This window comes from Camelus bactrianus, unplaced genomic scaffold (genome assembly GCF_048773025.1).
Source record: "Camelus bactrianus isolate YW-2024 breed Bactrian camel unplaced genomic scaffold, ASM4877302v1 HiC_scaffold_28, whole genome shotgun sequence".
Classification (NCBI taxonomy): Eukaryota; Metazoa; Chordata; class Mammalia; order Artiodactyla; family Camelidae; genus Camelus; species Camelus bactrianus.
Genome location: NW_027413942.1, coordinates 1623504 through 1695592, shown reverse-complemented (window position 1 = coordinate 1695592; position 72089 = coordinate 1623504). Strand labels below are relative to the sequence as shown.

Genomic DNA, 72089 nt, shown 5'->3' with positions numbered 1-72089 from the left:
CAAAACGACAAGCTAGGGAATGGGAAATAATTTTTTTTGCAAATGAAATTGACAAATGCTTGATCTCCAGAATATATAAGCAGCTCACACAATTTAATAAGAATAAAAGCAAACAACCCAAACCAAAATGGGCAGAAGACCCAAATAAGCAATTCTCCAAGGAAGACATGCAAATGATCAATAGGCACATGAAAAAATGCTCAATATCACTAATTATCAGAGAAATGCAAATCAAAAGTAAAATGAGGTATCACCTCAAACAAGTCAGAATGGCCATCACTCAAAAGTCCAAAAATGACAAATGCTGGAGAGGCTGTGTAGAAAAGGGAACCCTCATACACTGCTGGAGAGAAGGCAGTTTGGGGCAGCCACTGCGGAAAACAGCATACAGATTCCTAAAAAGATTAGGAATAGACCTAACATATGACCCAGGATACCACACCTGGGCATATATACAGAAGGATCCCTACTTCAAAATGACACTTGCACCCCAATGTTCATAGCAGAACTATTTACAATAGCCAAGACATGGAAAGAGCCTAAACATCCATCAACAGATGACTGGATAAAGGAGATATGGTATATTTATAAAATGGAATACTATTCAGACATAAGTCCGACAACATAATGCCATGTATATAAACAGAGACAGAATCAAAGACATAGAATACAAACTTCTGGTCAAACGGAATGAGGGTGGGAAAGGACTGGGATAGCAAAATGCAGAAAATATATCCAAGACTGTACTGTGTATCACAGGGAAATATATACAAGATTTTGTGCTGGCTGAAAATGAAGATAAGAGACAATGAATGTATATATGCTCATGCATAAAAGAAAAACTGCTCTACACTGGAATATGAAACAAAATTGTAAAATGATTATGAATCAATAAAAAGTTAAAAAAAGAAATTTGATAGGTGACATAATAGAACGGCTAAATAAAGGATTTGGCAGACTAGATAATGAAGAGGGACTTGAAGTGTTTGAGAAGACACGAGAACAGAAAAACGTCAGTAAAAAGATGACATAGAAAATCAAATTAAAACCAATGCAAACATTGCTGTTGAAACCTAGGAAAAGACAAAGGATGCAGGGCTATGACATATAGGATTCCCAGATGAAAAAGCAAGATAATCAAAGAAAAAAGAAAAAAGAAAAAAAGCTCTGAAAAGCTATTCGAAAAAAATCAGACTGAAACATGCTGAAAGCCAAGCAACAATCATCTATAAGAAACCAGGAAGCACGGAGCATCCAAAGAAGGCGGAATCCCAATAGACTTACAAGCAGCTGTATTATCATTCAAATCATCAAAGTTCATGATCAAGCGAGTGACTTTGAATGCACTTAGAGTAAAGCTACTTAGTCACAACAGAACCTCCAGAGGGATTTCAGCTGATATCTCGACAGATTCATTGCAGGAAAGGAAGCAGGGACAAGACACAGACCAAATTCTGAATGAGAAAAAGCTGCAGTCTAGTGTAGCCTATGCCACAAGACTGCACTTTACAATTCTGGACAATGTAGAGAATTTCACAGACTGGTCAATCGTAAAAGAAATCAGCAGTTTGAAGTTTATCCTAAAAGAAAGTTTGCGAATTCTCCCTTGAATACAAAACAAGCAAGATTATCTGGAAATAAGAAAATCATCACTGGAAATGCAAGAAGTGCAATGACTTGCAAAGAATAAACAAGAAGGCAAAGAGGACGTCAAAATCCTAAAGATGGGAGAGGGAAGCAGGAAAAGATAGGTGATTTTCAGCACTTCACTATGTGAATCAGCTTATATGTCTCTCTTAAACAAACGGAGGGATACATGGCATAATGTGTTTGAAAAACAAACAAACAAAAAACAAACAAACAAACAAACACCAAAAGCATACGGTTGACTGACATATATCCGACGGAACCAAGAAAATTCAAAACAAAATACTCAAAGTGATGTCAAGGATCATTCAGCATGCTTTGACAGAGTTTCGCTGCATGCATCTACACAACACACTTGTATTTAGAAAACAGATGCGTGCACTAATATTCATAAATATTGATTCATAAGAGCATATCGTGACCTAACCCAGATGACTATTTTCAATAAAATGAATCCATAGTCCGTGATATAGACTTACAAGCCTTCCATCAGGATGAATGAATGGCATATTCAACCCTACGAACAGATTAAATGGCATATGCCTATAACAAAGACAAGTAGCTCTGCAAAACCGTACTAAGAGTAAAAGAGACAGACAGAAAAGTAGATATTGGGATTGGATTCGTTTCTAGGAAATGCAGCCCCCATGAAGCAAATGGATCCATTGTCTGAGAGCGTGGGTGATTCAGCAGAAAAGCAACAGAAAGATATGCATTCTGGCTGAATAGATATGATGCAAACATAAGATTCCTGTAGTGCGTCTTTGGGTACTGTTAACTGTTAGAATGTTTAAAGATATGTGAATATACAGACTTAACATGGACATAATTCCTCCGTTTGTACTACTTATACAGAAAGGAACATAAGGAAAGAGGAATGGAAAATAAGATCCATGGGACACTAATGGAGAGAAACACACTTAACTTAGGAAAGTCTCATCTGATACAGCCCCTCCCCCAACACTGACAAGAAGTTGCAACCATTGGGGATGGCAGTTACCGGTTGAATTCCAGGTGGAAACTTGTTGTTTACCGCGTGTCTTGTTGTGGCTGGTGGATCCAAAATAAGTAGGTGAACCATGTGGGTAGATCAGTGTCATGGAGGGGTGCAGCCCTCTGAAGGTTGGGTTATGTGTCCTGATAGGGAAGCTGTGTAAGTTCGAGATAGTGCTGCTGCCCAAAGGCCTGAGTTCACGGGTCAGTTTCCAGAACCTGAAAGGTCAGACAGTGGAAGTTCTGCCTGAATTCAGCTTACTGGTGAGACTCCGAGTTACTTTGAGACATGCCCAGTCCTGTTGAAGTCAACTTTATGGGAGACACGAAGGGAAGTTGGCAGAAAAGCTGGATGCACGGATTGAGGGGAGATGCGAACACTTTGATGATTGTTGTTCTGCTACACTGGAGATTAGTGGTATGGAGAATTCTGTACAGAATGCTAGGCTTGAAAGTCATTCATGAGACATATTGAGCCTCACTGATACTGGCAGAAAACTGTGGAGGGTCAACGTGCACTTGAGGAAAGTTCTCAATTCACTGCTCCAAGAATGGGTCCAAGATTCTGGACGTCTAAAACAGAAGAGATGGCAGAGATCAAAAAAGCGCTCATGTTCTTGAAACAGGTGGTGAGAATCCACACGTCCCAAGGGGCAATAACAAACCAATAAGACCACCATGCACAAAGCCCTGGTAAGCCTTCTCCCAGGGTTGGGCCTAGATATCAAGCACATTCTCTTCCCTCCCCACAACTCAGGCATCCATTTTAAAGCATCAGGACCTGAGCTGCAATGAAGACATTAGGAGCAGAGCAAGCCCCTCCTAGGATCAGTGTTCAAACACCTTCACATTCTGTGCACAGCAGTGAAATCCTCCATGGTCAACTACTCTCGACTAAAACAGATTGGAAATGAATTCTTAGGTCACACAATGAAATGATGACCTTCCACTAGATTCAGCAAATGCTGGGTGTTTGTCTACTTTGGGGTGAAGGGAGTGTGGTAAGTGAGGGGAATATTTGACTGAATTTGAATATTTAGTAGGCCTCAGTTTTCCAAGACAGTATAGGTAACAATTATAAGTCAGTTATTGAAATGAACTGTAAAAGTCACCATAGACATGTAGGGACACATATTGTGTGGATTTTCCTTTCTCTTCAGTCAAGTCCCGGGTGCAGGATATCATGGGGTTGCAGTCTTGGATGGGTTAAATTGCTTTACCAAACATGATCGGATGATTAAGTATTCTCATGGTTGATAGAAGAGCACCTTGTTCTCCATAGACTAGCAAAGATGCAGCAGTGTTCTCATAGCTATGATGCCTCTGGGTACTATTGGAAGCAAGCCTACATGTCAATATGTTGTTTGTGTTTCCTTGTGTTTTCCTAGAGAGAAAAGTTGCCCCTTTAATCACCAACATTGGCAAGTATGTGTCATTGGGGGAAAGGGCAGCACATCAACTAGGGGAACCCAGGGTGGGGGTTATTTCATGGTTCCAATATTTATTTCATGTTTCCTGTTGTTGAAGGCATCAACAGTAAAGGTTTCACCTGTTCCCTTCAACACTTTGGACTGGTATTTTACATTTTTCTGTCTATTTTCCTCTTAGAGCTGACAAACTGGTACCTGAATATGACTAGACTGGATTCGGGTTAGTTTTAGTATGTTTTGAAAATTAACTTCATTTTCATACAAATCCCAAAATATGTAAATCAATTCCATTAACCATGTGAAAGACTGTAACTGAGGAATCAACACAATGTCAATACTGGTGTTTTCAGAAAAACCCTCCCACCATGGCGGTACGGATAATAGAGCTAAAGAAGAATCACTTTTCTGTGAGTTATAATGAAAAATGTTGATTTGTCTATGTCCATTTGGCAGAGTTCCAGTGCAAATTTCGCACACTCGCTGCCATATACAGAGCAATATAATTATTGACTCACCCAGCCCTTTGCTAAGGAACATGGCTAAGAGTGGTCTCTTACTTGTAAAGACAGAAAGAGGCCTCACAAAACCTGGAAGGAGCAGGAAGAAATGTTGAGATTGGAAATTAGTGCAGGACCTGACCTCTGGTGAGGTAGAAGCTAAGGTGAATCTCTGCTTTACTGGGTCGCAAACACTCAAGCGGACAGGACACTAGAGTTTGAAAGTGCTGCACTGAGTGTTAGCAGAGGGCACAGCAGATGCTTGGCTGACAGAACTCAAAGAAATCGTACAAAATAACCCCTGAGTTGATTCCCAGACCAAGATATGAGCTGCCAAATTTGAGCTAGCAGGAGCTGTGCAAGATTAGGGACAGGGCTAAGGATGATGGCACACACTGAATCTCAGCGATCTGGAGGGTGTATTGGATTGTGGTTTGTCCTATCAAGAGAGCAAACCGGCCTGGGATCCCAATGAGAAAGCAACCAAACTGGCGGGCGAGTTTGACTTTACTGAAATATCCCATGGCCACATCCACAGCATCTGTAGTCCAAGGAACCAATTTGGAATTTTGCAAATCGAACAAGTGTGGGGCTCAATGAGAGATATCATTCATCTGGTTTCAATGATCTACGGGTCCTTGAGGTTGAAATTGGTGTCCAGTACCATAGGATCTTCCATATTCATAGCTAGGACTGGGATTAGGATTTGGTAAGAGGCAGTGGATGCAGGTCAGCTCTGTAGTAGTCTTCATGATCCCATGCCACCAGAATGAGAGGACAAAGATGAGTGGTTCCTGTCCGCTGCTTGAGAAGATGAAGCGTTTAATTCAGCTTTATCTCCCAAAGGCAGATGCTACATTTGGGATGGCACTGACATGTTACGGCAACGAGGACATCAAGGTGGGGCTGTGGGATCATTGCAGCAGTCCCTGATGCATGACATCCTTAGATATGTTTCCACTGGTGTTTCTGTAGACAAAGAAGCTCTGGGAAGACCTTGTACTATTGGGACATACCACTGCAATAAAAAGGACAATTGCACTGTCACAATGGTGTTTTGGAAACACTCCAAATTGACATACAGCAGCCTGCCAAGCAGAAACCTTATAGAAGCTTCGTTTCCACAAGGGAGAGGGTCCATGCACGTTCAGAGCTGTGATATAATCGTAATAAAAATTAAGTTCTACTAAACGACAAGAGTAGGTTTTGTACATGACAACCACTGCAACACCAGCAATTAGAGATATACCACACTACACACACAGAAAAATAACATTGCATCACTGTCTAGGAAATATTGTCCTCACAGAAATATCATGGAATTGCATACACCCAAGAGACTAAAATTTTCACTTAAACAAGCCCAGCAAGTCTACATTATATACCTGAAAATACTTGACCAGTAGAGTTACAAAACTATAGTAAAAGAGACAGGAAGTACCATTTTCACTCCAAAAGGGATTGAAGGTTCCAGAAAATGGTTTAAAGAATTAGACTCTGAAACAATTCCAGAGCAAGCCTTGAAAAGTTTGGTGAGAGAAGCACTGAAGAACAGTATTGTCTTAGAATTTCAAAAGGCAGAATACAAGAAAAAGGGAAGAGAACATCTATATACAAGACAAATAAATCAGAAAACTCGATGGATGGGATAATAGGGCAGATAAAGTCAGTCCTAAGCGGACTAGATAATGCAGAGGGACTCGTGAGTGACTGCGAAGACAGGAGAACAGAAATACCCTGATCAGAAGATGACATAGAAAAGCAAATGAAAACCAATGCAAAAAATTCTGCTGAATCCTGGATAAGACAAAGCATGCAAAGCTAGGATTCATAGGATTCCAAGAAGGAAAAGCATGATATGTATATAAAAAAAATATCTGAAAATGTATTTGTAAAAATATCAGACTGAAACTTGCTGAAAGGCAAGAAACAATCATGTATAAGAAATGATGAGGCACAAAGCGTCCAAAGAAGGCGGAATCCCAAAAGACCTACAAGCAGCTGTTTTATCTTTCAAATCATCAAATTCATGATCCACCGAGTGATTTTAAATGCACCTAGGTAAAAGCAACTTAGTCACAACAGAACCTCCAGAGGGGTTTCAGCTGATATCTCGACAGATTCATTGCAAGACAGTTAGCATTGACAAGACACAGACAAATTTCTGAATGAGAAAAAGCTGCAGTCTAGTGCAGCCTATGCCACAAGACTGCCATTTACAATACTGGCCGATATAGACAATTTCACAGACTGGCCAATTTTAAAAGATCTCAGAACTTCAATATTTATCATAAAAGAAAGATTGTGAATTCTACCCTGAATAGAAAACTAGAAAGATGATCTGGAAATAAGAAAACCATCATTGGAAATGCAGGAGATACAATATAAGTTGCAAAGAATAAAAGAGAAGTAGGCAAAGAGGACGTCAAAATCCTATGGATGGGAGAAGGTAGCAGGAAACATAGGTGATGTTCAGCAATTTTGTATCTTAATCACTATATATGACTATTTTCATCAAATGGAGTGATACATTGCATAATGTGTTTGCAAAACAAACAAACAACAAAAAAGCAAACAAACAATCACCAAAAGCGTACGGTTGAGTGACATATATCCGCAGAAACCAAGAAAATTCAAAAGAAAATACTAAAAGTGATGTCAAGGATCATTCAGCACGCTTTGACACAGTTTGGCTGAATGCATATAAACAACACCCTTGTATTAAGAAAACACACGAGTGCATAAATCTTAATAAATATTGATACATAAGAGCACATTGTGACCTAACCCAAATGACTATTTTGAATAAAATAGATCCATAGTCCGTGATATAGAAATACAAGCCTTCCATTAGGATGAATGAATGGCATATTGAATACTACGAGGAGAATAAATGGCATATTACTATAATAAAGACAAGTAGCTCTGCCAAATCTTAAAAGAGTAAAAAAGACAGACAGTAAATTGTATAATGGGACTGGTTTCGTTTCTAGGAAATTCAGCCCCAGTGAAACAAACGAATCCAAGTTCTGAGAGTGTGGGTTTTTCAGCAGAAAAGCAACAGAGAGATATGCATTCTCGGTGAATGTATATGACACAAATATAAGATTACTGTAGTGAGTCTTTGGGTACTGTTAACTGTTAGAAAGTTTATAGACATGTGAATCCATAAACTTAACATGGACGTACTTCCTCCGTTTCTACTTTATATAGAAAACTGCACATAAGAAAAGAGGAATGGAAAATAAGAAACATGGGACACAAATGGAGAGAAACACACATACCTTAGGAAACTCTGGACGGATGCAGCCCCTCCCCGAACACTGACAAGATGCAGCAACCATTGGGGATGGCAGTTACCAGTTGAAATCCAGGTGGAATGCTGGTGTGTCCCGCGTGGCTTGTTGTGGCTGGTGGATCCAAGGTAACTGGGCAGAACACGGTGGGTGGATCAGTGTCATGGAGGGGCTGCCGCCCTCGCTGAAGCTTGGGATATGTCTCTTGTTCGGGAAGCTTTGTAAGAGCAAGATACTGCTGCTGCCCAATGGCCTGAGTTCACGGGTCAGTTTCCAGAAACTGAAAGGTCAGACAGTGGAAGTTCTGCCTGTCCTCAGCTTACTGGTGAGACTCCGAGTTAGTTTGACACATGTCCAGTCCTGTAGAAGTCAACTTTAAGGGAGACACGAAGAGAAGTTGGCAGAAAAGCTGGATGCACGGATTGAGGGGAGATGTGAACACTTTGATGATTGCTGTTCTGCTACACTGGAGATTAGTGGTATGGAGAATTCTGTACAGAATACTAGGCTCGGAAGATATTCATGAGACATATTGAGCCTCACTGATACTGGCAGAAAACTGTGGAGGGGCAACGTGCACTTGAAAAGTTCTCAGTTCACTTCTCCAAGAACGGGTCCAAGATTCTGGACGTCTAAAATAGAAGAGATGGCAGAGATTATAAAAGCGCTCATGTTCTTGGAACAGGTCGTGAGAATCCACACGTCCCAAGGGAAAATTTCAAAACACTAATACCACCATGCACCAAGCCCAGGTAAGCCTTCGCCCAGGGTGGGGTCTAGCTATCAGGCACTTTCTCTTCCCTCCCCAACACAGGCATCCATTTTAAGGCATCAGCACGTGAGCTGCAATGAAGCCATTAGGAGCAGAGCAAGCCGCTTCTAGAATCAGAGTTCAAATACCTTCACATTCTGTGAACAACAGTGAACTCCTCCATGGTCAACTACTCTCGAGTAAAACAGATTGCAATTGAATACTTAGATCACACCGCGAAATGATGACCTTCCCCTAGATTCAGCAAATGCTGCGGTTCTGCCTACTTTGGGGTGAAGGGAGAGTGGTAAGTGAGGGGAATCTTTGACTGAACTTGAATATGTACTAAGCCTCAGTTTTTCAAGAGAGTATAGGTAAATCTTATAAGTCAGTTATTGAAATGATCTGTAAAAGTCACCATAGACATGAATGGACACATGTTTTGTGGATTGTCTTTTCCCTTCAGTCAAGTTCCGGGTGCAGGATATCATGGGGGTGCAGTCTTGGATGGGTTAAATTGCTTTATCAAACGTGATCGGATGAGTATATATTCTCATGGTTGATAGAAGAGCACCTGGTTCTCCATAGTCTAGCAAAGCTGCAGCAGATTTCTCATAGATATAATGCTTCTAGGTGCTATTTGAACCAAGCCTATGTGTAAATATGTTATTTGTGTTTCCTTGTGTTTACCTCGAGAGAAAAGTTGCCCCTTTACTAGCCATCATTGACAATTACGTGTCATTGGGAGGAAAGGGCAGCACATCAACAAGGGAAACCCAGGGTTGGGGTTATTTCATGGTTCCTATATTTAGCTCATTGTTCCTGTTGTTGAATGCATAAATAATAAAGCTTTCACCTGTCCCCTTCAACACTTGGGACTGCTATTTTACATTCTTCCTATTTTTATTTTGAGCTGACATATTAGTACCAGAAAATGACAAATGTGCTTTGGGGCTAGATTCAGTATGTTTCGAAAGTTAACTTCATTTTGATACAACTCCCAAAATATGTAAATCAATTCCATTAACCATTTGAAAGACTGCCACTGAGGTATCAACGCAATGTCAATAATGGAGTTTTCAGACAAACCGTCCCACCATGTCTGTACAGAAAATTGAGCTAAAGAAGAATCACATTTCTGTGAGTTATGTCTGTGAAATGTTGATTTATTGATGTCCATTTGGCAGAGTACTGGTGCAAATTTCGCTCATTCACTGACATGTGCTCAGAAAGATATATATGGACTCAACAAACCCTTGGCTTGGGACACTTGGTGAAGAGTGGTCTCTTACTTACAAAGACAGGAAGAGGCCTCACAAAACCTGGAAGGAGCAGAAAGAAATGTAGAGAATGGAAATTAGTGCAGGACCTGACCTCTGGTGAAGGAGCAGCCAAGGTGAAACTCTCGTTTACTTGGACACACACTCTCAGGTGGTCAGGAAACAAGGGATTGAAAGCACTGCGCTGCGTGTTAGAAGAGGGCACAGCAGATGCTTGGGTGACAAAACTCAAAGAAATCAGCACAAAATATCCCCACAGTTGATTCCCAGACCAAGATACGAGTGGCCAAATTTGAGCTAGCAGAAGCTGGGCAAGATGAGGGATATGGTTGTGGAAAATGGCACACACTGAATCTCAGTGATCTGGAGGGTGTATTGGATTGTGGTTGGTCCTATCAAGAGAGCAAACCGGCCTGGGTTACAAATGAGAAACCAACCAATCTGGCGTGCGAGTTTGTGTTTATCGAAATGTCCCATGGCCACATCCAATGCATCTGGAGATTCAGGGACCAATTGGTTATTTTACCAATCGAGCACGTGTGGGGCTCAGTCAGAGCCATCATGCATCAGGTCTGAGATTTCCAGGGGGCCTTGAGGTTGAACTCAGTGTCCAAAGCCATAGGATTTGCCAATTTCATAGGCAGGATTGGGATTTGCTTTCTGGGGTGGAGGGTCTCCCCCAAGTGTCTGGACTTGACTCTGGGTGAGTTGGTCAGTTGGACAGTGGCTCAGTGTGAGTCCATGTCCAGTGGAGGAGGTAGCGGGTTAGATCTAGAAGGACTCCTTCTGGGGCGGGAGGGCACACAATGGAGGCAGGAGGCCAAGTCCAGTTGACTGAGAACAGGTCATATCCTGCATTGTCCTGCAGGGCAAATGAAAGCGTCCAGTCTACAGAAGGTGGAAAGGTGGTCCATACAATGGTTCAGCTCAGAAGTCACATCCTCAAAGGAGCCTTCCCTGCCTGCACAGTCTAAAGGGACAGCCTCCTCCAAGCATATCTCCCCAGCAGACACCTGCTCCATTTCCTGCATAGCATTCAGGACTCGGGCCCCTGCTCCGCACCCACCCATGTTTCCGCTGCCTAGAGGGAAAGCCCTCACGGGAGCCATCAAGCCCTGCATGACCATGGCCCCACATCTCTGTCTCCCCTGCCACCACTGTCTCCACCTGGCCCTCTTCTCCTTCACTCCGGCACTCCTGAATTCCCCCAACCCTGTGTGCTCTCCAGAGCACGTGTCCCTCCTAACATGTTGTGTGCTCACTGTGTCTCACCCACTGCATGCCTCCCACCCAGGTCAATATCCAGCACACAGTAGGGCTCAGTAAGTAGAGAATGAAAGACTCTTACCATCACTGCTGGGAAGACTTTTCTCTGTGGCCTACAGTGATCACAGACACTTCACATATTCGCTGAGGTCCTACTGTGTGCTGGGCGGGTTCCAGATACCGGGCACAGCAGGTAGTGAAGCAGGCATGTCTCCATTCTCATGCAGCAGACAGCCTGGTGGGGGACACAGAGAAAATTAAGTAAAATATACACAATATCCGGAGGTGATATGTTCCATGGAGAAAAATAAGGTCAGGGAGGACATTTGAGCAGATTCCTGGAGGTGTTTAAGAAGCAGAGGGAGACAGTTCCTGGCTGAAAGATCAGCCAGCACAAAGGCCCTGAGGCCACAGTGGGATGCGCGTGGAGGGTCTTAGTTATCCATGTGAGTTCTAAGTCCTGCCTTGAATATGTATGTTGCTTTTAATTGTAAACCTAGATTTCAACTTTATAGCAAATTAACCTGCATCATCAATCTGCATAATTTAGCCAATTCTGTTTCAGGTGTTGTGGGCAAAATTGCGGGCTAGTTACTTGGGTTGGTAAAGAACTACCCACGTCTGAGAAGGGTCTAGGAAAGTTTAATAGGGACACTGCTATAGGCAACATCAGGCCACACAGGCAAGAGGTGCCTACACGAGCGCCAAGGTTGAGTGTGTAGGGTCTGTTATTGGGGGTGTGCTGTGCACACAAGGAGGAGGGGGATGCATGATCAATTCATGCACAGGTACCTGGTTGGTTGTGAGATCTGTCAGGGGCTTCTCTGAACAACAGGCTTTACCACTTTGATAAGGGCAGGATGTGAGGCCTCTCTTCCTGGGGCAATGAGTTTTCATAGGGTAAACACACAGCAAGAGAAGATGTTTTATAGCTTGTGGAAATGCAGGTGTGCAAAGGGTCCTGCAGTGTGGAGTGGGAGGTAAAGTGCCACTGGGCTCTAGGCACACAGAGAGCCCAGGGGTGAGGGTGTATGACTCTAAAGAGTGCCAGCTGGCTTCACACCAGGGACTTTATGTGGAAACAGGACAATCTAGGTTGTCAGCACGTGTCTACTCAGTGAGCTCCCTAAGCATAGCTCTGTCAGGCACCAGGTGGCTGTGAAATGAACATGAAGTTCCCCACCCTGAGGACCCCAATGAATGAACATCTTGGCATCCTCAAGCCCCTTCCCCTGCACCACCGCCCCACCTCATCTGGGTCTCAGGCTCTGACCCTGACATCAGTGGCACCTTCGTTCCCTACATCCAGCTCCTCTGGACGTCTCTGTGATGAGCTGTTCCATGTCAGCGAGCCCCAAACTGAGCTCTGCCTTTACCCCATGAATGCTTCCTCCCTGTGAAGCCCCTTGTGAAGGAGCCACCACTAGCAGGATCCTTCAGCCCTGAGTGTCTGCCTTCCCCACCCCTCCGATTTCCCCCAGCACATGATCCCCTCTGGAGGTCCCTATTATCCTCTCCCTCCCAATTCAGTCTTGGGCTGCACAGCAAATCCCTCTTCACAATCTCCCACAAGACAGGTCCAGGTCCACTTGGGGACACTGAGGTGACACAGGCTGGTGTTGCTGGGAATGAAAAGCAAGATCCTGGAGCAGAGGAGAGGCAAGAGCTCCCAATCCACCAGAAAATAGGCTAAAGTGGGGGCAAGACACCCATAAAGGGTGAGGCAGGCATCACACTGCAGCCCCGCCCTCTGCTACCCCAGGATGCCCTGTGTTTCCTGCTTTGGCCTGGGGGACTTCCCCCCTTACTCTCTGTTAGAGGGGTGCCCATTCATTCATTCACAACCTCATTCACCATGTACATGGGTCCTGCTCAGTGCCAGGCCTCAGCTGAATGACAGCTCATCCTTGGGGACACAGCTCAGATCTCACCTCCTCAATGAAGCACTTCTGGATTCCCACCCCTCCTGAAGCTCCTCTGGCCTCAATTGGGACCACTAGGGCTGTGACCACACTCTGATTACCTCCCAAGTCTGTGATCTCTGTGAAAGCCCTGGGCCCAATGTGGAAAGAGACTCAGAAAAATGGGGCCAAAAGGGGCTAAGAAAAATGTTACTAGTTCTCTATTACAGAGAAGGGCACTGAGCAGAGAGAGGGCAGTGTCCAACCGAAGCTACAAAGCATGGTCTCAGTGAGCCCTCCCATGTCCCTGTTACTAGTTCTCTGTTACAGATGAGGACACTGAGCCATAGAGATGGAGCAGAGCCCTGCTATATTCTTGGCCCCACGGCCTGTGTCCTTTATGAGTAGCTCCATGCTGCCAGCAGGGGTGTGGGCCTGGAATGGAGGTTGAAAGCAGCCTGACCCCCAGGACCCCTTCATACACAAAGTCAGTCTCAGGAAACACCCCTCAAGACCTACTCTACACCCCTGGGATTGGGACCTGATTGCTGTTCCTGGAAGCTGGCTGGGCTTCCCTGTGAATTGGCCCAGGAGATGCTTGGGAAAGCCACAGGGCCCCTGAGGCTCCCTGTCCCCAGATGAGCAGCTCTGGTCCCCTTGACTGTCCCTGGCAGAGGCCTGATGACATGAGGTGTTGGCCGGTTAGCCAGCTGTGGAGATGAGGAAACGGGGGCAACATGCATGTACATGCAGGGATCCAGGTATTCACTCAACAATCATTGATTCAGGCCTTGCCGTGTGGCTTGCCTGGGCCCAGGCCTGGGTGTCCAGCAGTGCATACAGTCAACCCCTTGAGCCTTCTGGGAAAGCAGTGCTCAGAGGAACTGGCCCTCAGTGCCCCCATCAGTGCCCATACCTGGGCCTCTCTGGGGGATTCTGAAATGTGGGATCATGACGGTCCTGGGAAAGGAGAGAGAATGTGGGCTGGGCGTCAGGTCTGCATCAGAACCTAATGATGCCCATAATGTTGTGTGACCTGGAAACTCCCTGACCTCTCTGTACCTGGCTATCCAGCCCTGACTCAGAGGACTGCTGTGCTTGGCACACAGTAGGACCTCAATCAGAGGAAATACCCAGCCCTTCCCCAGGAACCTCTCCTAATACATGCCCAAAGCTAAGCCCATGTGCCACACATCACCAGAGCTGATACTTGACAAACAGGGCAAGTGAAATCCAGCAACTCCTCCATCCTGCCTGAGGCCCTTCCCTCCTCAGTGACAGTGGCTCAGAGCAGGTCTCTGCATCCCAGAAGTCTGAACTGAGCCTTGTGACCTGGAGGAGTCCCTGTTCCACACAACTCTGTTTCCAGTTCCTTCCAACAAGACACAAGAGCACATGGTCAGTCTCTTAACTGCAAGGTACTCCCTTTGCAAATTCCCCCATCACATCCGGGCAAGAAGATGTGAGTTCCAGGGCACATGTACATCCAAATGATGACTTCAGGGAAATATCCCTGCCCACACTGCCCTCTTCAGAGCCCACCTTCTAAAAGAAGGGGTAGTGACCCACGGTTGTGCACAGTTTTATCAGAACAAAGCCCTCACCCACTCACCATTGGAAACACGTGAGAAGCAGAGATTCCCAAGTGCCTAGACCCCTGTCATCCAGAAAGCAGAGGTTAGGGTTACAGACAGAAGGGGAGAAAGTACTTTCAGACTATATATCTGATAAGGGGTTAACACCCAAAACATATAGAGAACTCTTACAATTCAACAGCAAAAAACAAGCAATCTGATTTAAAAAGTGGGCAGAGGAACTGAATAGACATTTTTCCAAAGAAGGCACACAGATGTCTAACAGGTACATGAAAAGGTGCTCAACATCACTCACCATCAGGGAAATGCAAATCAAAACCACAATGAGATATCCCCTCACACCTGTCAGGGTGGATGTCATCAAAATACAAGAGATAACAAGTGATGGTGGTGGTGCGAAGAAAAGGGAAACTTGTGCAACGTTGGTGGGAATTTAAATTGGTGCCACCACTCTGGAAAAGAGTAAGGAAGCTCTCCCAAAATTTAAAATTAAAACTTCCATATGATCCAGCAAGTCCAATGCTGGGAATATATCCAAAGGAATTGAAATCACTATGTCAATGAGACAACTGCACCCTCATGTTCACTGTATCATTATTTACAATAACCAAGATATGTAAATAACCTAAGTGTCTGTCAACAGATGAATGGATACAGAAAACGTGATGCATATGTATGTATATATAATGGAATCTTAATCAGACATTAAAAAAATGAATTCCTGCCATTTGTGACAACTTGGATGGACCTTCAGTGTATTATGCTAAGTGAAATAAATAAGACAGTGAAAGACAAATACCTATGATCTCATTTATATGTGGAATCTACAAAATAATCCGAAACCCATAGAAACAGAGATCAGGTTGGTGGTTGCCAGAGGTGAGTCAGGGGGTGATTGAAATTCGGGAAGATAATCAAAATGTACAAACTTCCACTTAGAAGATAAACAAGTCCTGGGGACATAGTGTACTGCAAGGTGACTGTAGTTAACAACACTGCGCTGTGCATTTGATAGTTGTTAAGAGAGTACCTCTTAAAATTTCTGATCACAACGAAAATAGTGTGTGACTATGGGTGATGACAGACATCAAGTAAATTTAATGCAGTGATCATTTCACAATATGCACATGTAATAAATCATTATGCTGCACACCTAAAGCCAACAAAGTTATGTGACAATTGTATCTCAGGAATACTTATCCCAGGAAGCGGGGGTGCAAGCCTGGACTACCTACTGCAGGAGCTGCCTTTGCCCTCCAACAGCAGAGGGTGGTAATTGTGACAGGGACTGTAGGTTCCTCAAAGCCTAGAATGATTGCTGTCTGGACCTTCACAGGGAGAGTGTGCAGACCCTGCCCTGGAAGACGGTGGTCATGGCAGCAACGACGGCCTGCCTGTGTGCAGGCTCAGCCCAGACAGCTCCTGTGCTCTGCTGTCACCGCATTTACTTCCCTCCCCACCCTCAGAGGGAGAGGCTTCAATGTTGCGATTTTACACATGAGAAAACTGAGGCTCATTTGCTTTGAATTATTGACCAAGTGGTGGGGGAAGTTTTGAACCCCAGTGTTCTGATTTCAAAGCCACATCTCAGCCCTGATTTTTAGAAGGTGGAGGTCCAGGCACTGGGGACCCTCCACCTTCCTCACTTGTAGTCTTACTCCAGGGCTGCCATCCCCGAGGCGTCTGGGTGAACACATTTAATCCGCTTACTCTGCACCAGCTGAGCCCTTGGCTGCCAGTCTGTTGTCGCTGCCTGACACCAGCTGAGTTTTACAAGTAAATCATCCAACCTGCCCTGCCAGCCCACCTGCCCTGCTATGTGGGGCAGACCCTTCCTAGCCTGGTCATTCTAAACCATTATCTCACACATTTGCACAACTGCATCGAAAGGGCCCTACTCCCTGTGTGGAGGTATCGACAAGGGGAAGGGAGGGGAGTTTGGGGTGACCGCTTACTGTGAAGGTGACACATGATAGGGACATGTTCATGTCCATAATGGCACTCAACTTGAAGCTAAGAACATGGTCACAGCGAGGGCTAAAAGCTGAGAGGCTACAAGGCTGCTGAGAAAGAGGCTTGAATATTGAATTGTAAATGTGTAATTTAATTTAAAAATTAGTACCCTGGGTGATAAGAATTTGCCCCTAAGGCCAGAATTGGCCGCCTGACCATTGGGAACCCCTCAATTCCAGGATGTAATATCTGAGCATGGAGGGGGCTTAAATTGGGGTGCTGTCCTCTCAGTCATGGTGCACCTGCCCACGTGTGCACCCATGAACTGCAGTGCTCACACATCAAGGCACCTCTCATGCCCTGCCAAGGAGGTCAGTGTCATAAGGAAAGGATGACAGACTGTGAGGTCACACGTGTGCCCCTGCAGGGGTGAATGTTGTATAGGGCATAGCCCCCCCACTCTCACCTCCAGGAGGGGTGGTGGAGGGAGCAGGACTACTGAGCCCCTAGGCTTAGCAAGCATCCTGGCTGAGGTTGGGGAGGCTGTCCACTCTGAAGTCATAGGTCAGATGGTAGATTGGAGTCCCACCCCCACAGCTCACCAGTGAGACCGTCTAGTCTGTTTTCTCTGTAAACTGGAACACAGTCACCCTCACCCTCAGAAATGGGGGCAGCCTGTGTAAATTACAACACAAAACCATGCGCTGTTTCAAGTGCCCGGGGTGTCCAGCCCCCCTAGGCCGGGCAGGTGGGAGAGGAGGTGTGTGGGTTAGCAGGTGTGACAGCAGAGCTGAGACTTGGCTGAGTGCATACACTCTAATATCCAGGAACTGCGAGCTACCACTAGCAAACCTGTTCATTGGGGCCATGTGTACTCTCCCTTGACATTTACAATCCCCTGTTTGAACAGAGGCCTCTGGAGTCTATTAGCCACATTGTTGCCTGTCACCACACTGTTGCAGGTCCAGGGTCTCCATTTAGCCAGCTTGAAGGAATAGTCAAACTTTTTCTTAAAACCAGTGACAGAAAACCAAAGTGGCTTAAAGAAGCAAACAGGGCAGGAGAGAATGACTTAACTAACTGAGACATCCACAGGGAGATAGCTTCAGGAAGGGCTGTACCTGGTGCTCAGTGACATCAGCAGAAGTCATCCTTCCTCACCTCTGGGCTCTGCCACTGGTGCCATCTTCACATGGCTCTGCCTTTATGAGAGCAATATAGTCACCAACTGCCACAGGCTGACATCACCACCCCTCAACTCCCAACTGAAATAGAAATTTTCTGCTCCCAGGATTCCAGCAACTATGCCTGACCTCCTTGGAAACTGACTGGGCTGGTGCCCAGCCCTGAGCCAATCACAGTGGCCAGGGAGGATGGAAAATGCTGATTGGCCAGATAAAGGCCATGTGACCATCCTTTCCAGGAAACCTGTGAGCTGTTCACCTGTTTTCAGTTTGGGAGAGTGTGATGTCTCCCAGAGGATCCTGCTACTAGCACAAACTGCAGGTGGCACAGTGAGCTGAAATGAGCCTGTCTGCTTGGTGACAAGTGACAGGTCACTTAGTGGTTCACTGCTCCAGGGAAGGAGGCATGTCCACACAGTATTGGGGCTTCAGAACCAGATGTAGTAGAAAAGCCTCCCAGTCTCCCAAAAGGTGGGAAAGTGAGCAGTGACACAGGAAAGGCACTCCCCTCTGTGGCCCTTGGCTTTCTCCTTGTTACAGTGGAGAGTGCAGTGTTGCCCCTGACAGCTCACTTCCCTGCTGGGAGGCCTATGCAACAGGTGGAGAGTGCTTGGAAAAGCCCACTTATTCTGAGGAACTGTTATTGCTCCTGGTGGCATTATTATTTTCATGTCACTTGTGAGGTGGGACCTGAAGGGTCCCTGATCTGGGGGCACAGACACCCACAGAAACTTGGCCCACTATTACTGTTCATTCAACAATGACTTACCGAGCACCTACTGTGTGTCAGTTTCCCAGGGTAGAGCAGTGGTGTTGACAGCAAAAGCCCCTGCCTCACCTCATCTCTGCATCCCAGGTGGGGTCAACAGTGTGGGAGTTAATGAAGCAGAGGACGTGGCCGAAGCCTTGTGGGAACCCCTGGGTTTTTCTCTGTGCTGAGGGCACTAGCAGCACACCGATTTTGGGACTCAGTACCCGCAGGACCCAGCATGATGGGTAAAGGAGAGGGGCATTTCTAAAAGCCCATCCTCACTAACCCAAGGCTCTGGAGGGCAGCTCCACTCTGCTCAAACCCAGGGGGCATCTTCCACCATTCTGATCACCCTCTGGTATTACTCCCCGCTCAGATGCACTTTTCCCTGTGGCAGCTACACTCAGAATATGTGTTTGTTTCTCTCCCATGTGGTTAAGTGGAGTTCAGATACATAATAGTGATGGAGTGGCTAAGCCTCTGGGCAGATTGCTGGGTGACCCGCGGAAATTGCTGCACATGATTAGCTCCCTTCTGCCAACCAAAGGGCCAGGCCCCAACACTGTTCTGTCTGTTCTAGCTCACTTAATCTGCACAGACACTCTGTGCAGGACATCCTGTTATCCCCCATCTCTGCTGACTTTGGGTGGACAAAGCTTGGGTTTGAGAAAGTTGCCAAGGTCACATTGTTGACAAGTGGGGAGCTGGGGTTTTGCACCCTGGTCCCAGCAGTCTGGATCATGGAAAGGCCTGGGTGGGGCAGCTTATTGCCAAGGGAAGTCCTGCCCAAGCCTCTCCCATGAGAGCCCACCCAACAGCACATCTAGCAGAGTCAGCATTTCCTGGACCAGATGGACAGAACCTCAAAACTTCTTTGCAAACAGATTGTTTCCATGTTCTTTTTTCAAACACAGAAAGGCCACAGGCCAGGGAAGAAAAAGGCCAAGAGTTATTTCATTGGGGAGAGTGAAGGACAAGTGTGAAGACACACAGCACTCCCAGCAGACCTCTCGGCAGAGCCTGCCACTGGGTGAGCAGCTACCATGACTACCTACCATAAGCCTGTGAGGTTCATGCCTGTACAATCCTGCCTGTGAGAAGAGCAAAGTGAAGCTCAGAGAGGTGTGGGGACACTCCAAAGACAAACAGATAAGGTGGGATCATCACCACCATGCTGTGCTGGGACAGGCAGTCACCTGTCACACTGCTCATGCATGGCCTGCTGGGAGTAGTGAAGGCCTGACAGGAGCACAGGAACACTGTGGTGAAGGTGATATTTCTACCTGGGACAGCTGGTGCCGGGAACTCTAGCTGATTCTTCATTGTGCCTGCTTTGAGTGTCAGCATGTTGCAGCCTCATGTAGGGGAAGGGCTGTCTCCTTTCCACACCGGTGCACAAGGAAGAGCATGTACACACTGGCATCACCATAGATCACCGGCAGGATCAGGATCTGGAGCTCAGAGCAGAAACTGCCAACACCTCAGGAACTGGTGCAAGAGGAGGACCTGAGTGCCCCCTGAAACATGTCTAGTTTTAAAAACATACTTAATTAGGGGGAAGTGATAAACAGTTGATCCCTTCAAAATATTCGGTTATCCAAGGAACAACAGCATCTCAGCATTGTAAGAAGATTAAGTCAGTCATCAATAACCATCACTATATGTATGAGAAAACAGTGTTAGGAGATACAAAAGGGTCTCAGGATCATGCAGGTCAGAACTGAGAACCGTCCAAAGCATGTGCTGCATGATAGCCTCTCTAAGCTACCTGAGGCTTGGTCTGCTCCTGACACAGGGCAGATGGTTTTGAGAAAACCACACTCCTCAGGGGACCGCAGGGAGTTGAAAGAGTTGAGTTTGGGTTCCTGATCATCTTCTAAGTTTGGAATTTTGAGATTCTTCTGCACCTGTCCTTCCTCCAGAACAGAATCTGATTCAGGCGGGATTCCAAGGACTGAGGCATGTGCCAGGCAAGAGAGCAGGCATGGCTGAATGAGAGCATCGCCAGTGCCATCAACAAAGAGGCCAGGGCACTGAGATTTCCAGTGATTTAGCATCCTGGCTGGGAGGGGTCATGTGTTCTACAGTGAGTTCTGAGTATCCTGCACCGCCCTCGAGGACCTGCAGGGGGCGCGCGAAGCCAACGTGTCTTAGGTGGCGGTGCGCATACGCAGTCCGCATCAGCAACCAGCGTCTTCTCTGGGGGCGGAGCTTGTTTTCCTCAGGACTGAGCGGGCGGCGCCAGGGAGGCTCCGGCACAGCGCTGCCTGCGTGTTCTCGGGAGGAGGACGCTCCCCGCCCGCTGTCTGAAGATACGCCGGTTTCCCACGGCCTGAGCCCGCTTCCTGCCGGGGTGTGTGTGGACCTGACCGAGCTGGAGCCACGGCCGGCTGGTCAGGATGGGACGGGTGCGCTGGCGGTCCCGCTTCGAATATTCTCCTCGCCCGCCGGGAGCGGGTGAGTGTCCGCGCCCCTGGTCCTCACCGCCCGGGTCCCCCTCCCCCGTGTAATCGGAGGTGTGTACACAAAGGGTCAGGAGCGGGGACGCGGGTGTAATGGGAAAGGGGCTGAGAAAGTACTGAAAGAGTTAAAGAGAAGTGTGTAAAATCACATTATGTTAATTTTTATATTTTAAGTTTGTCAAAGTCAGAGTTTATCATGCTTTTAATTTCTTGTCTTTAAAGGAATGCAATCATTTATTTTATACTTAAAATATGATTCTCAGCTTACCTCGTTTTCAAGTCAAAATACTGCCACGGTTGACATTTTCTCATAATATAGTGACAATCTTAAACATGTGTGAATATAAACTCATTGAAAAAATCTTGCAACATTCCATGCTGAGTAGTCTTGTTAAAAATAATATCCGGGCCATTACTAAATCATTACAAAAATATAATTTTTTTGAATCACTTTTAGAAGTTCCAGAAACAGTGGTATTTTTAAAACACCAACCACTGCATAGTGCTTAAGACCATTTAAGATGAAATATATTCAAACCTAAAACTTTAGAATACTCAAAAGGCAGGATGTCTGCTTTTTCATTGCAAATACATGTTTTCTTCATAAGTGCAATATACGAAAGTATTCAGCTAAATTTTGTATATCTTTATTCAAAAGGTGAAATTAGAATAAAATCTCCTTATTTTTTATTTTAAGGCTAATTCCCATAAAAATTGGTATTTTTATCTGTAGGATCTTAATTGTCCATTCATTTGTTTTTTCTTTTGGTTTCTTTAACAGAGAGTGCATTCTTGTGTCTTTTTAGAGTTTTTAATGCTGCTAACTTATTCCAAGAGACTTTCTGACACTGATAATAAATAAGGGGAGAGGCCTTATAGTAACTGTGCATCTTTTATGTCAGCACATTGCGCTTGCTGATGTGATTTTACATTAGATTATAATATAATTATTTTATTTGATTTACATATATACTAATACATATTTTATATATGTACACACATATATGAATATTTACTAAATGCCATTAATTTGCATGGGGTGGTAGCTGATAACATGTGTTCTTTCTGACCACTGGCTATTCTTATGTGTGTCTAACGTACTTCTTAGAACAGATGCTAGAACATCACACCTCTCATTATACAGTATTTTAAAGGTTATATTTTATTTTACTTATTTTTAAACACTTTTTATTAGGTAATAGTCATTTTACAATGTTATGACAAATTCCACTGTAGAGCAAAATTTTTCAGTTATACCTGAACGTTCATATATTCATTGTCACATTTTTTTTTTTTTGCTGTGAATTACCACAAGATCTTGCATATATTTAAAATTCCACACATGAGTGATCTCATATGGTATTCCTCTTTCTGTTCTGCTCAACCTAGAATAACATTCTCCAGGAGCATCCATGTCTCTGCAAATGGCATTGTTGTCAGTTTTTGTGGCTGAATAGTATCCCATCATATAAATATCCCACGTCTTTATCCAGTCATCTGTTGAAGTACATTTTAGGCTGTTTCCATGTCTTAGCTGTTGTAAACAGTGTAGAGAAATCAGCTGAAAACCTTATGGGGGTTCCCTTGTAACTCACTCTTTGTTTTCCTCTTGCTTCCTTTAGGATCATTTCTTTATCCTTGACTCTGGCTATCTTGATTAGGATGTGCCTTGGTGTGGGTCTGTTTGAGTTCTTATTTTTTGGGACCCTCTGAGCCTCCTGTGCTTGGATATGATTCCTTCTTTAGGTTTGGGAAGTTTTCAGTCATGAGTCCTTTCCATACCTTTTCAATCCCCTTTGTTCTTTTTCCCCTTCTGGAACTCCTATTATGCATAGATTGGCACACTTTATATTACCCCATAGGTCCCGTATATTGTTTTCATTGTTTTTTATTTGTTTTTCTCTCAGCTGTTCTGATTGGGTGCTTTCTGTAGTCCTGTCTTCTAGATCACATATTTGTTCTTCTGTATTTTCTAGTCTGCTTTGCACAGCCTTTAGGTCAGCTCTCATCTCAGCCAATGAGTTTACTAATTCTACTTGGTTCTTCTCTATAGTTTCTATTTCATTTTTGACATATTTTATATCCCTAAACCCTATTTCTTTTAGTTCCTTCAGTACTTTGATCACTCTTTTTTTGAAACCATGATCTAGTAGGCCATTAATGTCTATTTCCTTGATCATGCTTTCAGGGAACTTCTCTTGATCATTTAATTGGGAGTGGTTTCTCTGCTTCTTCATATTGCTCATATCTCTCTGGCACCGTGGCTTAAGGATATCAGTTATGTACTTAACCTGGAGATGGTGTGCCCTTAATGATTTTATTGACAGGTCTTTGTGTCTTTGCCCTGCTTCACGAACTCAGCTTGCTGTTTCATAGGCCTTCTGTTGATGCCCTCATCTGTGCTGCTCTCAGTGGCTGTTGGCTAGCAGATTGTGCCCCCTCCTAACACTAGGTCAGGAGCTGAGCTCTTACCCAGTGGGCGGGCAGGTCACTCCCCCTCCTGATGCCACAGTCAGATTCTGTGCTCAGGGGGAGGCAGGAGGGCAGATCACACCCCATCCCAGCAGCGTGGTCAAGTGCTGTGTTCCTGCCAGGAAGGTGGGTGGCTGCCCACCTGCCCTCTCCTGGTGCTGGTCACTCTGCTGCTCTGTGCAGCTGCCTGCTCTGCCTCAGGTAAGCGGTCTGTAGGTGGGCTCTGGGAAGACCGCGGAACAGCCCCACCTACACTCTGAGCCAAATCTGAGCTCCTTGTTTCCCTTGGCAGCACAAGTTCTCTGAGGTGTCAGGGTAGACAGATCCTCCCTGCCTCGGGCTATAAACAAGTCTCAGTCCTGCCTAGGAGGTTGTGGAGCCCCCACATGCAGTTTCAGGTCTCAGCCCTGCCCCCACCCAGTCACTATGAACAGGAGATGGTAGCTGTGACTGAGCTTTGCCTCTCTTCTTGCGAGATGTGCCAGTAATGGCACAGGTCTGAGGAGACAAAGGCTACAGCACCCCTCCCCCAGGGCACATGCCTGTTTATAGTTTTGTTACCTTTTGAGTTAAAATTTACCTGACAATGAAATGTATAAATTAGGCTTCTGAGGTTCATCCTTGTATCAGTAGTTGATTCTTTTTTATTGTTGAATAGTATTCCATTGTTTGAATATACTATCATTTGTTTTATCCATTCTCCTACTGATAAATATTTAGGCTTTGGGTATCTTTTTTTGCAAGCAAACATTTTTTTAAAAAATGCAAATATAATATACATGCTTAAATGTGAACACATCTTAAGTATGCAGCTCAGTGATTTTTCACAATGTAAACACATCTATGTAATCTTCATCCAGTCAAGAAACAGAACATTGCTGTTCCACTTTGGATTTCTTCCCAGATACTACGGCACACCTTTGATGGACTCAACATCATATATTCAGCCACCATGGATTGGCTTTTTTGCTTTTGAAATTTTTGGTCCCGTACTTTCCACTCAACATTATGTAAGATTCATCCACTAGTGTTTTCTGTAAACTAGTATATTTATTTTTATTGCTTAAAGTATACAACTTGTATGCATGTGCCACCACTTATGGTTATGTATTTATTGTTTACAGGTGTTTGGGTCATTTTCTATTTGGGGCTATAAGAAAAAATGATTATGAGAATTTTCTGGATGTCCTTTGGTGCTCAGATGTAGAAGTTTCTGAAGGGTACACACATGGGTTACCCTTGGTAATAGGGGGTGTGTGTGTGTATGTATGTGTATGTGTGTGTGTGTACATATATATACACACATATACATATATAACTTTCATTCAAAAAGCCTATTTCCAAAGTATTTGTAAGAATTTATATTCCCACTTGCCATGTGTAAGAGTCCCCATTGCTTGTTGCCCTCACCAATGCTTCGTATCACTTAACAACTAACTATTCTAGTGGATGTCTAATGGTGTTCCAAGTGTGGTTTTAGTACATATTTCCATTATTACTAAAGAGGTCAGCCTCTTTCCATAGCTTATTTGGATTTTTTTTTTTTTGAAGCAAGTGTTCAATTTGTTTGCACATTTTAATATTGAGGTTCTGCTTTTTCTCCACTGGTTTTTGTTCTTTATATGCCCTAGATACAAGTCTTTTTTTGGATATAGGTATAGCAAATATATTTTCCCACCATGTGGCTTAGCTTTTCACTTTCTTAATGGTATCTCTTGATAAAAATAATTCTTAATTTTACTGAAGTCCAACTTAAAATTCTTCTTTTATGTTTAGTGCTGTATCCTGTTTAAGAACTCTTTGCCACTTTAAAGTCATTAAAATATCTCCTACATTATTTTCTAGATGCTTTATTTTTGTGCGGGATTAGGTTATTTATTTTAATGGAGGTACTGGGAGTTGAACCCAAGACCTTATGCATGCTAAGCACACATTCCACCTGAGCTTTACCCTCCCCCAGATGCTTTGCTTTATGTTTCAAATTTATTAGATTTATACTCTATCTAAAATTACTGTTCATGTATGGTACAGGGTTTAATTCAATACTGTTCCATTTGTCTATATGTCTAACTTTAGGTAGTTATCACATAGACTTAATATTGTTTTATAATAAGTACTTTAAGATTGTTCTTTAATATCATCTTGGCTATTGTTGGCCCTTCACGCTTCTCTATGTATTTAGAATCAGCTTGTCAAGTTCTACAAAAAAACAGTAACAACAATTAACTTTTGGGGATTTTGATGTGCACATATAAATCTTCGGATCAGTTGAAGGGGAACTGACATCTTTAAAATGTCGAGCCCTCCAATCCATAAATTTGGATTATCTCCGTTATTTTTATCACTGCTGTAACAAATTATCACAAATTTTGCAGCTTAAAGCAACACAAACTTATTATTTTATGGTTCTGTAGGTCAAGTCAGGAACAGGTATCACTTGGCTAAAAGTCAAGATGTCAGCAGCGCTATGCCCTTCTGTGGGTCAAAGGAAGAATATATTTCCTTGTCTTTTCCAGCTTCTAGAGTTCACCCACACTTCTTTACCCATGGCCCTTCCTCTATCTTCAAATCTAAAAGCTTTACAGCTTTCTAATCCTTCTTCCAAAGTCATATCTTTCTGACCAGAGCTGGGAAAGCTTTTCAATTTTTAAGGAATCCTGTTGTTAGACTAGGCCCATGTAGATAATCCAGGATAATCTCCCTGTCTCAGAGTCCTTAACCTGATACATCTGCAAAATCCCCTTTGCCATGTAAAATAACATATTCACAGATTTCAGGATTAGAGCATGCATATAGTTAGGGGTCAATGTGGTGCACTATTCTGTTTATCAAACTGTTTAACATTTGACGCTTTCTGACAAACGTACAAGATAGAAGATCCTGATCATGTTTAGAATGCTTCCTCTGCAAAATATTGGGCACTGAGTTTATTTGAAAGGACTGAAAATAATACTACCACAGGAATGGTTTCCTAATTCTACTGACATTTACTTACTTTATACTTAAATACGCAAAATGGTCAGCCAGGAGTGGGATCTTTGCAAATAAAATAAAAGTATAATTCAAGCATTTATCACTGAATTTACTAGCTAATTCTATTTTAGAAACAGACAGAAAATAAAACAGTTTAGAGTAAGTCTGCTTACTTATATATTAAGTGAAAATAAAGATTTAAAAGCATGTCTGAATATGGGATAAAGTGAGCATCATAAAATGTAATGTTAATATTTAGTACCTGCAAATCTCAAACTCCCAATTTAAAAACAAGTTCATACTGTATAGCACAGGGAATTATATCCAATACGGTTTTGTAGTAACTTATGGTGAAAAAGAGTATGTAAATGAATAAATGTAAGTTCATGTATGACTGAAGCATTGTGCTGTACACCAGAAATTGACACAACATTTTAAACTGACTATATATATATATATATATATATATATATATATATATATATGAAAGGACTATATATTCCAGGAAAAAAATTAGATTGATAACCAACAAAAAATCTGTCAGTAATATAATGCTAGAAACACTGAGACACAAAACAAAATCTCAGGCATACACCTGTTTATAGAGTCATAGAAAAAATAGTGCCTATGCAAGTCCCTGATATGTATGAGAAATTAGGAAAGGCAATATAAAAGTTCAAAATGCTTTGCTATGTAAGAGTTTCAAGATGACTCAGACATAAACGTAAGTGGTCAAAATGTTTATATAATTAATGATAACTTAAAGTAATTGAGGACATCATTTTGAATGAGATAAAGATAGCTGCTCAATTTTCATATTACTAAGGAAGTCATTTCTGTTTGCAGTATGTTCATATTATTTTTATATGTACTTATATTTTATAAAGACATCAACTTAGATCCTGGCTGATAACTGACAGTGGAGCAACTGATTGATATAAATGGGTATCATAGGCTTATCAGATTTCATATGCTTTAAATATACATTAATTATTAGCTGTCAGGAAGAGTTCAATTTTCATTTATTCTAACATAGCTGTGTCACAGGCAGGTTACTCTGTATTTACAATGGAGGATCATGATAGATATAATGATATCAAGCCTTATTGATCTTCAAGGGGTGCTTTTATAAGAAAAGGAGAATAAAATAGGAAAAATCTAAAATACTCCTTTTTTTACAGTGTTCTAACAGTTTTATCTTGATTTTTATTTTTTTACTGAGTTATAGTCCGTTTACAATGTTGTGTCAATTTCTGGTGTACAGCACAATTTTTCAGTCCTTTATGAATATACGTATATTTGTTTTCATATTTTTTCACCATGAGCTACTACAAAATCTTGAATATATTTCCCTGTGCTATACAGTATAAACTTGTTTATCTATTCTATATATACTGTGAGTATTTACAAATCTTGAACTTCCAGTCTGTCCCTACTCACACACCTCCCCCCTGTAAAATACTATTAAATCAACATATATTTATGAAGAACTATGAAAAATGGGAACTGTAAGTTGTTTCTTTAAATTGGAGCAAAGAGAACTCCTTTAACTGGGAAAATAGTTAAAATCTGGCAAGTTTTATAATTTCATGTTCACCCCTGACAGCTTTTCTTTCCTCCTTTCTCCTTCAATCTTTTTTGGGCCTTCTAAAGGATAAATTAAAAAAAAGAAAAAAAAAAAAGAAAATTAAGAAACAGCTTTGCATCTAAAATAACCTCCTAACTGGAAAGATTGTATACTTTGTGAAAAATTTACAGCTGCCTACTTATGATCTATGTCTCTGTCCACACTGCCTTACTTGTTAGGAAGGGTCTTAAAAAAAAAAAAGTAAAGAAAAATAGCAAATTATAATGGCTTTTACATTTTAAATTCTTTTCTATGAGTTTACAATCTGCTCTATCATGAGTTATTAAGATAAACATTATCAGCTATACTCTACTTTCCTATCATGCACATTGTGACTCTGAGAAGCACGCACGCTCTAACTTACAATCTGCAGGTGGTGTACAGGTTAATGCAGTTCTTTTGACAATATATGGTTTTGTAGTCTAGTTGTCAAACTACTACATAATGGAAAAGATGTAGAACTACTGGTACCACTGCCCTCGGTCTCTGTCACTTACCTTAAACATACCTGGAAAAGTAGATTCAAAAACTCATTGGCAAGAACATTTTTCACACTCCAGATCTGATATTCCTCTAGAGTTAAGATGGCCATTCTGAAAGAGAAACAATGTTTAAGAATATCTTAAATCTTCATTTTCTTATATTATTTGAATAAAATCTGTTTTATTAAACTTGCAACGGTCATTTGTCTGAAAGAAAACTAATGATTTAATGTAGATGCTATGTGTTCATCTAAAAGTAGGCCAGCAAAAATAAGTTCAAAAGTAACCAAACTCTGAAGTAGTGAGTCATAACGTGGGCAATTTATCACCAAAAATCTTCCTCCAGTAAGACCTGGGAAATAACTCACAGTATCTTCTGGTTCAAGGTGAAGTTTACTAACAGAACCAACAAAAGGTTCTGGGTAGAGAAAAAGGACTATTTACTAACTTTGAAATCATCTTTCCAAACTCTCTGGATTATGCCCATTGACCCTAATAATTTTCTAAGATCTTCTTTAAAACACCTGGCAATATCATTAGACTTCTTAAGAGACTTAAAAGAACTAAATATATATAATAAATGAGTATCTATATTAACATTTCCTCAAAATAAAATTTAGCATTACTTTCACAAGTTGAGTAAAGTGGTATTTTTTTGTTTTTGGTGTCATAGTGTACCAAAAATTACATTTAAGTACAGTAGACATATTTCTTGGGAGGCAAAAATATAACCAAATGCTTCTTACTTCATGTTTTGAACAATCACCTTAACAATCCTAGATGAATAATAATGTTCTTAGCTTTTATTACTTAATTATATTATTATTATCTAACGTTTTATTATTTAATGATACTTAGTAATATTTATTATTAATCATATTCATGTATTCATTCAATATATAATACCATTTATTATAAGAAAAGATTTTAAAGCACTGTGGTGGTAATTATTGACTTTCAGGATGCAACTTCCATTAAAGTATATTAATACCAATGTAATGATACAAAATAATGGGTAATATTGTCACAGTTTAGTCACCAGTGACTATGGGTAATAGGTTTGGTTGAAAGGTCCAAATTCTATTCTAAATTTTTACCATTTCATTGTTATGGTTACACGGAGATGGAGCAGCTAAATGATCTTTTTTTTAATGTTCAAAGTACAGCCATAAGAAGAAGCTCAGTCTTACATAAAAATAGACAGCAATGATAACCCCATACTTATCAAACACCCAGAAAAAAGGCAATGGAAATTGTATCTCTACATAAGGTATTTCCTAAAAGAAACTTTCCTATGTTTCTGTTTTCATATATACCAAATAGAAATGGCTACCTTACTTTGGGCAGAAAAGTAAATGAAGACGGTTATCTGAATTGCCAAACAAAGATCAAGCCCTGAAAATTAATTTCTACTATTTATTTCTTTTGATTGTCAGTTAATAAGACTATGATGATTTCTTCTGGATTTGTGATTAAAAAAAAAATGTTACTTATTTTTCTAAGCCTGTATAAGAACACTATGGTCTACATCCTACCATCTACTACTTGGTACATGTCAAGATTTGAATAGAAAGGGTCAAATTAAGTCATATGTGTCTCACATATATGGATTATCTTCAGTTTCACAGGGATACATAGACATTAAGGCAAACCTATTATAATATCTTCAATAAATGTTGTGAAACTGAAAAAATTCAAGGCCTTATTCTTTGTAAAGTACATGCTTGTTTCTGCTATTATACACTTATTCTGGCTGCTATTAAAGAACTTAGGACAGACCCTCACCAATATTATTGAAAAAAAATTTTTAAACTATATACACCACCCAGATTGAGATAAAAAATAATTTCCATCATCCCAGATATCCTATGGTCCTTCCCAGTTAAATCACCCATCTCCTAAATCACTATTGTAACACTTATTAACATTAGTTCTGTCTCTGTTCTAGAACTTCATATAAATTGAATTGTACAATGTGTTCTTTTATTCTGTGGCTTCTTTTGCTCAATATAAGCTTTGTTTTACCATAATGTATTAAAATGGGAGAAGTAAAGATTATAAATTACAGATGGCAAGGGCTGTCTCTACTTAATTTTTATAAAATGCCTAGCTTATAAAATATAATGTTTTTATGTAAATAACACTTAATGGAGTTGTTTAAAGGTGGAATGGGCTTTCTTTAGGGACAACTTGGAGGTATTGTAACCACAGGTCCAAATAAGCATTTAGCAGGGATGATGTAGAAGAGATTCAATTATGTATATGTAAGGTATGTATACCAATTCAGAATATAATGTATTTTTAGAAAAGAACAAATTAGTCTCTGCTAGACTCACCTTTGTGGTGTCATGTGCATTCTATCTGTCTTCTACAATGTTGGATACATCCACATGTAATTCCTTTAAAACCAGAAACCCAAGTCAGTAGTTAGGAAAGAGAAGGTATTGTTTTTATTAGCCAGTAGCTGAAGTATAAAGTATTTTGTCAAGTTTTTTTTTTAATTACAGAAATAGATTGTTTACCTTAACGATTATACAATTTTCCAGTGGTTTCATTTTTTTTTACATAATACATTCAGTTTATTAAATTTTCTAAGGCAAATTCTCTTCCTAATTTTGCATCTTTGGCTATGAATATTTTGAGTAGCATAATATAGAACCTGGAAGTAGTAAGAAATCTTTTTCTCAACCTCTTTTAAAAAATTCTTCACTCTATGTTCCTGTTGGAAGTTTACATGCAAGAAGATGTATACAATCAGACTTTACCAGGGTATCATCGGTGCAGTTGTCCTTCCAGACCTCTAAATGTGCAACCACGTGTCTCTCAGTTCAACCCTAGAAAGAACTCCGTCACCGTCAACATCAAATACCTTGAAGCAAACTAAAGAAAAGAAACTCTTATGGAGGGAAATTACTTTCATATTCTGAAGTATAATACATTTTATTACAAGCTGCCCTAGTAAAATTACTTAGTTCCTCAAACAACTACATTCTGGATTAAGTTCTTATTTGGAGGACACTGTGTCCTTAAAGTCCTTTGAACTTGTAGGCATTCCTGTACACTTCACAAGTCTCTCTCCTTATATCATTAGCCAGCTTAGAGAACTCTATCATTCACCTAAATCTAAAGTTAAATTTCTTGCAAACTGAAAAAGGGCCTAGTTACTATACAATATCTCACAGATTTTGAGAAGGTAATTCAAGCTTTTAAATTAATTTCTAATATTTAAAACTGATCACTTCAGAGTTGATTCTTACAATCCTGAAAATATTCCATCTACATTAAGAATCAACAAAAAGCTGGTACAGTCAGCCCCCTGTATCCATTGGTTCTGCATTCACAGGTATAAACAGTAGATCAAAAAAATATATATATATAAAATATATATACATATAACTTTCCCAGAAAGTTCTCAAAAGCAAAACTTGAATTTGCTATTCACTGACAACTATTTACATATCATTTACATTTTATTTACAAACAATTACATTATATTAGGTATTACAAGTAACCTAGAGATGATTTAAAGTATACAGGAGGATGTGCATAGGTTATATGCAAATACTATGCCATTTTACATAAGGACTTGAACATCCATGTATTTGGTATCTGAGGGGGTGTCAGAACCAATACTCAGCAGATAATGAGAGATGACTGTATAAAGATTTTGCCTCTCCAATGTAATTAATGTGCACCCAATATTTTTGCCTAAGAACAATTTGAAATATTCAATGAAGTTTATATACAACAAGCTGAAAATCCGAAATATCAGCACTTTGCTAATTAACATCAATATCAGCAAAATTGCTAGTTAGTCTAGTTGGTTAACTTCCACTAGTCCACTGGCAAAAAATAAATTTAAAGAAAAATTTAAGACAATAATTAACCTAAATTGAGGAACAAAGGCTTCAGCCTCTTTACTACCAGAACTTTAATGTGAACAAATAATCTATCACAAAGCCAGGTTAGAGTAATGGTATTCTATCAGGGAAGATAAAAAAAATCTAAATTTTTAAGATTAAATAATTATCTACTTCACACACCAGTGTAATAATTATGCTATTAAATTAACACAGTGCATCACAGTACAACATTACTAAAGAATATTGAACTATTAAGTATCATACCCAAAATATGCTGTATTTGTGAAGATGTATTTTAGAAAGATGCAGTGATAATGACCCTAGTGAATATATAAGAATTAGGTTCCAATTAAATGTAAACTGCTGCATTTTCCTAACCAAATATGGTTAAGATTTATTAATGTAATATGCTTATAAATTATGCTATAATATTTTAGCTAGGTTTAAAAGATAAATTTAGTATTTAATAAAATTGTTTTATCATAAATTTAATTTTGCTAATAAAATATCAATATACACAGTGATAGAAAATAAGTTGGAATTCAAGTTAAGCAAGACAAATTTTCTATATAGACTACCAGAAAATAATTTCTATATGCTTAACATTTTAAAACACATCATGACTGATGTAGTTCATTTGTCATGAATTGTACATTCATCTGGAAATTCAACCATTATTAATAACAAAGATCTTAAATTACTCCAAGGTAAAAAAGAATAGATGATTTAACCTTTACACTGACCTCAGTAAAACCTCAGCAAGAGACTGCTATTTGCCAAAGGGATGAAAATTCAAGCTTTAATCAGATGATTTTTTACATGAATGGATGCTAATTTTTTTCTCTGTATAGCTTCCAAATTTTGTGATGTTTAACACACTTACATTTCTGTCTTTCAGCCAGAGGTCCTCTGCAACAAGCTGATAACCCACAGAATATCTCCTTAAAATCTATGTGGCTGTCATGATTTTCACCAAAATCATTAAATAAACCTGTAAAATAGGAACACAGAATAAATCACAGCCAACAAACTTCCTGTTAATAATGACATGCTTATGAAAGGAGGCATGACTTACATAAGCTGACGTAGTTTTTAAAAGTTATCAGTAGTTTCCACTGTCTTAGGAAGTTTTTTTTTTCCTCCCCTGGCATAATTATAACCAAAATTGAACTTCCTAGAAGAAAATACTATCATTTAGTGTTTGGTTTTGTCTGCCTACCTGTCTCTATCTTATATTAATTCCAAAAGTCAAAAGTGATTGTAGAATGTAAAAAATAAAAATATATTTCAAAAATTTAACTGGAAAAAAGCCAGAGACCACAATTATCCTAATATGGAAAGACTAAGAAGAAAAAGGAAAAAAGAAGAAGAAAAATTGAACTCTATCAAAGATATACTGTGTTGTTATTAACAAGCTTCATACAGCTCCTTCATGAAGCAAAGAAAACTAACACACTATATTATAAGAGAAAGAAATTCTGTACTGCAGTCTTCATTGTGCCACTTAATCTGTATAAATAAATATATTAAATTTCAGAAATAAAGGGCAATTTATAATCTAATCCTGTGGTTTTTAAACTTTTCATAAAAAATAAATGGAATCATTTTGTTTTCAAATGAAATGATTTCTCAATCTCTAATTCTAAAAAGGTAAAAAAAATACTGCACTGCTGAATGCACAGTGGAAGCCCTGTCTGTTCTAGCTCCCCTAACAAATATTTCTAAAACTTACTAGAAACCTGAAGAATACAGACTGTCTATTTCAAGACTCTAATTCTGTGCCCTCAAAGAGCAGAAAATTGAAGCTAAGAAGTAATTAAATGACTTGCTAAAAGTAAGAAATTTTTTTAAAAAGGTCTGAATCAGAAGCAGAACCCAAGCTTTCAGATTTCCAATACAGTTTTTGTGATTATCACCCACAACTACTCTTTGTAAACCTCATTTAATATATATATATATATAGTAGTGAAAATTTTAGAGCTAAGTGAGGACCTTAGAGATGGTCTAGTCCAGTGGTTTCTTAATTTTTCAAAGTTGGGGGAAGGATACAGCAGTGGAACCTTCTTCTATATAAAAGATATACAATAGACACTCCTCAGCTGAGGAAGAGGTGGGGTCATGTGTGGAAGCTAGAGCTTTGCCTATTCAGTGTCCACCACCCTGACCCTGCACCAGATGCTGAGGCACCGCACTGGAGCACAGTTTCATAATGATCGTCTTGGTCAAACTGATTTTATATATGAGAATATTCAGGTGCAGAAAGGTAAACCGACTTACGCAAGGCTCCAAAGGTGGAACAAGGCTCACGTGTTTAGAAAAGAACATTTGTAGAAAATAGAAGGATTCCCACCTTCAGTCAGGGATGGACGAATTGGTGGTGAAGCCAATGGGCCAAATGTCTCTAAATCAAATCATCCAGTTCGGGATTGAGCCCTCAGCAACCAATAGCATTTCTCCAGATGAATGATGTCTGATTCTTGCACTAACAATCAAATCAAACAAGATTATAAAATCTCACTCTTCTCTTCTGGACAATTAATTAGTTCATCCTGATAATGTAACTTCTAAAGATACAATTTAATTTCCCAGTTAAACTGTTAAAAACCTACCTAAAACAAAAACTCTGAAAGACAAATATATTGTATCTAAAGTGGCATGTAAATTAAATTCAAATTAACATAAAAGAGGCTTTAAAATGGGAAAAAAATTTGCAATTTCCCATTAAGCAGGCTGTTTAATTCCATCATGTAAAATAATAAACTAAGATATTTATTTTTTGCTTCCCACACTTTTATCTGTATTCACTTTGGTGATTTTAATCTCTATCTTGGATTTGAAAATTCTTGATCATAGTCTCTCCTGGCTACACAGGTAACACACTAATAGCCGAATCTATGTTTGAGTTATCCTGTCACTATGGTAACCACTTACACATTTAATACTTATTAAATAAATGTACAAATGGGATAGACCTAAGCTTCTTCTTGGCCGTAAAATTCTTACTACCCCTCCTATAAAGGCAAGAGCCTCCTCTGTAGGACAGAGTGTAAATGTATCTCCTGAGAAGGATTCCCCAACAAGGGCTGTCTTTACAGCATGCTTTTAGATAAGATGTTTTTATGGGACATTTCAATAAAAGGATGAAGGACCTAAGCTTCCCAGTATGGTGGGAGTTGTGATGGGCATGGGAGGATGCTCACTTGGGAGGATGAGATGTTAAAGACACTAACAGTGAAAAGGACAGGGCAAGATGAAGGGCGATTGGGAAACAGGACCACAGAGATGTGACATCTACTTCACACTGTCATCTAAGTGATACCTACTTGAAAGAAACATTTCTAAAGTTAAATTCTATAATGGGGGTTATTTAAATGAAGCACACATATACTCAATGAGTAGATCACATAATTTTTAGAGATTCAGAGTACTTTTTACATCAATAACTAGTATTTATAAATTCCTGTGTGCTAAATAAGTATATGGAATTATTTTCATTTTGCTTTTAGACTTACTACAGCTTAACCTATTCACTGCACTGATACAGAGTAATTTTTCTAATGAATAAAAATGATAATATACAACCTTGTTAAAGATTCTTTAATTTCTCCATCACCAGATTTATGAACATTTAGGCCTATTTGTCAGGCCCCATTTCTTACCAGCTTTTTCACCAACACCTTACATTTAGGTTATATTGCATTACCCAGAGGTCGGGAAATGTTCTTTCGCACATCCATGTCTTTATTAGGTCCTGTGTCCTCTGAGGAGAAACATTCTCCCCAATTTCACATCCTTCCATTTTACAGCCTAACCACTAATCCTTCTGTGAACACCTTCTAATGCTTTCCAACCTCACCAGCTACACCAGGGTTTTAACTTCTCTCTTCCGCAACTGTCCTCCACTGTATATAGTATCCAATATTCAAGTGAAGTATGAGTCCTCGTTTACAGGTCTGTGGCCTCCCTAGATTATAAAGTATTTGGATTCAGAAACCTTGTCCTTTTATCACTGTAGCAGCTAGAATTCATTTCATAGGACCTGATACATAGTAACCACCCAATAAATACTTGCTGAATGAATGAATGAATGAATGAATAGCCAAGGCAATCTTCACAGCCAAGGCTTCCCCATTCTAGCTCAGTATTCTTTCTTTTTTCTTTTTTTTAGGTTTAAAGTTTTAACATTTTTTATTGATTTGTAATCATTTTACAATGTTGTGTCAAATTCCAGTGTTCAGCACAATTTTTCAGTTATTCATGGACATATACACACTCATAGTCACATTTTTTTCTGAGTTATCATAACATTTTGCGTATATTTCCCTGTGCTATACTGTGTAGTCTATTCTACAATTTTGAAATCCCAGTCTATCCCGTCCCACCCTCCACCCCCCTGGTAACCACAAGTCTGTATTCTCTGTCTGTGAGTCTATTTCTGTCCTTTATTTACCCTTTTTTTTGTTTGTTTGTTTGTTTTTGTTTTTGTTTTTTAGATTCCACATATGAGCGATCTCATATGGTATTTTTCTTTCTCTTTCTGTCTTACTTCACTTAGAATGACATTCTCCAGGAGCATCAATGTTGCTGCAAATGGCATTATGTTGTCGGTTTTTATGGCTGAGTAGTATTCCATTGTATAAATATACCACCTCTTCTTTATCCAGTCACCTGTTGATGGACATTTAGGCTGTTTCCATGTTTTGGCTATTGTAAATATTGCTGCTATGAAGATTGGGGTGCAGGTGTCATCCTGAAGTTGATTTCCTTCTGGATACAAGCCCAAGAGTGGGATTCCTGGGTCATATGGTAAGTCTATTCCTAGTCTTTTGAGGAATCTCCACACTGTTTTCCATAGTGGCTGCACCAAACTGCATTCCCACCAGCAGTGTAGGAGGGTTCCCCTTCCTCCACAGCCTCTCCAGCATTTGTCATTTGTGGATTTTTGAATGACGGCCATTCTGACTGGTGTGAGGTGAGACCTCATTGTAGTTTTGATTTGCATTTCTCTGATAATTAGTGATATTGAGCATTTTTTCATGTGCTTTTTGATCATTTGTATGTCTTCCTTGGAGAATTGTTTAGGTATTCTGCCCATTTTTGGATTGGGTTGTTTATTTTTTTCTTATTGAGTAGTATGAGCTGCTTATATATTCTGGAGATCAAGCCTTTGTCGGTTTCACTTGCAAAAATTTTCTCCCATTCCGTAGGTTTTCTTCTTTTATTTCTGGTTTCCTTTGCTGTGCAGAAGCTTGTAAGTTTCATTAGGTCCCATTTGTTTATTCTTCCTTTTATTTCTTCTAGGAGAAAAGTTTTAAATGTATGTGAGATAATGTTTTGCCTATGTTTTCCTCTAGGTGGTTTATTGTATCTTGTCTTATGTTTAAGTCTTTAATCCATTTTGTGTTTATTTTTGTGTATGGTGTAAGGGAGTGTTCTAGCCTCATTGTTTTACATGCTGCTGTCCAGTTTTCCCAACCCCATTTGCTGAAGAGACTGTGTTTATTCCAATGTATATTCTTGCCTCCTTTGTCAAAGATGAGTTGACCAAAAGTTTGTGGGTTCATTTCTGGGCTCTCTATTCTGTTCCATTGGTCTATATGTCTGTTTTGGTACCAATACCATGCTGTCTTGATGACTGTAGCTGTATAGTATTGTCTGAAGTCTGGGAGAGTTATTCCTCCAGCCTCTTTCTTTCTCTTCAGTAATGCTTTGGCATTTCTAGGTCTTTGATGGTTCCATATGAATTTTATTATGATTTTTTCTAGTTCTGTGAAATATGTCCTGGGTAATTGGATAGGGATTGCATTAAATCTGTAGATTGCCTTGGGTAGTGTGACCATTTTAACAATATTGATTCTTCCAATCCAAGAGCATGGAATATCTTTCCATTTTTTAAAGCCTTCTTTAATTTCCTTCATCAAAGGTTTATAGTTTTCTGTGTATAATTCTTTCACCTCCTTGTTTAGATTTATTCCCAGATATTTTATTACTTTGGGTGATATTTGAAAGGGGATTGTTTCTTTACTTTCTTCTTCTGTTGTTTTATTGTTAGTGTAAAGGAATGAAACTGATTTTTGAACGTTAATTTTGTAACCTGCTACCTTGCTGAATTCTTCAATCAGCTCTAGTAGCTTTTGTGTGGACCTTTTAGGGTTTTCTATATATAGTAACATGTCATCAGCATATAATGACACTTTTATCTCTTCTTTTCCAATTTGGATCCCTTTTATTTCTTTCTCTTACCTGACTGCTGTGGCTAGGAATTCCAGGACTATGTTGAATAGGAGTGGTGATAGTGGGCATCCCTGTCTTGTCCCAGGTTTTAGTGGGAAGCTTTTGAGTTTTTCACCGTTGAGTACTATGCTGGCTGTAGGTTTGTCATATATAGCTTTTATTATGTTGAGATATGTTCCCTCTATACCCAATTTGGCAAGAGTTTTTATCATAAATGGGTGTTGAATTTTATCAAATGCTTTTTCTGCATCAATTGAGATGATCATGTGGTTTTTGTCCTTTCTCTTGTTGATCTTATGTATTACACTGATTGATTTGCGTATGTTGAACCAGCCTTGTGTCCCTGGGATGAACCCCACTTGGTCATGATGTATAATCTTTTTTATGTGTTGTTGGATTCTATTTGCTAGAATTTTGGTGAGGATTTTGGCGGCTATGTTCATCAGTGATATTGGCCTATAATTCTCTTTTTTTTTGTAGTGTCTTTGCCTGGTTTTGGTATCAGGGTGATGGTGGCTTCATAGAATGAGTTTGGGAGTATTCCCTCCTTTTCAATCGTCTGGAAGAGTTTGAGAAGGACTGGTATGAGTTCTTCTTTTTATGTTTGGTAGAATTCCCCGGTGAAGCCGTCCGGTCCTGGACTTTTATTTGTAGGAAGGTTTTTAATTGCTATTTCTATTTCCTTTCTACTGATCGGATTGTTCAACTGTTCAGATTCTTCTTGATTCAGTTTTGGTGGACAGTATGTTTCCAGAAACTTGTCCATCTCCTCTAGGTTATCCAGTTTGTTTCCATATAGTTTTTCATAATATTCTCGTATGATATTCTGTATTTCTATTTTGTTTGCTGTAATTTCTCCATTTTCCTTTCTTATTTTGCTAATTTGTACTCTGTCTTTTTTATTCTTTGTGAGTTTGGCTAGATGTTTTTCGATTTTATTTACTTTTTCAAAAAGCAGCTTTTGGTTTGGTTGATTTTTTCTTTGGTCTTGTTAAACTCTATTGTATTTAATTCCTCTCTGATCTTTATTATTTCCTTCCTTCTGCTGCTTTTTGGGCTTTTTGTTCTTCTTTTTCTAATTCATTCAGGTGGCGGGTTAAATTGTTTATTTGAGATTGTTCTTCTTTTTTGAGGAAGGCCTGTATCGCTATAAACTTCCCTCTTAGCACTGTCTTTGCTGTGTCCCATAGGTTTTGAGTGGTTGTGCTTTCATTATCATTTGTCTCAAGGTATTTTTTAATTTCAGCTTTGATTTCCTCATTGATCCATTGTTTTTTCAATAATATATTGTTTAATCTCCATGCTTTCCTTTTTTTCTCCTTTGTTTCTCTGTTGTTGATTTCCAGTTTCATGGCATTTTGGTCAGTAAAGATGCTTGAGATAATTTCTATGTTCTTAAAATTGTTGAGGTTTCTTTTGTGCCCAAGTACATGATCGATCCTGGAAAATATTCCATGTGCACTTGAAAAGAATGTATATCCTATTTTTGGGGGGTGTAATGCTCTGAAATTATCCACCAAATCTAGTTTTTCTATTGTAGTATTTAATTTCTCTGTTGCCTTGTTTATTTTCTGTCTGGAAGATCTGTCTAGTGATGTTAATGCAGGGTTAAAATCTTCAACTACGATTGTATTCCCATCAATATCCCCCTTTATCTCTGTTAGTAATTCTTGTATGTACTTAGGTGCTCCTATATTGGGTGCGTATATATTAACGAGTGTAATATCCTCATCTTGTATCACTCCTTTAATCATTATAAAATGTCCTTCTTTATCTTTCTTTATGGCCTTTGTTTTAAAGTCTATTTTGTCTGAAATCAGTACTGCAACACCTGCTTTTCTGGCTTTTCCATTTGCATGGAATAACCTGTTCCATCCTTTCACTCTCAATCTATATGTGTCCTTCTCCCTAAAGTGGGTCTCTTGTATGCAGCATATTGAAGGTTCTTGCTTTATTATCCAGTCTGCCACTCTGTGTCTTTTGACTGGAGCATTTAGTCCATTAACATTTACAGTAATTAATGATAGATGTGTGTTTATTGCCACTTTGAACTTATATTTGCAGTTGAATTGGTATATGCTCTTTGTTCCTTTCTTCTTCCTTTTGTGGTTTGGTAATTTTCCTTTGTATTATCATGGATTTTATTTAATTTTTGTGACTCCTTTATAAATTTTTGGCTTGTGGTTACCCTTTTTTGTAAATCTGTCAACCCATTACTATAACTGTTTTTATTAAACTGATAGTAACATGATCTCAATCCCATCCTACTGTTAAAAAAATTTTAAAAAGAAAGAAAAATATTTTCCATATTTCCCTGCCTCCCTCTCCCATTCTCAGTGATTTGTATGTCTTCTTTTATAATTTCATGTTTACTTTATTTGTAATTCATGAGTTATCACCTTTCTAGTTGTGTGTTTCTCATTTCTGTAGCATCCTGCTGCTTTTCTATTTAGTATAGCCCTTTCAATATTTCTTTTAGCATGGGTTTAGTGTTGCTAAACTCCTGCAGCTTTTTTTTTTTTTTTTTTTTTTGGTCTGTGAAACTCTTTATTTCTCCTTCTATCCTCAAGGATAGCTTTGCTGGATAAAGGACCCTAGGCTGGATCTTTTTTTCATTCAGGGCTTTGAATATATCTTGCCACTCCCTTCTGGCCTGTAGTGTTTGTGTAGAGAAATCAGCTGAGAGCCTTATGGGGGTTCCCTTGTAACTTACTCTTTGCTTTTCTCTTGCTGCCTTTAGAATCATTTCTTTAACCTTGACCATGGCCATCTTGATTATGATATGTCTTGGTGTGGGTCTATTTGGGTTCTTCCTGTTTGGGACCCTCTGAGCTTCCTGTACTTGGATATCTGATTCCTTCTTTAAGTTTGGGAAGTTTTCAGTCATGATTTCTTCAAAAACCTTTTCAATCCTCTTTGATCTTTCTTCTCCTTCTGGGAACCCTATTATGCAAAGATTGGGAAGCTTTATATTATCCCATAGGTCCCTTATGCTATTTTCATTATTTTTTATTTGCTTCTCTTGTAGTTTTTCTGAATGGGTGCTTTCTATTGCCCTGTCTTCTAGATCACTAATTCGTTCCTCTGCATTATCTAGTCGGCTTTGCACAGCTATTAGATCATTCCTCATCTCTGTCAATGAGTTTAACCATTCTACTTGGCTCTTCTTTATAGCTTCAATTTCATTTTTGACATATTTTATATCTCTAAACACTATCTCTTTTAATTCCTTCAGCAATTCGATCACTCGTTTTTTGAAATTTTGATCCAGTAGGCTATCAATGTCTATTTTGTTGATCTTTCTTTCAGGGGATTTCTCTTGTTCTTTTAATTGGGAAAAGTTTTTCTGCTTCTTCATCTTGCTCATACCTCTTTGGCACTGTGGTTTATGGAGTATCAGTTGTTTATTTTGGTCCTTAAGCATTTTATCTATCTGATGCCTATTTAGGAATAGAACTTAGGAAAAAAAGAAAAAAAAATAAGAGAGAGAGAGAAAGAATTTTAAAAGAAGGGAGAAATAGGGTTTGAAAACAGTGTATAATGAATAATAGAAGAGTGAGTTGAAGCAGAGTATTAATCGGGTTGATACGTCCTTTTGAAACCTTTACAAAAAAAGGGGGGGGAGATGAATAGACGTATTTGAGACCTGTGTCTAATCAATAGCAGGACATCAAAACCCAAGGGAAATAGAAATGAATTAAGAAGTCAAGATTAAGAGATTAATAGATAATAGAACAGGTAAAAAAAGATTTAAAAAAAAGGGGGGGGGTTTGTCGGTGTTCTCCTGGAGTCTGTGTGCTTTTAATATGAAGTCTTTCTGTCTTCGTCCTGTTTTGGAAGCTCAGCTTGCTGTTTTCTGAGGCCCTCCGTTGGCGCCTACTTCTGTGCTGCTCCCAGCACCTGTCGGCAAGCTGATCGCGCCTCCTCCTAACACTGGGTCAGGTGCAGCTCTCCTCTGCTGTGGGCGGGCGGGTCGCTGCCCCTCCGGATGCCGCAGTCAGATGTTGCAGACTGGCCGGGTAGGAGGGCGGGTCGTGCCCCCTCTCAGCACCTCGGTCAGGGGCTGTGTTCCTGCCCGAAATGCGGGGGGCCGCTCTCGCTCTACCTGCGCCGCCGCCGGTAGCTCAGCTGCTCTGCGCGGTTGCGCGCTCCGCCCTGGTCGGCGCTCCGCAGGTGGGCTCGGGGAAGACCGAGGGACAGCCCTGTCCCTGCTCTGAGCCAGAACCCAGCTCCTTGTTTGTCTTTGTGGAGCAAGTTCTCTGAGGGACCAGGATGGAAGGATCCTATCTGCCTCGGGCTGCAGGCCAGTCTCAGTCTGGCCTTTGAGGCTGCTAAACCCTTCGGTGCGGATGTAGGTTTCGCCCCCGCCCCCACCTGAGTGCTCAGCGCGGAGGATATGGCGGCTGTGCCTGAGCCCCTCCTCTCTTCCCCCGAAAACTTTCCGCGGGTTTTCAGAGATGGGGGTGTGCACCCTTCCCCCGAGAGCACATCAACCTTGCTGTTTTATGGAGGGCCCAGTTTGTTCTGCCCTTTGCAGCCACAGCCACGGCGCGCAGCCCCTTGCGTTCCCCCGGGGCTGCCTCCGTGCAGCCTCCCCCGTCCTCCGCCCGGCTTGTGCAGCATGGCCCTGCCCACCGCTGCCAGCCCGCGACTCAGGCTGGGTGTCGGGGGGACACTCTGTGCCCGTTTAACTTAGTTCTTTTAGTCAAGGGCTGCTCTGTACAGATCCGAGCCTCGGAGGCTCCCCCTCCGTCCCACTGGCCTCTCAGTTGGAGAGGGGAGACCCAGCGAGCGAGCGCCAGTCCTCCTTTGCCGCTCCCTCACCGTGGGACCCATCCCGCGCTGCTTTGCCTTTTTTTCTTTCTTTTTTCCTTTTCTCCTACCAGATTTTTGGTGTCTTTATCTTTTGAAGAGGGCGATGTTCTGTCGGAGTTCCACAGGTGCTCTGGTTGGCTGAGTGGGTCTGTAGATGTGGGTCTTGGTGTATTTGTGGGAGAGGGTGACCTGCGAGCGTCCTTCTACTCCGCCAACTTCTGAATCCCCTCCTTATTCTTTTTTGTGAATTTTCTCATTTCCCTGCTACCCCATCATTGGCATCCAAATTCTATTTTAAATACTTGCCCCAGTTGATGGTACTAAGCTGTAGTCTTGTACCTTTTCATGAGAGGAAGCAACAAACATTATTATTCAATGTCAGCATTTATTTTTTAGCTTAAAGTTTGGCTTAGATTTAAGACATAGCTCTTGGAATCAAATAGACCTAGATGTGCATCCTGGCTCTGCCGATTAGTCAGTGTCTAACCCCAGCCTCTTGCTCCCTCCATTTCTTCATCTGTGACCTGGGGTAAATTCAGATATGAGGATTAAATGAAAATAATAGAGAGAGAGTGCCTGACAAAGTAAGTGGTAGTTTTTCTTATCTTTTTAAATTTGGCCGAATCTGGGTGAACCTTTTTGAAAATGAACTCTTATTCCATTAAAAAAAAAAGTTTTAAAATTGGTCATCTCCATACATATCCAAATGAGTGTTGTTAAATTGTTAGTCAAACCTTTTGATAATTGTCTCCAAAATCAGTTTAAACTCAAATAGCAGCAAAGTCTTTCTTGTATTTTTTTTTTAAGGAAAAAACACACAGCATAGCTGAGCCTTAACCTTATTTAGCCTTGATTTGAATGATTTTTAGCAGATCCACTCTTAGAAGCAGAAACATTTCCACCAATGAGTCTACTTCATAGTATTTTTCCCCTAGTAGCTAGTTGTTAAGGCCCTACTGTGTGCCAGAAGATGTGCTAGTTTCTGGGGACATATTGGTAAGCAGAAATGCACATGGTCCCTGCTGCTGTGGAAGTTGTAGTTACTGAGGGAGACAAGTGAGTCTATCACTGAAAATAAATGAAAAATTGCCATTATTAAAGTTGTTAGGAAGGAGACATACAGGTGCTGTGAAAGTATGTGCAAACTTCTTATGATCCGAAGTTGAATGTTGAATTTAGGAACAAAAAATTGGCCAGTGAGTTGAAGTAAAGAGATGTTATGGGCATATGGTTTGAAATGAGCTCAGACACAAGGTGAGCCTGCCCTCGGCATGGACCAGAACATGCCACAGTCTCCAGCACCACTCCAAAGAATGCATTTCATGGTTTGGAGCCTTCTTTAAAATAAGTGCCCATGATATATAACTTCTCAATATGATACTCTGGAAGGAACTACATAATTTAGGAATAATTTAATTATTTCATAATTTATTCATGCTCTATTGATAAACATTAAATTCACACACTTTTTCTTTTAGATACACCAAGCAGAGGCATCTGAGAAAATTGGCTGTAAAGTAGAATCTTTTCAGAGAGTGTCAGAGTGTTGATCTGCATTACCCGTAGTGAGAATTTGAATTTGAAGCCATTTGGCTGAATGGGGTAGCATAAGAAACACTGTTGGCAGGAGAATAGGTAGCCCACAAAGTAGCAGTGGAGGATGACCACAGGATGAGAGGTGTGAGCAGTGTGTTCCAGAGAGCAGGCAGGACTGTGCTTGGGATGGCCCATCTCAGAGCCAGCAGGCAGCCCCAATGTCCCATCTCTCCAAGGCATTCTAGGTTCACATAGACAAGAACCCAGCTTGGCACCGTGGCAGTGGGGTACCATTTCTCCTTGTCCTGTCCAGCTGAGCTAATGGGGCATCCTTTGGGGAAAATGTTGCCTCTCTGGTCTCTTTTAGGGCTTTGGAAGTTGGCTGGGAGGCTCTGTTCCCATGTAACATGTTAGGGCATGACTGAGCCTCGGGGGAAGAGCTGCCTGCCATTGGACTGTAGGTGATTTCTTGTTCTGAGCTGATAAATTTAAGATGAATTCCATTCATCTAAAGATTTTTAAGTTCATCTCTCTAGGCAAACCTAAATGAGTTTTAGTTAAATGAGGTACCAAAATAGGCAACTGAGCAAGGACTTGTCTTCCAAAAGCATTTGTGAGTCATGGTGCAGTTTCTAAAGGCATAGTGTTGTGCATGGTGGGCAGGTTCCCAGCCCTCCCCAAGAGTATTTGTGCTAGGTATTTACCCTAATGAGTCACAAGCCTTTCACTTTCACCTTCCCAGGAATGCCAATGGAACTAGGAATTTCCCTAGCTCTTCAATCGCTCTGTATTTGGAATTCCTCCCTCAGGGTGCAGCAAACTTGTTTCGACCTCAGGGACTTCTCAATTGCTTTTCTCTGCCTAGAACATTCTTCCCCTAAGAATCTGAATGACTGCTTCCTTCTCAATGGAAGGTCAGCTCCAGTGTGACCTCAGGGATACTTTCCCTAATATCTAGATAAAGTACCACTGCCTGCCACCATCATAGTCCTTCAGACCTGGGTTCATTGCTTGCTGACTTGTTCATATTCTGTTCCCCCCAACACAGACACAAGAATATAAGTTCTGTGAAAGCATGGATCTTGTCTCCCTTGTTTACATGTTCTTAAGCCTGGTAGAGAGTTAACTTCCCAACCTGCTTCATGTGATAGTAGGCAAAAAGTTTACCCCTTTGGACATAAAATTGGGATAACATCACCTGTGCTTTCTGCCTCATAGAAAAAATGAGGACCTGGAGTTAGGGTGCTGAAGATACTTTTTCTCCCAGAAAATTGTGATTAATTTTTTGATTCCATATATATATATATATTATATATATATATAGCAAATATCAATACCATTGATCCAACTACATAACCCCAAAAAACTTAGAACACATTTTGTGCTTCTCTTTGCTTTGTTTCCCACTAAACTACTCTTTAAACAATAGTAATCAGTTTGTCCAGATTCCATATCCTTAAGGTCCCTCCCTTCAGCGCCCTTCCTTCGCAGCCTTTTTATTGCCTTAAGTCTTTCCAGGACCACTGCTAATTGTCTTCCAACCAGTAGTTCAGTTTGTGTTCTTTCCCCTCTTCCACCTCCCAAATTTGTCATTCACAATGCAGGAAAATAATTGTTGTGGAAAGCAAATTCCACACCAATACTGCTTGTTTTAATAATCATGTAATGACTTGCTTTGCCACAGGATCATGTCCAAATGCCTTGGAAAGCCATGTAAGACAGTCTTTCTCTGTGTGCTTCTGCAACTCTCAAGCTTCACCTCTTGCCCCTCTGTCATTTCTAAATCATCAGTGCACACACCATGGACACAATGTGCACAGTCACATGCCATGCACTAGCCATCTCAAACTGTTTGCAGTGCAGAGAGGAAGGTACTAGGTTGCCAGATGGCTTCACTCCCCACTATTTGTGGTGTCCACCTTGCCTTGTCAAACACCTGCCCATCTTTCAAGAGTCAATTCAAATGTATCTATTCTGAAAGACCATTCCAGACACTTGTCCTCTGCCCACCACTTCCAAGAGCTTCTCATTTCTTTCTCTACACTGCCTCTGAGCCTTGTATTACATGTATTATAATACCCATGCCAGAGATCATCTCTGCCTCCTCCTCAGTGCTCCTTCATGGTCAAGTTATTTGATTCATCTCCTGAGCTTCCTGGGCCAGGCATTATACTTGGCATGTAAACAATATCCGGAAAAGAATGAAACAACCAAATTCAGTGTACTTATTATCTAGTAGAGGGCTTTGTTCAATAGCATACTTTTGACTGATATTTGAAAAATTGAAAGATCTCCTTGAATGTTAGAGGTAGGAAGAAGGGATATTGTATTTATGCTGTTAATAGATATCAGTTGAATGGCCAAAATATTTTGTCAAAGAGCTAGTGTTAACTGAACATTTACTGTGTTCAGAGTTCTGGATTTGGCCATTTGCAGGGGATTCTTGAAATAGCTTTTGGACATTTCTGAAATGACTCTGGCTTTATCATTTTATTCGGTCAAAACGTTAAATGGTCAGCAAAGGTTCTTGGCTTCCAGGCACTTTAGAACAAAGTGCCTGAATGTTTTTTCAACCATTACCCTCTAAAAGGAATTTGAAACACTGTGTCCTTTCCTCATCCATTTAAAAATAACTAAAATTTTTATCTTGACTTTAAATCATTATAAAAGATTGTGCTTCTGATATTATAAATACTGATTTACAAAAACCACTCTTTTTAATGTACACAATGGGAGCTAAATTAAATACCAAAGTGATTTTGTATCTACCGTGTCATCCATATAAAAAACACATAATAAACAAACTCTTCTAGAAAATCCAGGAATTTTACATAGTTGTTTCCCTTGTGGAACTCATTTCATTCCTCTCCTCCTATAAAATTTAATTCCCATATAACAATCTTATGTTTGATATCTTTTATTGACTACCTTACAAGTGCATTCTTAACTCACTATCATCCATGTACACAGCAAGATAAACCTCCATTTACCCACCCCTTTGCTCAGGACACCTGCTGGACGTTGGTTGAACATCTCTTACTTCAAGAGACAGAAAGGGTCCTCACAAAATTGGGAAAGAGGAAAAAGAAAAGTAGAAAAGGAAATCAGTGCAGGACCTGACTTTTGGTGAGGGAGCCAAAAAGGGGAAAACACTTTTACTGGGACACACACAGAGAGATCAGTTGGGATTAAAGGAGATCCAATGATGGTGAGAGGAGTGCACAGCAGATGCTTGGCTGACAGAACTGAAAGAAACCAGCACAAAATATCCCTGCAATCAATCCCAAGACCTTGACTTGAGCTGCTGATGCTGAGCTAGGAATGTCTGCTGAAGCTGAGGGAGAGGGCTGAGGCTGATGGCACAGACTGAGTCTCATGGGGTTGGAGTGTGTTGTTTTCTGTGATTGGTAGTGTCTACAGAACAGAACTGCCTGGGACATGAATTCAAAAAGCAACATTGCTGATGCACATAGTGTGGATTATCTAGGTATCTCATGGACATATTCACTATCTGTGAAGATACAGGGCCCAATTTGGCATTTTTGCAATAGAGGAAAAGCAGGGCTCTATCAGAACCATCATAATTTTGGTTTGAGGGACCCAGGGGAAGTTGGAGTTGAAATCAGAATCCATGGCCAAAGAATCTGCACATTTCATAGGCAAAACTGTGATTTTTATTGGGTCCAAGGCAGACAGTGTGGATACGCTCTGTGGTTGTCTTGGTGGTCCCATGCCACAAGGAAGAGAGAGCCAAGAGCAGAGATCTGGGTGCACAGAAGGGGAAGTTGAAGCCTTTCCATCAGCCTTGTCTACCACATGCAAATGTGACAATAGGGATGGCACTGACCTGGTACTGCACTGAGGACCCAGGTGGGGGACTGAAGGATCATTGCAGCAAGCCCTAATGCATGAGATCTTTGGATTTGTTTCCACTGGTGTCTCTGTGTAGAATTTGGACATTCCCATGGCAATTGAAAGGACAAAGAACTGTCATGAGTGTGTATTGGAGACATTCCAACACCACATACCACAGCCTGCACCCCAGAAATGGTTTGGAAGTCTCAATTCCAATACAAGGAGGAGCCCTAGCCACTCTCCAATCTGTGATAAACACCTAACCAAAATGAGGCTCTGCGAAACAACAAAAGTAGATTGTGTTTACCACAACAAAAACCACATCGGCAATCATAGAAATAACAGGCAATGCACACAAAAGAATGGCATGGCATCACACCATACCAAAAACAGATCTCACAGCAATATCATGGAAATGTGCACAGCCAACATAGGAAATCTTCCACTTACAAAAAGCCCTTCAAGTCTACAATAGATAACTGACAATCTTTAACCCATAAAAATTGAGAGATATAATAAAATGAAAAAGAAGAACCATTCCCAGACCCAACCTCCATCACACTTGGAAACTGAACAAAAAATAAATTAAAAAAAGAAGCATGTGAACACCCTTATCTACAGAAAAGACTGAAATAAAAGTTAGATTATGACTACTTCTTAAAAAAAGTTTTGGTTTTCTAAAATGTATGAATTTTCAAAGCCACATTTTATATTCTCCACCACCTTTTTCTTGTCAATGAGCCTGAGTTAGGTGTTCACTCAGTGACCAAGAAGATCTCAGGTGTTGTCAGCAGGACCTAAAGAAAGCCTCCTCCTACTTGCTTCATCAAAAGAAAATCGACCTATAGTTCCTGCCACTGAGCTGAGAAAACAGGCAGTGAAAAGACATTCAACATTGTTAATCATCAGAGAAATGCAAATTAAAACCACAGTGAGATATTACCTCGTGTCCATCAGGATGGCTATCATCAAAAAGACCACAAAAACACAAACATGTAACAACAATGTGGAGAAAAGAGAACCCATATATACTGTTGGTGTATAGTTTATACAGAGACTAGTGTGTGAGAGCTGAGTCCTGGAGGCCTGTGATTTATCCAGGACGTCAAGCTATTGCAGGCAGCATGTGGTGCTTGAAACCAGTTTTCAGCCCTGGCTTTCCATAGGCATCAGTCTCCCCAGGAGCTGAGTCCCCCAACATCACACACCCCCACCCAGAGATTCTGATACAATTGGCCCAGGCAACCAGATTTGAAAAGCTTCCCACTTGATTCAAAGTGTAGTCACATTGAGAGACACTGTGAGCAACTAGTTCACTCTGGGTTTAGTCAGTATAGTTTATATACCCAAACTAGGAACAGTAGGAACAATAGAAATGCAAACTATTACAACCACTATGGAAAGCAGGACGGTGGCTTCTCAAAAAACTAAAAATAGAACTAATATATGATCTAGCAATTCCGCTTCCTGGTATTCATCCAAAGAAAATGAAAATATTAACCTAAAAAGATATATGCACCCCAATGTTCATGGTAACCTTATTTACAATTGCCAAGATATGGAAGCAAACTAAGTGTCCGTCAACAGATGACTGGATAAAGAAGTTGTGGTATATATAAAATGGAATATTACTGAGCCATAAAAAAGAATGAATGTTGCCATCTGCAGCAATATAGATGGACTTGGGGAGTATTATGCTGAGTGAAATAAGTCAGACAGAAGAAACAAATACTGTAGAATATCACTTATATATGAACTCTGAAAAAGAAAACTAGTGAACGTAACAACAACAACAACAACAACAAAAACAGACTCACAGGTACTGAGAACAAACAAATGGGCATCCATGGAGACAGGGAAGAGGGGAGGGCAAGACTGGGGTAGGGGATTAAGAGGTACAAACTACTACGTATAAAATAAATAAGCTACAAGGATATGTTGTACTGCACAGGGAATATAGCTGATATCTTATAATAACTATAAATGGAGTATAACCTTTAAAAACTGCAACCTGAAACATATAATATTGTACATCAACCCTACCTCAGTTAGAAAAACGTCAAAGACCAGTTTGCCCCATATGACCCAGGTCCCTCCAGTTTTGCCTCCTTTTCCTATCTGTAGGGCTCAGTGTCATCATCTGTTAAATAAGGTACTCAGTCTAGAAGGCCAGCTCTACTTCAAGAATCCCGTAAATCTACTGAAAACAAACTAAATGATCAAATGAGAAAACTCAACCCCAGCATGAGCAATCCTTACTGCTGGCAGAAGTTTCATCTCCACCATGATGAAATGAAGACTAAATAGTGTGCACTTGTTCCTTGCTTTCATGAACAGGAAGACACAGCTAATGTTATGTGAGATTTAAGAAGTAGGGAAAACAAGAGACATACTGCACTAAACTTAATACTTTCATCTGCCTTTGCTTTCCCTTCCTTGCACATTTACTGGAGGTGAGATGTGTTTAATTAAGGTTATATACCAATGAAAACCAAATTATAATTTGCTTTTACCCATCAAATTTGTGTATATAGAAAATGTTTTCCAATAATAAAATAACATTTATTAACCATAAAATTTCAAATAATTTTAAAACACAAAGAGTAGAAAGTAAGAGTTATCCGTCTCTTGCCAAGATATATTTTATTTCCTTTAAGGAGTTTAACACATATCATTCAAAACCTTTTCTTATATATATATACATAAAGTATATTTTAAGTAAAATGAAATAATACTATGTGTAAATTTTACAACTTGCTTTTTCATTTGACAATATATACTGTAGACATCCTTTCATTTGAATTTACATTGCTTTACCTCATTCTTTTTAAAGGCTGAATAGTATTCTACTGTCCAGATGAATTAAACTGTATTAAGCCCTACCTACTGAGCCTGGTCCTCTCCTCCCTAAGGTTCAGGCCCCTGCATCTATGAAGGGGAGACATTGTCTTGGGGGAAGAGCAGGATGTGCAGACAGAGGTGAGCAGGCAGGGAAGCAGGGCCAGCTGACTGCCACTTTCTGCCCCTCCCCTCTGGCTTTCAGCAACACTTCCTTCATCCTACAGTTACATGAACTGCCTGTTTCTCCTTTCAAGTTTCAAAATTCCCTGCACTCAAAGAATTTTGGAGAAACATTACATGAGCATTTTCCGATTTTTCATTTCAGATTCCTCCTTCTCTCTGACAACAACACATCTGGCACTAATCTAAATACTCATGAAGCAAGACCAGCGATCTCACAGAAAGAAAGAGGGGAAGGACCCCCTTGATCTTTCAGTCAACATGGAGGGTTAAAATTGTCCAATTTAAAAATACAGCTGGGCAGATAAGAATAAGAGATACTAAAATATTTAAATCAAATACTTGTGGTTAACTGAGTCATATTGCCAAGCATTTTAGTCATCCTCACTCCAAGAAAAATATTTTATCAGGAATCTGGCCCTTAACAAATCCTATAAAACAGAAGTCAAATAGGACTGTCTGCAGAGTGACGGTAAGAGTCTATTATTCTCAGAATGCTGGGCCTTTAATTCCAGAATGAAATCCAAGCATGTTACCCAAGCAGCTTATACCTTACACAGGAGATGTTGGACAGCGATGGGACAGTTCTGTATTACTTTGTCAACAACATCTGAGATGGATTCCATAAAATCTGGGTTGGCAAACAGAATTTTATACAGATATAAAAGAAACGTTACACATTTCTCTCAGCAACTTTTTTAAAAAAGTAACTTTAACAAATACAGAATTCACTATGCCTTTAAAACTGTCACATTGGAATGAATGTGTCAAATTAATCCAAGTGACTCTGTGCATGGAGTGATGGTGACATGTCCCCTCAAGAGATGAAATGTGTGGGTTTAGAGAGGGAAAAAATCAAACAGTAACAAAGACAGACCAGCCCTGTGTTAGAATACACAGTGACTCACACTTTATATGAGATTGTAAAAAGCAAGTGCTCAGTGTATGTGACATGTAGTGAAAAATATTGTGAGTAGATATTGAACATGTGATGTATAGACACTAATGTCATGAAAAAGTTAGCCAGGATATAAGAAAAAACCTAGTCAGTGACTCATACTGTAAACCTGAGTTGGAAGACTGGAAGGGGGAATGGTGGTGGCTTCTAAGTGAAACAATCAATATGGTAACAATCATGTTATTGAGTAAAAAATCTTACATTCAATTCCATAAGTGAAATAAGCTAAAGTATAAGTAATTCAGTTACAAAATTCTGAAATATGCTTTAAAAATCATGGAAAGTGTTGCTCGAGGGAAGAAGAAGGCGCCATGCAGCTGTTCACTGGACATTGTTGGTTTATGTCTATTTTAACTGAAGACTATCAAGAGCGAATGAGTGCCGTGATATCAGGTACAGTCAGACATGCATTGTGTGCCATTTCCCTGAACAGTCATACACATCGAAGAACAGGCAGTGGTTTGTATTTACCTATTAAATGTAAACTGAATGAGGCAGAAAATTATACCAAAATAGAAGTAAAATCCAATTTACTTAAACCTTAAAATATTGCCTCTTAGTTACTGTTTTTGCAAAAGCAGTAATCATTCTTTGTGACTACTCATTAAACTGATGATATCTCTAATTCTTCTTCCCAAGGCTGTCCTCAAACAGAAGCTTTAACTTGCAGCAGGGAACACAGCAGGACCAGCTGTACTGGGTTAAAAGTTGGACTGAGGACGGATCGTCATGTGTGATGGGAAGGTTATATGTACGATATCGTACTCTTATACAGAGGCAAATTCCAATCAAGCCTCGAGATTAACTAGTTTTCATATCAGTAGGAGATGAATTTCAAATCCATTATCTTCTATTGTTCTTAAAGCTGCTTCCTAACCACTCTTGGTTTAACCAACCATTAACTGTTTAACAGATAGCCAGACCCAAAGTGGAGCACGATGAAACACCCAGTCAACGGCGTGGACCACGCAGGAGCCAGAGCAGCCACTGAAGCTGCAGCCTACACTCCCAAGGTCCTCCCTAAAAGGTGGCCACCTCACTCGGGAGCCCCACGGAGAGCCACCCTTGCACACACGAGGTGGCAGCATTGCTCCACACACGTCATTCTCTGCACAATCAGAAAGCAAATGTCTTATCTCTGGGTGAAAGAAAATTTCAGGGCCTGGGAACCTTTCCTAGCCAACATCGATAATGAACTTCTTCTGGCTGATGGCATTGTTCCCTGTGTGCTGTTTGATCCACTTCCGTGGATCCATGACATACTTGGCAAACTCCTTGACTATATTGGGGCAAATGTGACAGTACTTCTCCTGCAGACACACACACAGACACACAGAGATATCACCAGGCATTAGCCGCCACCCTTTCTGCCCTCCGGCAAACACCCAATAACTCCAGCACCACAAACCCCCGACATCAGTCCTGCCCACGGCCACAGCTCCAAGGGACACTTACTGGGCTCAGTGATGTCTAACAGCTATGCTCTGGCAATGTACTCTGCTTTCTTTCCAGCTCTGATGTTAGTCCCAGCGTCACTGTGTCACATGTTGCTGCCTACTATCTGAGATGATGTCTGACGGTGCCTATCAAGTCCCTAGTCTCCATCTCCTCTCTTCTTACTCCTTGTATGCCCCCACGTGGCACCTGCCCAGGCACTCGCTGCCACCCACTGGGACAAGCAGACCCGCATCGCAGCCCAACCCAGATCTGAAGGCAGCAGATCTGGCCCTGTGGTCACCACATCCGATTGGCAGGTGGTTAACCTGCTCTGTGGTCTGACACAGCACACTCAGTGGCTCCATGACATAGAGTTAGTGAGTGCCTAGGCACGTGGGATGCACAAGTGAATAAAACACACACAGACCCCTGCCCACTGGCCCATACACTGGCTGAGAGTCAGAGTAACCAGTGACGGTGATAAATAAGTAAATGGCACAGCACTTTGTAAGGTGCTGGGACCATGAACCAAAGGAAAGCCCGACTTTGACTGAATGGAGCTGCCACACATTGGGGCATGAGAACCCGCTCAGTGCCAGCCCCAGCCTGTGCTGTGCAAAGTGTTTCCTCAGCTGGTGATGCCTGACTGGGGGTCTCTGGGTTGATCATCCAGATCAACCTTAGAGCTAACCTCACAAGAACAGCGGTTGGCCCCTGGGTACCAGATTCTGAAAGTCAGCTTCCTGTGGGCCAAGTGGGCTTTGTTCAATGCCTGCACTTTGTCAGGCCCAAAGCTGGTGCTCAGGAGGACCTCTGAAGGCATTTTCACAATACTAAGTTCAAAATTTCTTAGAATCCCTGAAACGAAACCTAATACCACCCTTGGTATACTCTGCACAACTGTAAGACTGATGGGCCAGACTTGCTACACACCCCTGTGCTCACTGATAACTGAGTGAGTGGGTCACTCCATACAACCTCAAATCTACCAGGCTGAGGGCAGAAACAGTAAGTTGTCCTAAGACACCAGGTCAAAGTCTTGCAGCATCTCAGAGGCTTAACAGAAGGCAGGAAGTGCCTCCACAGAGTTGATGGTGTGCAGTGTGTAAGCCCCAAGACCTGGACCACCACTGCCCCCACCAACAGGATCCACACAACCTCAGGCCCACTCCTGCCCACAGGGGCAACAAGACACAGGGCAACTCTGACCCACTCCCACAGAGAGAAGTGGGGCAAGAACTAACTGACAGCAGGGTTGGGGCGGCTGACCTGCAGGGAACACAAGGAGCTCTTCCACTTCCTGACCTTCATGGCTGAGTGATACATTGTCACCGACCAAATGGGCCAAACCTGGTTCAGGGTCAGAGATGGACCCCAGAGAGCCAGTGAGGAAGGTAAAATCCACCACGAGGACTAGGAGAGCAGCCTCTGTCACAGTCAGCATACTCAGGGCCCTGCTCACCTGCATGGCCACCCCGACGGTCCGGAGCCAGAGGCTTTGTGACATATTGGTAACAGGAGTGGGGTGGCGAGGGAACTTCGGTCAAATATCCAAATTTATTTCCTTGAAGAAACACAAGGAAAGGACTAGGGGAAGTTCTAGGAAATATTTTAACATAAAAAGAATGTCTTATGCTACTTCTGTAAACCTTCCCCCAGGGGGAAAGTATTGACTCCCATGGGCTGCCCAGGACCACACACCCAAGTTTTGAGGTGCCCCAGCCCTGGAAACTCTAGTCCTGGGCACACCAGAGCACCCAGCCACCCTACTCACAGGAGCCCTGACTCGCACCTGTGCACCCTGTCCTAAAAATACCTCTCCATCCACCAAGAGTGTCATGCAAAATGTGGGACTCCCCCCAGGCACTAGCTTTCCTTCAACCAGCTTGTTACTGGGTGCAAAAGTGGGAGGGAAGGGGGGAGGCTAACCTCCCTTAAACTCCCCTGCAGCTCAGAAACTATGTGTTCAAGGTCACATGTCACTTCCATGCTTAAATTTTTCTCCAAAAACAAAATCTTTGCTCTTTATATAATAATTATCCTTGTATTAATAAGAATCTCTTCATTTTGACTAAAACAAAACAAGAACAAAACAGTAATTTGTCCTGATTTTGCAACCTGAAGAGAAAATTGCTTTGAAAGGGGTCTGTCAACTGCTACCTACAGACTGACACAAAGACAAAACTGATGGATTAGTCAAGTGGGCATTTTAAATAAAGGCCAATGAGACATTTTCCTCCGAATCTTACTGATTTAATTTTAGAGCTTCCTGTAACTCCTCCAGCATGGTAACGGAGTCTAGAAAACACAGGAGGACTCTGTTCAATGATTCACGCTAGAACAGCATCACTCTGAATGGTAATTCTCAGGGTACAGAACCACACACAGCAAGAGCTGGAAATGAGTTTGAATTCTGGCTGACTGCACAGGACTCCTCACAGTCACTGCTGCTGCTGTCTGCTCCTTACTCGGGAAATGAAGCCTGGAGGGAGAGGTGAAAGACACATTGGCTAATTGAAGGTTCTGTCTAATCAGGCTCCAATTAAATGACATCATACTACACAGGATGCTCAATACCATTTATCAAGCTGCTCTCACTTACAGCTGGAACCTCCACAAGCATCCCTGTTCAGAGAAGAGGCTAAGCTTTCAGCCCCTTAATTCAACTGGTAAACAGATGGAGACCCACATTCATGGGGAGGGGAGGACAGGCACGGTGGGAGCAGGGGTGGCAGCCACAAGGGGAAGTGTGCAAACACCGTTTCTCTCTCACCCCCAAACTGGCCAATTTCCCATCTGTTTTTACCTTAATGGCCTTTGCAGTCTCCAGTGGTTGCTCAGGAGGGATTCCCACCTCCCTCTCCCTTGGCAGCTGTTGAATGAAATACATAATATCTCTACCTGCAATAGGGATGTGTTTGATGCAGCTTCCAATTACCTAATCTTCCACCTGGGGAGACAGAGAGGCAAAACAACATGTGAGTAATTCCTGGAGGGAAGCCCTCCCTGGACTCTAAGTTAGACTCCTGCCCCCACCTGCCCTGGCAATGCAAGCATTTACTGAATCTCCACTCTGTGCAAAGCTCAGGACTGGGGGAGGGGGAATAAAATGACCATGCATGCAATTCCAGATGCTCTGTAAGCAAAGTGGCCTTTCCATTAGGAATGTGAAGAGAAAACCGCAGAAGGCATTTAATTTCCAAAATGCTGTTGTCTGTCCAAACAATGGGTCACTATTGTTCCTCTAACAAAAAGGAAGAAGTTTTAACTATTAATTTTTTAACATTTTTATTGAGTTATAGGCATTTTACAATGTTGTGTCAAATTCCAGTGTAGAGCACAATTTTTCAGTTATACATGAACATATATATATTCATTGTCACTTTTTTTTTTGCTGTTTAACTATTAATTTTTAAACCAACTACAAATTGGCTTGCATTTAAAAGTCAACAACCTGGTTAGCATGCGTTACTTAGGGTGTGACAACCTGGACTCAGATCCTGGTTCTACATCTGTGGGCAGAGTAACCATGACCACACCTGTTAACACATATGTTTCAGCCTTGGCACCTTCACCTATCATATGCGGCGAGTGGGTGCACAGAAGAGACCCAGTGACAGGCAGCAGGTCAAGCACACAGCATGGTTTAGGCATGCATTAAGGACTCAGTAATTGACCTGCTCACTCTAGTAAGGGCTGCACTTGGTAGGAAGGAACAGTCTGGCAGGTTCCCCTCAACCCTATGCTATGTGAGATCCATGCTGAGGGGAGTTTGGATCTGCTCACCCAGCTGCCCTCCCGGGCCAGTGACCTGGTTGTCAGCCGTCACCAGCAGGAGAGGGCCAGGAGCTGCTGTGTGGCCCCAGGGCCTCACCAGCCCCCTGGGGTGCCACTCAACATGCAGGCCACAGGCTGGGAAGGTCCAGCTCATGCTGGTGGGAGCAGCCGGGCAGAGTGGACAATCCCCACCTGCACCAGGTAGAGGAGGCTTTCTGAGCACCCTGATGGCACTGGCTGCTTGTCACACACTCATGGAGACAGAAGGTTGGAGCGAATCCTCATCCATCTGATGGATGTATCAGTTCCACCGAGTACAATCACAGACAGTTACCAGTGAATTTGCAAGAAAAGGTGACTGAATTCCTCTTATGTCTTCTGAGGTGCACAACTTCTAGAAGTGAGAGAGTGTGTAGCCTTTCTCAGGAGACCAAGCCAATTGTAGAATATTTAAGATCAAGATAAAAGATATGTACACATTATTAAAATCAGAAACTTAAAATCATAAGAACAGTAGCTCTCGCAAACAGAAACTATTCACAATTTCTATACTCAGTACATTACATACAACATTTTCTAAAATTAATTCAACCCATGTTGAGTATCAGCTTCATCACAGATTAAATATATTAAAATAACCCACAGCCAATGGTAGGAAAACAAGTAAGTGAGTTGTGCTACACCCACATGATGGGCTGTCAGGTAGTTACTAAATATCTTTCCACAGAGTATTTAACCATAAAGATACATCAGGGATAAATCAATATGCAAAATACAACTTCAGGAGCACATTGTACAATTAGAACACGAAATCAGATGGAGGGTATCCCAACTGTGCTTAAAACGTGTATCGTGTGTCTAAGAAAAAGAGCTCAGTAGACTATACCGAAAAAGTGTGGCACAGTCCTCTGGGCAGGTTTGTGGGTCAGTGTATTTTCTTCTTTACATTTCTCCATTTTACCTAAATTTTGTACAGTAAATGTAATTTTTATAAATAGGGGGGAAAAAACTGCACTAAGAAACAGAAAAATCTGAACAACAACTTTCTCTGTGGGCCTGCACGTAGTGTGAAACTTGTTTCAGATGCACAGGGGAGGCCAGGAAGCAGACCCACAGGCACAGACCCTGACCTCGGCCTGCACTGACCTCTGAGGACGTGACCTCAGAGAGGAGCCAGGCAGGACCACACAGCAAGTGGCACTGAAACACCTCACACCCAGGAGGGGGCAGTGTTCCAAGACTGGCTGAAGGGGCTGCGAGCACAGAGCATGCTCTGCAGGCTTCCTGCCTCTCCTCACCCCTGGGCCAAGGGGACACTGGCAGGGTGCGGGGACACAGGGGAAGGATTTGGCTTTTTCCTCCTGACTGTAGACACGTCAGCCTCTCCCTGCAGTGATTTCTGAACTTTGAGGTATTAAAGCACCAGCATATTAGTACATCATCTCTGCAACGTCTTGAAATAAAACAGTGACTATTTTTTAACTGAAATAAATGAATTTTTTTTAAAAAAAACCTAGTTTGCATTTTTTTAAATTTAAGTCTTAGTTGATTTACAAAGTTATGTTAGTTTTGCTTACATTTTTCTCCATTATAATTTTATATTTTACTGAAAATATAAAGACTTATGATTGATAAAAATTCACTGTTAAATCTTTTATTTGTAAATATTAGAAAAGAAAGTTATTTTTGCTATCTCAACTTTTTATACACTTTCTTTTAATTGTATCTGTGTTATTAACCATATAAAAATAATGCAAATTGATATAAAGTAACATGCATTTACAAAGTCAAACAAGTTAGATTGAAATATCATTTTAAGAATTATTTTTATTTATTGGCATTTATTTTGAAATATTTTCAAAATAGACATGATCCTTATTTTGTCTACTTGTAGATTCAATACCCTTTAACATAGCATTTATATAATCATATCTTACTTCTTACATTTTAAAAAATGTATCCTTTTCTTAGTACTTATTATTACTTTTTAGGATAAATATATAGTTACCATTCCTTCTGATTCTTTGAATGTCTTGGTATTACTTTGGCTTAACTACAAACATAACAACCTTAGTGGTAACACAATTATAGAATTATAATATTTTTCCTCAAAGCTTTATAGCTATTTCCATAATATTTTGTGGCTAGTCAGTCTTTAATAGAAGAAGACAAGGCTATTCTTTGTTTTCTCTATAGAAGTAATTTTGTTTATATTTTTTTCTGGTCCACTTTTAAATTTAACATTTTGAAATAGATATAGGTATATATCTATTTTGCATTATAATTAAGCTCTAAATATGGTATATTCTTTTACTTTTCTTGATATGCCTATTTCCCTGCCCTGGGAACAAATCTGGGTATCCAACACTTTGGCACATTTTCTTGGTTGTTCTCTGATTGCTAAGAGTCTGGTCATACCCATGCTTTAGCTACTGCACTAGATGACTGAATTTCTAATGCTATTTCCTTCTTTTGAGCTGCAGTTTCATTAAATTTATGTATTATTTATTTTAGAAGCAAATAAAAGCTTATATTTATAGGTAAATGGCATAAGTTTTAGTGGAATGTGGAGATCACAATACAAATGTTTAGTTGATATAGATCTTTACTCTAAATAATGACGAAATTTTTTGATGTTAAGTTGCCTTCCTGATTTCCTTCCCTCTTCTTTCTTTTTGATTGGTATTTTTGGCTCTAAAATTTATTTTTGTGGCAAAATCTTATTTGAATTGATACAGACATGAAGGATACACACACACACATAAATGTCTATATAAACTCTGCTAAATAAATAATCATAAAATCCCTGTTCCTCGAATCAATCCAAAATATTTTAAGAATGCTGCTTTCCTTGGATTAAACTTAATTCTTCTCCTCACTTATTTATTAAGCAGCATTCCTTTGTCATGCAGTGACTATAGCCTTGTTCTTCCTGCAAGTAATTGTGTTTTATAAATTTGTAAGCAACCAGAGTGATTTCAGAATTTGTTAAAGATTTACAAAAAATTGACATGATCTTAACCACATGCTGCTATTGCCAATATGCCCTTTAGAGTGATGTTTTTACTAAAAGCAATGTCTGACTCCTTCACATTCCTACAATAATGGCCTTATTATTATACTACAAAAGATGACATCTTCAAATAAAAAATGTCTAAGTCTATAATAACATTCCATGAATTCACTTATTACACAATATTAACAAACTACTTAAAGAATGATCAAAACCATGTAAGATATTATTTCTCATGTATTGGAAAAAATATTATGATCAAGTAAATTAAATCTAATAGTGCTAAAACATTCAAAGCCTTTCCAATGATAAAAACTTTAAATATAAAATATTCTACTTCAAAAATAGTTTCAGAAATGTTATAAATGGTGAGAGGATGTATATATCATATATAGTTTTCTGTTTATGAATTTGATTATATTATAGCAATGGAACAGTGTAATATTAAATTTTTAAAAATGCAAATCAATTGAAGATATAAATTAACCTCAAATTTGGGTTGTAAATAACTTTATATTTAGCTTTCAGTTTTCTTTGTGTTTTTATATCATTTCAGGAAAGTAATTATCATATATAAGTGTACAAATCTGAGTCTTTAATATGTCTCAACCTCAAGAGTTCTAAAACCCCTCAATTTCCTTCTTTCCTTCCTTCTTTCTTTTCTCCCTTCTTTCCTATTCCTTTATTGGTAATTTTGGGTATAAAAGTTAATTGTTGGCAATAATTTATCAGAACTTTTAATGTGAATGAAGGATGAGAGATATATACATATATACACACACACATATAATGATGATCCTACTTGGAATAAATATTTCCATATTTCTATGAAAAATTATGAATGAATTTAACTATAGTATGTTATTCCTTAACATTTTTCAAAATATACAGTATATGTACTTACAACTTTATACTGTGAACTTAATTGTTTAATATCTACCTTCATGCATGGAAGAGTTTTTATGTTATTATAAAGTATACTTTAATAATGTGATAAAGGAGAATTACATGGTGTTAAGAAATTATGTTAATGTAATGGGCTTTATGAATTCACAAATTAGCTGAGCACTGAGAGTGATTGGAATTAGATAGGCAAATCTCTTGAGGGGAGTAGGGGATTGATGTGCAAAAGATTATTTCTAAGAGTGAGAATAGCATGTGTATGGCCCTGTAGCATGAGGGAACATAGTAAGTACGAGGATTGTAAGAAGTGTATCTATGGTAATGATCATGAAGGTGAACAAGGAGTGATTTGAGGCAACTAACAAGGGTAAGGCCAAATATATAACAGTCAGCTTATTACAGCAGGCTGTCCTGCGAGCCGGCCCTCCGCCCGCGCCGCGGGGTGGGCAAGCACCCCGTGGGGGTCTCGGGCTCCCAGCCCACTGCCCCGCCTCACTGCCACCTGCTAGGCGTCGTCCGGGGACGCCCGTCGCCAAGAGAGACCCTCAATCACAAGTCACCCCGCCCTCCCCACCCTCCTCGCCGTGCCACGCAACCCCGCCCCCGAACCGCCCTCCCGATCTCCGTGCAGTACCTCTCACCCCTCGCCGGGAAGAACGCAGTGGTTCCAGCAGCTGTGGCGGCTCTTTGAGCCCAAGGGGCGGGCGCGGCAGCCATTGGCGGAGGCCGCTGCCTCCGGCTGTCAATCCTGCGGCCAGGCCCCGCCCCACCGGCGGAGCGTGGCAAGACGCAGGGCCGCGGGGGCTATCGGGACGGCTCCAAGATGGCCGCGCGCTTGGGGTCCGCACCTGCTGGCGGTCCCGAGCCCCGTTCACTGCCACCGCTGCTGACCAGAGCCGCCGGTCGGCACGGCGACACCGGGGGCTGACCCCGCGGGGCGGGAGGCCGCCATGGCGACCCTGGAAAAGCTGGCGAAGGCCTTCGAGTCCCTCAAGTCCTTTCCGCGCCCGCCGCCGCCGCCTCAGCCCCCTCAGCTGGCAACGCAGCCTCAACCGCCGCCGCCGCCGCCGCCCGCCCAGCGCCCTCAGCCGGTACCGCCGCCGCCTCGGCCCCCTCAGCCGGTACTGCCGCCGCCTCGGCCACCTCAGCCGGCACCGCAGCCTCAACCGCCACCGACGCCCACCCAGCCGTGGGCCAGGAGCCGCTGCACAGACGGTGAGTCCCTGCGGGCCCCTCCCCAGCCCTGCGCGGGTATCCGTCCCTCCCTCGGCCTCCCCCAAAGGCCCCGAGGCGGTCCGGTCCCCAGGCCTCTGCTTTCCCGGCTGCGAACCTCGGGAAGGAACGGGGCTGTGTTGTGATCCGAGGCCGCGGGTCCTGTTCAGCTTCCTCTGGGCCACTCCCACCCCTATCCTCGTCCGGGCCAGGTGTAACATTTTATCTTCCCTTTTCAACTGAGGGTTTAAAACAGTGTTTCAGATAACTGTCAAAACGCTATGCATGCAAAACCCTAGGTTAATTTAAGGGAAGGAGTAGGAGAGAAGGGGGAAAGGAGAGAAGTTCACCGGTCACTTCTGTGGGGGTGGGTTACATGGTCACAGTGGTGAACGCTTAACTGCTACATGGCCCCGTGCGCTTACCGTCATAGTCGTTACTGTTACTAGCCCCGGACAGCACTGGTGTTAAGGAGGCATGACCACGGAACAGGTGCTCATTGAGCTTAATTTTACACAAACAGTAAGATTTCCAAGGAATCAAGACAGGCAGTAAACGCCAGCTGCAGAGGACAGCTTGTGCAGGGTTGGGAAACAGCATGGCATGATCAGAACTTTAGTTTGACTGGCTTGAAATGTAGAGGGAAAGGGAAACTTCACACTGATGAATCAGAGAGGAGATAGCTGTTTTTATTAAACTAAAATGGTTAAATGAGCCTTGTTGGTTAATGATTTGCTTTAGCAATGTGAATTTGGATTCTGCAAGTATTTTATAAGTTCTGTAAGAAGCTTGTTTTAAAATTTCAAAACTCTTAAGATATTAGAAGTTCAGTTATATTTTATAAGAATTTTTTAAAAAGTGTTTATTTAACTCAATTAGAACTGAGTTCCTTTAACATAGACTTTATTATCTCATGTATTAATACCTGCTAGAGGTACACAATGACAAATGTGATTTATAAACAGACACATACAGACACAAGGAAAACAGAGCATTTAGCTTCAGTAACAGTTTAAGAGAAAAGTCAGAAACAGAAATTTTCCCTGGTCAAAATATCAATAAAAGCACCTGGGGCTTATATCCTTTAATTGATTTGAGCTCTAAATGGACAAATACACAATTTTTTTTTAAATTGCTAAGAACAAGTTTCTTTTTCATGTTGAATAATGATTTTGAAGTTTAAATAAATACCAACAATAGAGCTATGAGGGAGGAAAAATATAAAATACTGATTTTTTTTTTTAATCTCACCGTAAGGTGCATTCTTAATTACATAGGAGAGAACTGTCATGATTTGCGCAACTCGCTTGCAAATAGTTCAACAGTATTAACAATGATTGAATTTAGATGGTGGGCATATGGGAATTTATCATCCTATTAAACAGTTTTCTGTACTTCTGAGACTTAGAATAAAACATTGGAAGGAACCTGTTAGACATAATGCTCTATGTGAAGTAATTTGTTCCCTTTGTGAAATTCTAGGAAGGTTAAAATGCATGTTCATAACATCAAGAAAATCACAAGCATTTACGATGTAATCAGAACTACCTGAGGATCTGTGAAATTTGGTGAGTTGGTGAATTTTTTAAAATGTCTTAAAACATTTTGTTTTTACAAAGATTACAGGAGTAAGAGAAGATAAATTTTAATCAACTCTTAATATTTTTTTCCTGGTTGATGTGATATAATTAAATGTGGGGAAAAAAGGTAAATTCTAAAAGGAGACACTACCTTGATGGTTTTCTATGGAGGAAACTCAAGCAGGAAGAAGTTTAATTTAAAAACATAAATTACTGCTCTTTATAATACATTCTAAGTTGTCATTCTTTTGAATGCCTTCCTTTCCAAACAGGTGTGTTATTCTGGGAGATCATCAGGACTTCTGGGTATTTGGAGGTACTGACCTAACCAGTGGAACTGCTGATTTATAAGAAGTTGTCCAGAATTTTGGAAAACTGATTAGTAGAGGTAAAAAATGTTTCCTTGGCAAGTGATGACAGAAAGTGACTTGAGTGAATTTTCCTTTGTTTTTAGGCAGGTGTACCTAACCATGTATGTTAACAATGATTACAGGCTGGAGACCGAGAAGAACTACCATTTTTGCCAGCTGGGATGCAGAAAAATTTGGACTTCTGGGTTCCACAAATGGGCTGAGGTAACTAAGACAGAAAACGTATCTTCTTGGTCAACATGTATCTCAGGGTAATCACAGATGTGTTCCATTACCTGATATTGTTTTAATTTGGATAAATACTCAAGAAAATTTAAGAAATAGAGTTTGCTTTTGCTTTTACATCAGTTTGGTAAAACAGAACAACCTCTTAATTACTAAGTACAAACCAAGTTTTTCATTATTTTTAAAATATTTTAGTTTCTATTTGTATTTTTTTGTGATAAGTAAGTAAAATCTGTAAGCTCAGAAAATAGTCAAACCTAGGAAGCTGCTTCTGACAAGTGAATTAGCTTATTGAAAATCTGATATAGATCCTTGGCATTAATTTTCAAGTTTTTACAGTTTCCTTGGATTTCTTCTATCTAGGAAAACAACATGCTCTTTTAAGATGACTATACTCTGATTATAGTCTCTCCTTTATGGATTCCGTACTAAATTGTAACCATAGGTATATTTTACCATTTACAAAAGTGCCTGGTTGGGAAGTATAATACAATGATTTTGTTAATTGAATTACTCTAAAATTTCAAGGATTTATTTTTAATTCAATTATGATTAATTTTCATTTGTCACTGGCTCTTAATGCTTTATTTTAAAGTGTCTTTCATAGGCCCCCTTCTTTCATCTTCTTCCCTTAGGCTCTCTGTCCAGTAACTCTAAGTTCTTACATGTTCATGGTCGGCTTGTGTGTTTTTTTTAAAGCAGGTGCACCAAAAAGCACTTTCCTGTGACTATCCTCTGTTTTGTTCATCATTTATGAGTCCCAATTTTATAGAATTGATTTGAAGAATGTCATATCTTTCTTATCATTGTGTCTGGTTTTTAAAATGCTTTCCTTCTGACTCATTTCCGCATACTTTAAAATAATAATATGAATCAAATAAGTATGGGAATAAAATCACAGTTACTTGTATCACATTTGATTCCATTTATATTGCAAAGTCTTATTATTATGTTGGTGTTATGAACATGCATTTCATAATACACGTATTTAGATGAATCAGATCTTATTCATTAAGGTCATTTACTTTTAGAAATATGTAATTTCTTGTGAATACATGTATATAGAAATACATGTGTCTTTCTATAATTTAAGCAGCTTAAAATACAGATAAAATAAATCCAAGATACAAGATAATATGCCTTTCTTTAATTTAACTTCATGTGAGTTAAAAGACAATTTGAATATTGTTTCCCATTTTCTACTAGCTTCTTGATCATGTTCAGCAGCACATTTATCTTTACATATAGTTAAGGAATCTTTTATTTCTACTGTAGCTCTGTCATAATGGAAATTCTGCAGCAGAATCAGCTGTCATCTATCCCGTGTGGCCAAGTGCAGAGGTGAGAATTCTCATTTGTGGGATGACTACTCACAGCTTTAAATGTTTTTACTGTAACTGCTCTTATAAGGTAGCAAGATAGAGAGAGAGAGAGAAATAGAGAGAAGAAAAGAGTTCTCTCTGCATATTCCCATGTGTGTGATGGCATTAGTCTTCTTCTGCTGTATTTTTCTAGAATGTGTGTGCGTGTGTGCATGTATGTGTGAGAGAGAAATGTCTTGTCTTTGTCCTAATAGCCACTCTTCTCTCCCTCTAGTTTTTTCTCTATCCTCCCCTCCTTTCTTTTTCTTTTTCATCAATATCTTCTCTTTCAAAAAATTCTTGATAAATCAAATTTCCAACTTCCTCACTTTTAATATGGTAAAGTTACTTGGATCCCCAACATCAAGGGATCTCTTACTTTAATGTCTTTAAGGATTGCCAGGGACACCTTTTAAAAATACAGATTTCCAAGCCTTACTTTGAGCAGTTCTCTTCCAGTAGATCCAGGGTGAGGCTGAGCATCTCCGAGCCTTCCCCCTTCATATTATGGTGCAGGGGATCAGGGGCAGTTTTCCTCTGGGTCTCCCTGCTGTTGCTATGAAAAGTGGCTACAGCATCACTAATATTTTTCTTTCTTGTTTTAATTGCTTTAATATTATCAAGCAGTTAATAGCATTTTCTTAAAATGATGGTCAAAGGCATAGGCATTTGATTTATAATGGTATCTGCAAACCACTCTTTTACTGAATTAATTTGTTTGTTTTGCTTGTATATCCACAATTGTAAATGCTGTGAGTTAAGTGACTGCTTTGCTTCAACTACAGGAGAATGTGAAAACACTCCAGGAGAGAGAGGTTGCATATATCAATGCAGACTCATACACAGAAGGTAAATTTTATTTCAGATTGTCATTAAATAGTATACCAGTATTTAATTCTATCAACTCCAACTCATAAACTAGGATTATCCTCTTTCTATGAGATGCCTCAATAATACCTCCATTTCTCCATTTTACCAGAGAGAACATTATTATGATTCAAATGAATCAATATGATTCATAACTAAGGTATTGATCCTAATTCCTTTAGTATATTTACCATTGGCCTATCTTGGATTACTACTTAAAACTTTAGTACTTTTGACATTCTTCCTGTGGAGCTATTTTTAAAAGTTGGGCTAAAATATTTCATACAGAAATAGTTCCTGTATGTATTGGAACAACTCTGAAATAATCACCCACTACAGACTTCCTTTTGACCCTGACATGTGACATGTGCATCTGTAGGCTTTCATCATATTATGGTTATTTCTAGGTAAGTGTCACAGGACACATGTTAGTTACTGACACGCTCTAGTCTAAAGTCTTGATATTGAATTGAATGAATGAATAAAAACATGAACACTATGGCCTTACCACTTCCTTTGCCAAAGACCCCTAGGTACTGCTGCCGTAATGAGCAATGACCCTGTTACTGCAGGAGCTGCGGCCTTAGCAGCAGAGTCCGCCTCTGCAGTCTCCTATCCCGAGTGTGTGCTGCAGCCTCTCTGGCTCCTGAAGAGTTATTTCCACCTTGTGTTTTAGTTTTAGCCAGACTGTCTGTCTGTCTGTCTATTTATCTACCTACCTATCTATTCTAAAATTTTATTTATTTGTTTTTACTGAAGTACATTTGATGTGTAATATTAGTTTCAGGTGTACAGCAAAGTTATTCAGTTATATACATATACATATACATATACATATACATATACATATACATATACATTGTTTTTAGATTCTTTTCCATCATAGGTTATTATAAGATACTGAATATAATTCCCTGTGCTATACAGTAGGTCCTTGTTTATCTGTTTCATATATAATAGTGTATATCTTATTCCTGAACTCTAACATATCTCTTCCCTTCCCCATTTCCCCTTGGGTAACCATAGTTTCTTTTCTATATCGTGAGTCTATTTCTGGCTTGTAAATAAGTTCATTTGTATCATTTTTTTGTTTGTTTACATTCCACATATAAGTGATATAATTTGGTATTTGCCTTTCTGTCTGACATACTTCACTGAATATGATAATCTGTAGGGTCCACCCTATTTTTAATTCTCCAGGAATGATGCCTTCATATTGAAATCTGTTATATCTTGTTTATAATTAGAAAATAAAGTTAGAATTAAATACAGGTTTGAAGTCCATTTGGAGGTATTAAAATACTCTCTTATTTATTTTGCAGGCAATTATACTCTCAGAGTTGACTGTACACCCCTTCTTTTCCAGTTGGTATATAAACTGACAAAAGAGGTATGTAAATAGATCTGTCATAATGTTTTCTGATGAGTAGATAAATCAATAACTTTTGTTTTCTAAATTACTAATATTTAAACTGGTGACAGACATAGCTGATTTGTATAAATAATAAATCAGAATGAGCTTTAATACACTACTTATGTGACATAACTATGAGAACAGTAGTGCTAGTCTCTGTTCTAATAATAGTTCCTAATAATTGTATACATTTGTTAAAATATGCAGGGTCTATTGTTTCATGAGGCAGAGTCTCTTTGATATAACAGAAACAATACTGAGCTGGGATGGGGAAGCCTTGGCTGTGAAGATTGCCTTGGCTATTCATTCATTCATTCATTCCTTCATTCAGCAAGTATTTATTGTGTGGTTACTATGTATCAGGTCCTATGAAATGAATTCTAGCAGCAACAGTGATAAAAGGACAAGGTTACTGAATCCAAATACTTTGTAATCTAGAGAGGCCACAGACCTGTAAATGAGGACTCATACTTCACTTGAATATTGGATACTATATACAGTGGATGACAGTTGTGGAAGAGAGAAACTAAGACCCTGGGGTAGCTGGTGAGGTTGGAAAGCATTAGAAGGTGTTCACAGAAGGATTAGTGGTTAGGCTGTAAAATGGAAGGATGTGAAAGTGGGGAGAAGGTTTCTCCTCAGAGGACACAGGACCTAATAAAGACGTGGATGTGTGAAAGAACATTTCCCGACCTCTGGGTAATGCAATATAACCTAAATGTAAGGTGTTGGTGAAAAAGCTGGTAAGAAACGGGGCCTGACACATAGGCCTAAATGTTCATAAATCTGGTGATGGAGAAATTAAAGAATCTTTAACAAGTTTGTACATTATCATTTTTATTCATTAGAAAAATTACTCTGTATCAGTGCAGTGAATAGGTTAAGCTGTAGTAAGTCTAAAAGCAAAATGGAAAAAATTCCACATACTTATTTAGCACACAGGAATTTATAAATACTAGTTATTGATGTAAAAAGTACTCTGAAAATGCTAATGCACTCTGAATCTCTAAAAATTATGTGATCTACTCATTGAGAATATGTGTGCTTCATTTAAATAACCCCCCATTATAGAATTTAACTGTAGAAATGTTTCTTTCAAGTAGGTATCACTTAGATGACCGTGGGAAGTAGATGTCACATCTCTGTGGTCCTGTATCCCAATCGCCCTTCATCTTGCCCTGTCCTTTTCACTGTTAGTGTCTTTAACATCTCATCCTCCCAAGTGAGCATCCTCCCATGCCCATCACAACTCCCACCATACTGGGAAGCTTAGGTCCTTCATCCTTTTATTGAAATGTCCCATAGAAACATCTTATCTAAATGCACGCTGTAAAGACAGCCCTTGTTGGGGAATCCTTCTGAGGAGATACATTTACACTCTGTCCTACAGAGGAGGCTTCTGCATTTATAGGAGGGGTAGTAAGAATTTTAGGGCCAAGAAGGAGAAGCTTAGGTCTATCCCATTTGTACATTTATTTAATAAGTATTAAATGTGTAAGTGGTTACAATAGTGACAGGATAAATCAAACATAGTTTCTGCTATTAGTGTGTTACCAGTGTAGCCAGGAGAGACTATGATCAAGAATTTTCAAATCCAAGATAGAGATTAAAATCACCAAAGTGAATACAGATAAAAGTGTGGGAAGCAAAAAATAAATATCTTAGTTTATTATTTTACATGATGGAATTAAACAGCCTGCTTAATGGGAAATTGCAAATTTTTTTCCCATTTTAAAGCCTCTTTTATGTTAATTTGAATTTAATTTTCATGCCACTTTAGATACAATATATCTGTCTTTCAGAGTTTTTGTTTTAGGTAGTTTTTTTAACAGTTTAACTGGGAAATTAAAATGTATCTTTAGTAGTTACATTATCAGGATGAACTAATTAATTGTCCAGAAGAGAAGAGTGAGATTTTATAATCTTGTTTGATTTGATTGTTAGTGCAAGAATCAGACATCATTCATCTGGAGAAATGCTATTGGTTGCTGAGGGCTCAATCCCGAACTGGATGATTTGATTTAGAGACATTTGGCCCATTGGCTTCACCACCAATTCGTCCATCCCTGACTGAAGGTGGGAATCCTTCTATTTTCTACAAATGTTCTTTGCTAAACACGTGAGCCTTGTTCCACCTTTGGAGCCTTGTGTATGTTGGTTTACCTTTCTGCACCTGAATATTCTCATATATAAAATCAGTTTGACCAAGACAATCATTATGAAACTGTGCTCCAGTGCGGTGCCTCAGCATCTGGTGCAGGGTCAGGGTGGTGGACACTGAATAGGCAAAGCTCTAGCTTCCACACATGACCCCACCTCTTCCTCAGCTGAGGAGTGTGTATTGTATATCTTTTATATAGAAGGTTCCACTGCTGTATCCTTCCCCCACCTTTAAAAAATTAAGAAACCAATGGACTAGACCATCTCTAAGGTCCCCACTTAGCTCTAAACTTTTCACTACTATATATATATATATATATATATATATATATATATATATATATATATATATATATATTAATTGAGGTTTACAAGGAGTAGTTGTGGGTGATAATCACAAAAACTGTATTTGAAATGTGAAAGCTTGGGTTCTGCTTCTGATTCAGACCTTTTTAAAAAAATTTATTTTAGCAAGTCATTTAACTACTTCTTAGCTTCAATTTTCTGCTCTTTGAGGGCACAGAATTAGATTCTTGAAATAGTCTGTATTCTTCAGGATTCTAGTGTGTTTTAGAAATATTTGTTAGGGGAGCTAAAACAGACAGGGCTTCCACTTCAGCAGAGCAGTTATGTTTTTACCTTTTTAGAATTAGAGATTGAGAAATCATTTCATTTGAAAACAAAATGATTCCATTTATTTTTTATGAAAAGTTTAAAATCCACAGGATTAGATTATAAATTGCCCTTTATTTCTGAAATTTAATATATTTATTTATACAGATTAAGTGGTACAATGAAGACTGCAGTACAGAATTTCTTTCTCTTATAATATAGTGTGTTTTCTTTGCTTCATGAAGGAGCTCTATGAAGCTTGTTAATAACAACACAGTATATCTCTGATAGAGTTCAACTTTTCTTCTTCTTTTT

General features: G+C 40.2%; 2 long non-coding RNA genes across 2 annotated transcripts; one reads left to right on the top strand and one right to left on the bottom strand.

Annotated features, from left to right (window-relative positions):
• The first annotated feature begins 18214 nt into the window (after window positions 1-18214).
• Window positions 18215-54052, top strand: LOC141576753 (uncharacterized). Its single transcript, XR_012505177.1, has 2 exons — window positions 18215-21001; window positions 52030-54052. It is a non-coding gene; the product is annotated as an uncharacterized LOC141576753 (long non-coding RNA).
• LOC141576749 (uncharacterized) lies at window positions 30971-38161 on the bottom strand. Its single transcript, XR_012505173.1, has 3 exons — window positions 34701-38161; window positions 33307-33414; window positions 30971-31440 (listed from the first exon to the last, which is right to left on the bottom strand). It is a non-coding gene; the product is annotated as an uncharacterized LOC141576749 (long non-coding RNA).
• Window positions 54053-72089: the final 18037 nt, after the last annotated feature.